At 39.5% G+C, this 72,089-nt stretch overlaps 1 protein-coding gene across 1 annotated transcript; it reads right to left on the bottom strand.

Annotated features, from left to right (window-relative positions):
* Positions 1-22,692: 22,692 nt before the first annotated feature.
* On the bottom strand, positions 22,693-70,821 carry ajap1 (adherens junctions associated protein 1; the record flags this gene model as incomplete). The annotated part of the gene is made up of 5 exons (XM_081348968.1): positions 22,693-22,765; positions 23,777-24,019; positions 25,874-25,961; positions 42,537-43,267; positions 70,793-70,821. 5 exons carry the CDS (start codon positions 70,819-70,821, stop codon positions 22,693-22,695), a joined length of 1,164 nt encoding a protein of 387 aa, XP_081205094.1.
* Between the last annotated feature and the right edge of the window lie 1,268 nt (positions 70,822-72,089).

The raw sequence follows: 72,089 nt of genomic DNA, 5'->3' as shown, positions 1-72,089 counted from the left end.
TCATTTGGATGGTTAAACAACCTGTTCTGGTGATATTGGTGACTTTCCCCGCTCCCCCCAGCGTTCCCAGGCGGAAAACCAACCTTGCAACTTGGGGACTACCGTCCCGGCAAAATAGAAATTGGAAGTCTCGTGAGAAGCGAGAACGAGAACGAGCGCGAAACACGAATTGCTTTACGGCAATTCAACATAAACACACACGCATGTATGATGTATTACCAGATTACCCACCTCGGTAGACACAGCTCCACACGATTCAGTTGGCTTGCTCCGATCAAAACAAACGCACATGAGCAGCGGTAGAGAGGGGGAGGAGGCCGCCGCAAGTGAGTTTTTACGACCGTGTTGTGAAATATACGCCCCACCACAGCTGTAGGGGGAGCTCGTGGGGAAAACATGCGACAACAAAAGGGAAAATCAGCAAAGAAGTGACTAGAGTTCGCTAGAGTTGCCGAGTTCGGCTTTAAATAGATGGCACCTTATTGGGACCTTACATGTCCCTATCAACTAACAAGATGGGCTATTAGCAGTTATTTTAAATATACACTTCGATTAAAATGAATGTCAAATATTACCTTGAACATAATTGTGTGTGTGTGTTTATTATTTTAGTTCTTTTTATTATCAAATTAATAGATTATTAAAAAAACTATTTTACCCATTTAGAATGCAAAGTTAAATGCATTCATTTGTTTGTTCTTGACATTTTTACACAATTTTACTCTCAACTTTTCTGCAGACAGCCTCTTGCAGTTCCTAATTTGAACCCCACTAGTTTGACCTACTAATGACCATCCAGAAACTACAGAAGACCATCTACCATCATCTGACTTGTTTATCTGAGGTCTGTGGAAATACGACTGATGCCCATGAGCCATATGCTAATAATATATGAAAGTGTTTTTTCTTGACCTAATACATTTTTTACACTAAATTAATTACTTTCTGAGTTGTCAGTAGAGAACAGACAATCTACTCTAATCTACTCTAGGAACAGAAGGGGAGGGAATTATTTTTGAATGTGACAAAGAGATGAAACCTTTGTGAGGATATTGCACCACCTCATGCTGTGAGAAAACTGTTTCCACTTCAGAGAGAAAAGAGGGGAAGACAGAATGAGATAGAATGATAGAACTCATCGGCCACAAGATAACTGATATCATTTTGCTGCCTCTAGAAATCATGTGGACCAGGAAGATCAATCCAAAGTCCTGAGTCTTACTCTGAAAATAAATCTATGTGGTTAGTATCAATAACTGCAATTTAAAAGAATAGATCACATCATTTACTCACTTTCACTTTGTTCTCTGATTCTCACACAAGTTTTGTGCTGCTTTTATGTCCTTTCTGAAGCTTGAAAGCCTCAGTCTCCATTCACTGCATGGAGCAGAGTGACAGTTCTTCAGATTTTCTTCAATTTCTACAGAAGCAAGAAAGTTGTACAGGATTGGAACAACTTAAGGCTGAGTAAAAGATGACAAGAGTTTTCATTTTTGGAGAGACCAAAATTCCGTTAATAATGCAGTTTGGCAGAGCAGAGTGCAATGATTCGCTGGTATTTTAGGTGAAGTTAGACAGGTGCACCAAAATGGCATTCTCAGTGTGGTGTTGCCATGGTGATGGAGCAGGTGTGTATTGTTTTGCTTGATGTATGAGGAAAGGTGCCCTCCAGCGAGCCAATCTGTCCTTGTGTTTTTGTCCCATCGGAGGTATGATGGATTCTGAAATATAGCAATAACAGGGCCTGATCCGATCGGACTGCTTTATGATGCAATATGAAGACGTTTTATTGGAAATTTTGTCTTTTTGAAAAAGTGCATGTCTGTCACCATACATTCGCCAATTCACTGGAACTGGATTGTGCCTTGTATAGCAAACCTCAATTTACCACAAATCAAACAGCCTTATATAGTACCTTTTATATATCATGCGGAATATATAGTATACTTTACAGTGTGTGAGTTGTGATAAAAATTTGTGTTTATGTGTGTGTGCGAGAGGGTGTGTTTTTGAATTATATATCCGGTTGTCTGGAGCTGATCCATTTTGGCCAGAAAACTGCAGCGCCCTCATTTTTACTGAACTCAACAAAACACAAACTTGTATCTCCTTCTGCTCAAGAGATGACTCAGGGACCAATGAAAGAACAACACAAATAAGAAGTCTCTTGTGCTCACCAAGGCTGCATTTATTTGATCAAAAATACAGTAATATTGTGAAATGTTATTACAATTTAAAAATTTCTATGTCAATATATTCAAAAATTTACAGCATTATTACTACATTCTTCAGTGTCACATGATACTTCAGAAATCATTCTAGTATGCTGATTTGGTGCTCAAGAAATATTTCTTATTATTATCAATGTTGAAAATTATTGATATTTTTGTGGAAACAGGATTTTTTTTACATTTTTAGGATTTATTAATGAGGGATGCATTCCCAAACATTTGTTTTTACAAATATTAGGACTTCTTTGAGAGAGGTATACAAATGGGGCATAAGCAAATCGTACAAAAACATACAAATGAGATCATACAAATTCACACAAATTAGCCACCAAATTTGCCAAACTGTAAAATAATTACGAATTGCCATGAGAGTGTGTTGGGTTTAATCAATTGAGACCCATTAAATCACTCAAAAAAACTGAACATTATTATTAAAGCGCCATAGCTCTTTTTGACTGTGACCACTGACTCTAGCCACTGACTTGCATTACAGTCAACCAACATTTCTCACATTATCACGGTTTAATCGCTATAGTTTAGAAAATGGTAATAAAATATGACAAGAACTCAGCTGAATCAGTTGGTATTTGGTCTCACAAATGAATTAAGTTGAATAACTGTCAGCTGTTAAATTTAAGTACACAGTTAGATAATACCAATTACCAAGCAATGCTTCATTTTGTTCAGTCTGTGGTGTAAAAAGGTCGCATTAGCAATTAAAGAAAAAACACATAAGCAAAACATGGTCAGGTCAAAGTGTCTGAATAATGTTTGGTCCCAGTTTTTTTTTTTTTATGTAAATGTTACTGGTAGTCCACTGTATGAAGAATGGTTGGGTATAATATGTCAGTTACTTTATTTTGCTATCCTCACTTACATAAATGACCTATGCCTGTTCATAAATTAAATATGAACTATAGTGTCCTGCACCCACTAGTGTGTCTGAATAATTTTTGGTTTGACTGTATATGAATCACCAAGGACTACGATTTCAGCTACATCTCTGCTTTACTGTTCTATTGAAGAAAAAAAGTCACCTACGTCTTGGATGGCCCGAGGGTGAGTAAATTAACAGCAAATTTTTAGTTTTGGTTGAACAATCCCTTTAATCGCCTACAATGACAGATGCAATATCCCAAGACTGACATGCCTTCTGGACGTTTTCTTTTTCCTCGTTGACATCTCCCAAGGATTCCATTTTTATATTTGATGTCTGCTTACTGTGCACGACAGGCATTTCCACCACGACAGAATTCCATTAATATTTGGTGGAGGCCTGCGAAACACGGATAAATGTCTGGTACAGTGGTGCGCCACATACACACGCTCACTAACGTCCATCTGTGCTGAAGCGTGCCGTCGTGCATGGTTTAATCGTGGCGACAGATTCGAGCAGACGCATTTCAACACGCTACACTATGATCATTCATCCACACCAATCAAACCCACGGCAGCTTCGAGACGCAACTCATCCGGCTGTCATTCACAGAGAGCCAGACGCAGGAAGTGACTTTGACACCACAGGAACTGGTCCTTGTCCTTGGCAAGCCTTCTTCCTCTTAACACTTCCAAACGAAACATTTTAGAAAGATTAAGCTATAGTGAAAGGGGGTGGGATGGTGCTGTTTATTCAGGTCAGAGATGGAGAGAGCTGATACTCACAGTTATTCAGACATTAGTAAACACAGCGTGGTGCGCGTGATAGTCTTCTTCAGCATGTGCCCACACTGAAATGATTCACACTCTGGGAATTTGGTGTGGCTCAAGATTAATATTATGTTAGCTGAGGAAGGATATGTTTTTGAAAAGAGCATTTGGATTACACTCGTACCTCAGAGCAGAACGCTGAGACACAAAATCAAAGGCTCTCTCTCACACAGACGCACATCCTATACTCTTTCTCTGACATATTTGTAAATGATGAAGACTGTAGCGATCATTTCTGTTGCTTTCTTCACAGTCCTTTCTCTGGGTCACAAACAAAGATAAATCGCTTGACAGTTTTTGTCACAAAATTGCCTAGATAAAATTACTAATGTTTTGACACGCATGTCATCATTTTCCAGGAGAGTTCATTAATTTTTAGTCTTCATTGTCTTATTTTAAGGATTAAACTATTAAAAGGATTTTTGTAAATAAAACAAGATGTTTTACAAGAAAACACTTTTAGTATTTCTACTTCAAAATGTTGTTTCATTCAATGTGTTATTTGCTATTTCTTTGTAATTATTTGTGAAATTTGCTGAGTGCAAATAGTTTTAAATTAAAGGTCCCGTTCTTCGTGATCCCATGATTCAAACTTTAGTTAGTGTGTAATGTTGTTGTTAGAGTATAAATAATATCTGTAAAATTATAAAGCTCAAAGTTCAATGCCAAGCGAGTTATTTTATTTAACAGAAGTTGACTACATCGAACGGCCCGTTTGGACTACATCCCTCTACTTCCTTCTTTAATGACGTCACTAGAACCGTTTTTTGACTAACCTCCGCCCACAGGAATGCTCGCTCAACTCTACCGAAATTCGTTTATGTACATGCGCACTTCTTATAACTTACTGTGTTTACTCAGCTCTTACGGTGATTTTCTGAAGTAAAACTGACGCTTCATCTTTTATGTGATGTACAATAAACTTTATTAAACTCATCAGTATATGTTTGATCATCATTCAGACAGCAGACTTGTAGGCTATTAATAAATAATGGATACATACAAGCAGATGACAAATACGTTATAATAACCGTAATTAAACTACTAAACTATACCTGTTTCATCTCTATACAGCACTCTGACTCTGTAGGCATTATTGTCCGACTCGAAATGAACGCCGTTACTGAGAGTTTCTGATATTATCATCATTCAGTGAGATGAAATTGTCCTGAGAGACTGAGCGCGAGCTTATGAAGCTCCGCCCCCTGTGTCGTCCAGCAGCAGCTTATTTGCATTTAAAGGGCACACACTAAAACAGCGCGTTTTTCTAAGCCCCCAAAAAATGACAATTTAAACATGCTGTAAAAAATGATCTGTTGGGTATTTTGAGCTGAAACTTCACATACACACTCTCTGGGGACATCAGAGACTTATTTTACATCTTGTGAAAAGGGGCATAATACGGGACCTTTAAATCTACCTCATTTTTTTTTCAGTGTGTATAATTTCCAGCTATTATTGCAAACATTTGATGAAAAAATGCCTCACATTGTGCTGCTTCGTGAGTAGAGGTGAGCCATTTTTTCGAAGCAATCAGACTCACAATTTTTGCCTGGTGGATGAACCTAGTGGAGACTTATGATAGAGATATATGATAGAGACTTATGATAGAGGCCACTCAAAACCCCTTAGCAACCGGCCAGAACAATTTAGCATTGTGGCTGCAGGTTTTGTCTGGACAGGCATCTATTGTCTTCAGAAAATATTAAATTCTATTTGGGTGCTACTGGCTGACATAATTACTTATCTCTTGAAAGCAAAATAGCACTTGCAAAATTACAAGCCTGGCAAAAGTAATGGCATTAAACAAAACAAATTTTGACACAGTATTAAAACAAGCAGTCAAAGAAAACGTGTGTGTTACATGAGAGGGTCTTGCTTCCCCAAAGTGCTTGAATTAGTTGTGGATGAGCCATTTGTTAGTCAAATACATCCACGGAAGACGCCGCGTCCCCACACGTCCAGCCGGGAGCTGCTCAGAGATCCACCCTGTCCTAGGAAAACAGGAGGAAAGGTCATGCTGGCGGAGTCATGTCTGGGAAATATGAAAATCTCTCATTGTAATTGCAATCACACAACATTCCTCCTTCTCCTCTAAGGAGAGGAATCACGACAGGACGAGGCAATCACAACATGTCTGATTACAAAATGTAGAAATGAGAGCCACCCATCAGGCTTCATTGTGTTCCGTATGAATGGGAAATGCCGATTTGTGGGATATACGTGAATATTTATTGTCTTGAAGAGTCCTTTTCAGGCGGTAGCTGTAAACCAGCCACTCTAACCAAAACAACTGTTGGTGGAAACTGGATCTGCCCCGTTACTGTCATGAAGAGCTGCAGATCAGTGCTTGTTTACCAAGCATGCACAAAGCCTGCCGCAGAGAAAGCTGATCTTTTGTTTTGCCATTTGATGAAGTTTGCCACAGGCTGATGTATTTAGGTCAGGCCGTGTGGATTGAGTCAGTTTTGTCTGTAGGGAAAAGATGAAGATCAGAGTTAACGTGCCAATTGTGGACAAATATTGTGTTTGCGGTGTGATCTCTGTCCTGTCGGATTGAGTCAGCACAATGTTTGTAAATCCAATGGGCTGGCGAAAGTTAACACGATATTACTACGGTTAATTTTATTTTTCATTCTGCTTTCTAAAGACTGCTCGGAAATCATTTGATTAATCACAACTGTTATTCACGGTAGTTCAAATACACCAGTATGACATGAAAAGCAAATCTCCACAGTGTTTTGTCTCAGTCCTTGCAACACACATACATTATTTCTGTATGCAACATACTGTACAATCTTTCTGGGTTTTTCTCTTAGCTTCCGTTACCATTATGTTGTGCATGGGGTGTTGCAAGGTGATATTTTTTCCTTGTCAAACTTTTTTGGAGGGATATTAAACATCGCATCAATTTTAAAATATTGCTGATCACTTACAAAGCACTAAATGGTTTAGCTCCGCAGTACTTGAGCGAGCTCTTAATGCATTATAGTCCTTCACGTCTATTGCGATCTCAAAATTCCGGCTAGTTGATAATACCTAGAATATCAAAATCGACTGCTGGTGGTAGATCCTTCTCCTATTTAGCACCAAAACTTTGGAACAGTCTTCCTACCATTGTCCGGGAAGCAGACACACTCTGTCAGTTCAAAGCAAGATTAAAGACACATCTCTTTGACCTAGCATTCACATAATACATTATAGACTTCTATAATTCAATGTTAGGCTGCATAGATTAGGTCAGATGGAACCGGGAACACTTCCCATAAATACTGATGTACTCGTTACTTCATAAGAAGAATGGCATCTACGCTAATTTTAGTGTCTTTCTTTATCCCGAGGTTTTCCCGCAGCCGGCCGTATCCAGATCTGATGAAGGACCTTCGCCTGGACCCGATCCAACGCAGTGCTGAAGTGCCAACTAGTCTCTCCCTATGGAGGATCCCTTTACCATTCTACAGATAAAGCATTGTCGGGAAACTCAATTCGCGTATCTACCCCGATTTAATTCGGGAATTACCCCGAATTAATGCTAATTTAATTCTGTATCAAAAATTATAAGGGAACGCCAGTACTTTGTTTAGGCTTGGTTTGTAGGGAATTCCAAACCTGCGCACATATATTCAAACGCACATAACTATAGAACCCATTCTAAATGCGCATGTGAACGCCATCAGCGTTTCTCACAGGTTCGCGTTTAAAGTCTGTAGAGAGAATGGTGTCGTCTTAGCGGCCCCAAATTTAATAACAAATGATCGTTGCGACGGAAGCGAATCAATCAAAACTAACTTTAGCTGGAAAATAACTTTATTAAAGAAGCTGCTTTGAAACAATCTACATTGTTAAAAGCGCTATATAAATGAAGATGACTTGACTTGACTTGACTGGATAATTGTGGCGAATTCAAGGTAAACTTGAATTTAAATAATTTTGTTTTTTCTTTTTAGATGATCTGTTTCTCTCAAATGTACATAACAATATGGAAGTAACTACTTCAGTTTCATTTCAACTTTAAGAGTAGAAAAAAATATTTGCTCTGGCTTCAGTATAGCAACAATGTACAATCCACAAAGCCAATATTAAAATCCCTTAATACAGCAATTTTTTTTTTCTAAATAAATAAACTGTATATAATGTCATGCTTTTTCACACAGTCTTATACATGAAAATGTATAGCTGTCTTCGGTTTAATGGAGATTCCAGAACAATGGAGAATGATGGAGGTAAATGCAGAAGAGTAGATGCTAGAGGATGTGTGTGTGAAGGACGGTCTCTGAAGCGGCAGGGCGTGACTGTCAGGAAGACAGCGAGAATGACAGCAGCTCCAGTGGGCTGAAGGTATTTCAGCTCCATCTTACAGCTGCTGTCCTCCATGTGATGAGGACGTGGGCACTGCCTGCTTAATCGCAATTAATAGACTTACAGCTGGAAAAGAGTGTGTGTGATGGAGTCACTGAGCACAGAAGTGTGCGGAGTGCACATTTCTGTGGATGTCTGTCATATCTTCTGTGTGTGTGTGTGTGTGTGTGTGTGTGTGTGTGTGTGTGTGTGTGTGTGAGAGATGATGGCCTTTTGTCAGCTAGTCTGGAGTGTGTATGCAGCTGTCAAGGGGTGGAAAAGATGCAAGTGTGGCTGTCAGTCGGAATCCATGTATTTGTGCGTGTGTGTGTGCGAATAGAGAATCCAGAATGTGTGTGTGTGTGTGTGTGTGTGTGTGTGTGTGTGTCAGGCAGACTAGGGATCAGAACAGCCTCATGAATGCAGTGAAGAATCCTCTGGAGCAACAGGAGGCAGTGTGAGAGAGAAACGCAATTTGCTTTTATGTTTTGTAATATTTACCTTGATTGTATCGCGCGTAATTGCTTTAGCAACACAAATACACTTGTCATGATTACAAAGCCTTTCGATATTTATTTTTGGCGAGTGTGACAGAGAGAAACGATGAAGCTAATGCAAACGTAGACGTGTTAGTACCCCGGTCACAGGAGCGGCTGGGGTCCCACTAGAGAGACAGCCGAAACACCGCTGCAGCGCTAATGAAGATACGAGCAGCCGGCTGATGGGAAAGTTGGCAATAAAGAGGCAATTTATGCAATTCGGATCCCATCATCAGTTACCTTGTGTGCCGTTTACCTGCACGTACACCCCATCAGTTTTTTTTGTAGCAAAAACTGATCAATAAATAAGCGAGGGTTGTGGATGCGAGTCGGTCTGGTGCCGGGGTGATGCTTTCGTGGGGCTGACTGAAGCTCTAAACAGAGATGTAAGCGGGTCTGACAACAGGTGTTCCTCTCCTGTTCTCGCTCGCAACATCTCAGAGAGGAGGCGCCCAGTCAAGAGAACCAATCAGATTAAAGAGTCCCATTCGATGGGGACATCAGATAAGAGAGGCAACAAAAGCATTCTGCCTGACAAATGGTTAGAACTAAAATAACTATGATGGGAGAGAAATGGAACATAATGATTAATGTTAAAAGATTATCTGGTTACCATGTTAGGTTTTGTGGTTACCATTGTGCTGAAGAGTAGAATGCGGTTAGGTTGTGGGTGGCTTCATCAAGTTCATTTTACTCACTTTAAGTAATTATTGGTATAATGTATTGACAAATGGTAGCCTTCACCTAATTTCTTTTAGCGAGTCATAGCATTGAATCTTTACTCAACACATGGAATGAAATCTACCCAAACAAATTGATTGCAAATTACCTAAACTTTGAGTAGATTCTGTAGGTTTGTTTTTACAGAATTCGGAATATAGAATACAAATCAGTTTGATTCAGATGAGCCAAATAGGTTCGTATCAAATCTGAGCTGCCTTGAACTTATCGTCTGCCATTTTCATTGACTTTAATGAGCGACTTTTCGTAAAGCACCTGCTTATTGGGGTATCCATCAATATGGACAATATTTTGGCATTCTGTTGTGTTGATTTCATGGCACAATACTTTTCACAATCTCGTTCTGTCTCTCAGCCTCCTGTTGTTCCTTGGAGCATGATGGAGTGTTTTCATTTTCATGTTGATCATCATCAGAGAAATGCTGCTCATTAGGCCTAGTCTTTTGATAAATGGCAAGACAATGTCATATTTTGTGGGAAATCATACAGCGGTCCATCTGGTTAAAACCTGGTAAGACTTTTTCATGTCTGGTGCTGCTGTGGGACAAGTCCTGATGGTTTAGCAAAGTAATACAAAGATGTCTGGAAAACAATCTCATCTGGCTCAGTCAAAAAGAGATTAAATGTTCGAAGCTCCCAACAATCTTGTTCACGAAATGCAATTTTCGCAAATAGCGCTGGATGTGTGGAACCTGAAATAAACATTTTCACTAAACAATCAGCAGTAATATGCCAGCATACGTCGATTTTCTTTTTTGAATGACTTTTATTTTCAATATCATTTTCCCAGTCCAAATAACACCCCATAATCATTTTACAAACATTTGATGGTGTTTATAGAAAGACAGCCCATTTCATTTTAACATCTTATTAATAGCAACTTGAGAGAGTGCTAAATGTACAGATTCATTCTGATGACAGCTGCATTTACAGTGGCCAAAACACAGAGAGCTTTAGAACAAGAATCAAAATCAATGTCACCTGGAAATGTAACTTTACCAATACCTACAAAAAGAGAAAGAGAGAGACTCAAAGACACAAAATAAAAGTACACAGCACTATTTTAACACAGAGACTGTTAGTTCATACAGCATCCGTGTATGTGTTTTCATGTGTTTTCTTGTTTATTGTGTTGTGTACTATATTCATAGATCTTATATAAAAGAAAAAAGAGGTACTCATCGATATATTAGACACAAATATAAAAAGTTAAGGTACACAAAGTACAAAGTTTTTATTTCTATGGCAACAACAGGACATGTGTCAGGTTGTTTTCGACTGGAATATGGAGCAATGTAATAAATTGTACCTGCAGCAAATCAAAAGCCAAAGACCATCTCAGATACTCCCTGACTAAGCCTCAGCAAAGAGTTTCCGGTTTCTATGTTTAAGCGCTTTTTACGGATCTCTCTCACACAAGGAGGAATTTGGCATAATCTCTCCTGACAGCCCTGGGCTTTTTTGGGGGAGGGGTGGGGGTTTGGGAGTACGTTCTGCACCATATGAAACCTGTCACCGTGAAACATGACTCTGCAAATGTGCGTTGCTAATAATAATAATAATAATAGAAAAAAAAGTCTAACAGAACCAAAGCCAGATTCCTGTTCGTAAACATTAAATACTTGTCTTTTATAAAATAACATGTTCATAGATAGATGATGCCTGAGTATAGTACAACATGAAAACAAAAAAATACAACACAACAAAATAAGCCTTTACAATAAGCAGTGTGTGATTTACATGTCAACAATGAGGAGGGCTCTTATTTAGAAGCATTTTTTCATATATATATATATATATATATAAGAAAAACAATATATTGCACTGGATTCAGCAGGTATAATTCAGAGAACGTTCTGATGAACTCTAAATGAATGAGAAAGCACATTCAGGTGTAACGCACAGATGAAAACGGTCAATTGACCATTTCGCTAAGCTCCGCCCTCTTTGTTACTCGTTACTGTTTTCCACTCAGAAAAGACTTTCAGAACCTACCATAGGAAGTGATTGGAGATTTACATAAAAATTATGACTTGCAGTTAAATAAAAAGGGAAAGGGATTTTCCATTCTTTAAAGGGATAGTTCACCCAAAAATGAATATTCTGTCATTAATTACTCACCTTCATGTCATTCCAAACCCATAAGACTTTCGTTAGATCTTCGAAGATCTTTATGATGAAATCTGAGAGCTTTCTGTCCCTTCATAGACAGCTACGCAACTACCACTTTGACGCTTCAAAAAATTCATAAAGAGATCATACAACTAATCCATATGAATTGAGCCGATCACTTTGGAAATTTGAGTTTGGAACGACATGAGGGTGAGTAATTAATGACAGAATTTAATTTTTTTGGTGAACTAAACCCATAGGGATCTATTTAATTATGTAATTATGTTATGAAATCTAGGCAAAGTCAAGGCTAAATGACTAATGTTTTACTATAATATAATATAATATAATATATTGACATGTTATATTTTTTATTTCCTTAAAACTGCATTTAAAACTATCCAAACACACTTCAATAAACTTATAGCAGAGCAAATGGTTGTCTTATTATGCCAAATGGCAACAGTTGCTAAGGTAGAATAGGTCAGTAGTGTTTAAGGCGGGGCTTAGCACTGAGTCAATTAACCTTTTATCCAGCTGATTTTAATTCAACTGATTCTGAGCTCTGTGTCAAGACTGAAGAGCAAATCAACATTCCACACTCAGTCAAACTCCAGACATGTTTATCAGACTCACAGCACAAATCTTCTCATCCTGTGCCGGCAGTCACATGGGCCTGTCGTCTATTCAGGTTTATTGTTTTTTTTTTTTAAATTGACGTTCAGTTTATTGAGCTGTCGACTGAGATGATTTGGAGCCATTTTCCTTTCTCTGGGAGAATGAGAATGACAAAGTAACACCTGAAGTGTTTTTTAATACAATTTAACCAACAAAACAAAAAGCGTCTCATTTAGCACATTCTTCTTCGGATGGATTTCGAACTGCCTATCTGCCGGACAATCAAGTAAACAAAAAACAATCTTACTCTAGAAACCGGCAAAATGCCTTCAATGCATCTCCCATGAAGTTTCCTAGTATTAAAATGTGACGCAAATGACCTGGAATATCCTAATTATTAAGAGAACTACAGCTACAGCAGAAACAAGTGTGTTTGAGGCTTGGCACAATGTCTGTAACATCTGCAGCGACTTATGCAATGTAAACAAAAACCTTTTTCAAAGCTTTTTCCACTGATCCTGTGAAAAAAGAAAGCTTAAAAAAAACTCACACAAGATAGAATAAAGGTAAATATATAGAAAACACATTTACACATGTACATAATACAGAGCTTTAGTGTTCAATATGATATATGATTATTAAATATCTAACCTGATTGGCCAGTGTGATTCACATGAACTGGTAAACTGGTCAATTAATTATGGACAATTGGGGTGGGGGTTGACATAACTTTATATGTATTGCTGTCTTCTGAATATGAAAACAGGAATCACAACTCTCTACTGGTTATAAACATTTTGAGTAACATCTGAAAACCTATGATTAAATTTACTCCAAGACGTTTCACTTTCAGAGACAGACTATTGCAAACAACTATTTTCCTCTTTCACAGTGTTTGCCTTTATACAATATGTAATTGTAACCATTAAACATCTGTTTTTGGGATAAAATTATGTAGTTATCCTCCCTCTTATTTTCTATACTTATCATGTACAGAATACTTCTAGCCACAATGGAGCTCTTTGGTCTAGTGATGCTTGAGTAGAGTGTTGTGATCTCAGACAGACACACACACGCACACGTACACACACACACACACACACACACACACACACACCTCCAAATTTTTGTCGATTTCCACTGGCTTTATCAATAATTGAAACTGATTGGCAAGTTTCGAGCTGTTTTTTTATTACTGCATTTTTGATTGCTATTAAAATGATTGGCACTAGACGTTACTGTTTCTGCTGATGGAATATTTGCCTTTCGGTCAGTTCTGCTCAAATAAATCAAACTGTGAAAAACAATAAATAATAAACTATTAGCTTAAATTAAAAAGTAGAACGTAGCACACAAAGAAAGTGACATTCATGGTTTTGTCTCAGATTCCAATATAGAGGTAAACTAATTAAATCAAGTTGGCACAAATTACTAGGCACAAAAAGCAAGTACACGTACAATATTTTGTTCGTTTTGAGTCTATGCACAAAGCTGATAACTGTTGAATGTTGTCTTTATTCAAATTAAGCTTTGAAATTAAAATGTTGTGGTTTATTAGCTATTTTATAATGTTCTAATAGGTAAGTGATTGTGTTATTTAGGATGGACCCTCAAACTAATAGCTCTCTGAGGGTCTGTGAGTCCGTAAACATGATTAACCAGTACAGGTTATTTCTCATCAGTGATAAGAAACAGAAACTCAACAAGCGTCTGAAGCATGGCTTTGGCAAATCAAATAAGCTTTGAATGAATACTGAATCTGGCATCCACATTGTTTGGTAGCTTTAACAAAAAAAGAAAAAAAAAAAGAAAAGAAAAGAAAAACCCTTTAACATTTCATTGAACTTCCACTCGCAGATTAACAGTCCCAACAGTCCAGTTAAATTAGGTCTGTCTGACTCATTAGTGTCCTCGTTTGTATAAAAATAGAGACTATTCCTTTAAAACGGGGTCTAGTAACAATGTAGTGAAATTAAAACCTGGGTATTGTACTATTCCTCACTGGGTTCATTTTTTCCTTTTTTTTTTCATCTAAATGAATAGTGCTCCATATAAATATTTTTTGGACATTTGTAACACGTTTCCTCAGCTATTTCAAAACATATTTCAAATACATATTCATACTTTTATACAAAAACGGATGACAGATTGATATTGGGAGACAGTCACTGAAATTACTTGATGTTGTGTCAGTAATTTTCCACGAAACTAAACGCGTCCCATCTATATATGTAGTGGCACATAATGGCATTATTGGCACAAAGTTCAGGAGAGTGTTTTCTCCACACAAGCAGACGTGTCGTGTCAGAGAGCGTCCCCTCGGCCTCTCCGCAGCCGAACTCCACTCCAGCACACCCACATGTGCAGTAATACACGTATATAATATATCAGCTCTATATCATCTCTAAAATGATCACATGTCTATGGAAAATAATTTGGGAGTGGTTCCATAGCACTGCATCAGTCTAGAAAAATAAACATCTTCAGTCCATTTCTAGAGAGATCCAACATTTGTACAAAACTGCCAGTTCGTCTCAGTTCCCATCTCTGTGATTGCTTGTCGTTGTTGTTCTTGTGGTTTTGTTTTGCTTTATTGTGTTTTAGTCTTTTTGTGTTTGATTCACAGATTTTCCAATAAGATCCTGAAAGTACAGAAGATAAAATTTTAGTTGAGTTTGAATATTAAACTGATATCACTTTTTAAAGGGTTAGTTTACCCAAATCATTTAATTCTGTCGAGTCATTAATTACTCGCATGTCGCTCCGAACCCGTAAGACTTTCGTTCATCTTCAGAACACAAATGAAGATCCTTTTGAGGAAATCTGTCCCTCCATTGACAGCCTACGCAACTGACAGTTTGACCCTCTTTTTGACGTAGGAGATTGTAAAACTAATCCATTTAAATTGAGTGGCTTAGTCCAAATTTTCTTAAAACTCGATCGCTTTATATGATGAACAGATTGAATTTAGGCTTTTATTCACATTTAAACATTCATCAACTCACACGTCAGTTGTGGAAAACGGAGCTGGCAGTTGTGTAGCTGTCTATGAAGGGATAGAAAGGGAATCTTCATTTGTGTTCCGAAGATGAACGTCTTACAGGTTTGGAATGACATGAGGGTGAGTCATTAATGACAGAATTTTTGGGTGAACAATCTCTTTAAATAGAACAACACTTGATAGTGTATAACTTTGTAAATAAACTACTCTAAAAATATATATAATGCATTAACTGACATGTTACAACTTGAAATGTTAAAAAAGTATATTAGTACATGTAGAAATTAACATTAAACTAGATTAATTAATTGGTAACACTTTACAATAAGGTTCTATTTTTTATTTTTAGTAAACTAACAATGAACAATACTTCTAAAGAATTTCTTCATCTTAATGTTAATTTCAACATTTACTAATACATTATTAAAATCAAAAGTTAATATTATCATTAAACCTGAGGTAACTAACAGTCAGCAGTTGTATTTTTTTATAACTAATGTTAACAAAGATTAATAAATACTGTAACATATGTATTGCTCACTGTTAAAGGTATAGCGGAGGATCTTTCCGAATTTTAGATAAGACCCGCCCTCTCCACTTTTTGAAAAGTTTGATTGATTCACCAGAATGATTGACAATTAGGAGAACGTCTCGGTTACTGATGTAACCCTCGTTCCCTGAAGGAGGGAACGGGAGACGTAACGTCGACGTGACGACGTAATTGGGATCACTTCAGGGAGCCCTATCAACTTCGAGTGTCTACAGAACGAGCCAATGAACGTTGGCGTGCGTGAATCGCGTCACGCGCCCCGCCCCGCCGCGCGGGTATAAACAGGAAGCGGGCGCACGCACACATTGTTTTTCGCTGAGGAGCCGAGATTTGTGACGGCCATGCAGCGATGGTCAGCAACGGTGGCGACGGGACGTTACGTCTCCCGTTCCCTCCTTCAGGGAACGAGGGTTACATCAGTAACCGAGACGTTCCCTTTCAGTCGCTCACGTTCGACGTAACGTCGACGTGACGACGTAATTGGGATCCCATGGAAAACGCCACGGTTGCTGCCACATCCAGCGCCCTACGCAAGACTCTCAGACCCCCAACTGCTGGGGCGGAAGATCTGCGTAGAGGGAGTTCAACTGCTGTTCCATTATACCCCACACAGCGGAACTCTTGGATAACACTGGGAAAGCGTACCTCTCCAGGGGAAAGAACGCTGCGGAGCCACATCCTGCCCGAAGGGAGGTAGCATGTGGAGAATACACATATGGACTGGCCGAAGGGGCAGTGCGACATATGGAATGTCACTGGGGTGGCTCCACCCGAAGGGGGAGACACACCGGACAGTGACGGCAGAGCAGACTCTGCCAAGGGAAGACACGGGCTCACCGCAGGGAACTGGTCGTGGAAGAATACACATATGGGATCGCCGCAGGGATCACCACATATGGAACCCAGCCTAGCACAAGTTACACAAGCATACGAGCACTAGGCCTGGCGTCGGACGCTCCGCAACGTCCGACTGCCGAAGGGGTGCGGAGGAACTCACAGGGTTCGCCAATGGGGAACTCGACTGGAGTAAAAAGCGCACGTATCCGTTCCTAGGAAGGGAGTGGCGCAGCAAGCCGACACTAGAGCGGGAACTTCGGTGTTACCGGCTAGTAGAAGCGAGCACACAGGAAGAAACCGGCTCAACACGTAAGCTATAAAACCTAGCGAACGTGTTAGGTGTCGCCCAGCCCGCAGCTCTACAGATGTCTGTCAGCGAGGCGCCGTGAGCCAGCGCCCAGGAAGAAGCGACACTCCTAGTGGAGTGGGCTTTCAACCCAGGCGGGCAGGGCACGCCTTGGGCTTCGTAAGCCAAGGCGATGGCATCCACTATCCAGTGGGCCATCCTCTGCTTGGAGACAGCCTTCCCTTTCTGCTGGCCTCCGTAACAGACGAAGAGCTGATCTGAGGTCCTGAGGCTTTGCGTTCTGTCCACGTACAGACGCAGAGCGCGAACGGGACAGAGAAAAGCCAGGGCTGGGTCTGCCTCCTCCGAAGGCAGCGCTTGCAGGTTCACTACCTGGTCCCGGAAGGGAGTGGTAGGAACCTTGGGCACGTATCCGGGCCGGGGTCTCAGGATGACGTGAGAGTTATCCGGGCCGAATTCTAGGCACGATTCGTCGACCGAAAATGCATGCAGGTCCCCTACCCTCTTGATAGAGGCCAATGCAACCAGGAGTACTGTCTTACAGGACAGAATTTTTAACTCAGCTGATTGCAGAGGCTCAAAGGGTGGTCTCTGAAGTGCCGAAAGGACCAGAGACAAGTCCCAAGAGGGTATAGAGAGTGGGCGAGGAGGATTCAGTCTCCTCGCTCCCCTCAGGAACCTGACGATCAGGTCATGCTTTCCCAAAGACTTACCATCAACAGCATCGTGATGTGCGGCAATAGCGGCAACATACACTTTAAGGGTGGAGGGAGACAGCCTTCGCTCCAGCCCTTCTTGCAGGAAGGAAAGCACGGCTCTGATCGAGCAAGATCGGGGGTTCTCCTCATGAGAGGAGCACCAGTCAACGAACAGGTTCCACTTCAATGCATAGAGGCGCCTCGTAGAGGGGCTCTAGCGGAAGTGATGGTGTCAACTACCGCAGGGGGTAGGTCACTTAGAACCTCCGCGTCCCGTCCAGGGACCAGACATGGAGTTTCCAGAGGTCTGGACGCGGGTGCCATAGGGTGCCCCGTCTCTGAGAGAGCAGGTCCTCTCTCAGAGGGATGGGCCAGGGAGGGGCTGTCGCGAGGAGCACTAGTTCCGGGAACCAGGTCCGGTTGGGCCAATACGGCGCAACTAACAAGACCTGCTCCTCGTCCTCCCTGACTTTGCACAAGGTCTGTGCAAGAAGGCTCACTGGGGGAAACGCATACTTGCGAAGGCCCCGGGGCCAGCTGTGTGCCAGAGCATCCGTGCCGAGGGTCCCCTCGGTCAGGGAATAGAACAACTGGCAATGAGACGTGTCCGGGGCGGCAAACAGATCTACCTGAGCGGTCCCGAAGCGCCTGAAAATCAGCTGGACCACCTGGGGATGGAGTCGCCATTCTCCCGGTAGCACCTGCTGCCGTGAGAGCTCGTCGGCTGCACGGTTGAGCAGGCCCGGAATGTAAACGGCACGAAGCGACCTCAGATGCTTCTGACTCCAGAGGAGGAGATGGCGGGCGAGTTGTGACATGCGGCGGGAGCGTAGACCACCTTGGCGGTTGATGTACGCAACGGTCGCAGTGCTGTCCGTACGGACCAGTACGTGCTTGCCTAGTAGCAGCGTTTTGAAACGGCTCAGTGCAAGACGTACTGCTAACAACTCGAGGCAGTTGATGTGCCAATGCAGTTGAGGCCCCGTCCACAGACCTGAAGCTGCATGCCCGTTGTACGCGGCCCCCCAGCCGGTGGTAGAGGCATCCGTGGAGACCACAGAGTGCCTGGACACTTGTTCCAGGGGAACACCTGCCCGCAGGAACGAAGGGTCCGACCACAAGCTGAGAGTTTGGCGACAGTGCGGAGTCACTTGGACCCGGCACGAGCCGCTCTGCCACGCCCATCTCGGGACTCGATCGTGGAGCCAGTGTTGGAGCGGCCTCATATGAAGCAATCCGAGCGGCGTAACCGCGGCTGCAGATGCCATATGCCCCAGGAGCCTCTGAAACAGTTTCAGTGGTGCCGCTGTTCTGCGTCTGAGCGTGCTCACGCAGTTCAACACTGACTGGACACGGGCCTCGGTGAGGCGCGCTGTCATGTTGATCGAGTCCAACTCCATACCAAGAAAAGAGATCCTCTGCCCGGGGGTGAGTTTGCTCTTTTCCCAGTTGACCCGAAGCCCTAGATGGCTGAGGTGACTGAGCACCATGTCCCTGTGTTCGCACAACTGCTCTCTCGACTGGGCCAGAATCAGCCAGTCGTCGAGGTAGTTGAGGATGCGAACACCACGCTCGCACATGGGAGCAATGGCCGCCTCCGCGACTTTCGTGAAGACGCGGGGCGACAGGGCCAGCCCGAAGGGTAAGACCTTGTACTGATATGCCCGTCCCTCGAACGCAAAGCGGAGAAACGGTCTGTGTCGAGGGAGAATCGAGACATGAAAGTACGCGTCCTTCAGGTCGATCGCTGCAAACCAATCTTGGGGACGGATGCATTTGAAAATGCGTTTCTGCGTAAGCATCTTGAACGGTAGCCTGTGAAGGGACCGGTTCAGGACGCGCAGGTCCAAGATTGGTCGTAACCCACCACCTTTCTTGGGTACAATGAAGTACGGGCTGTAGAAGCCGGTCTTCATATCGGCTGGAGGGACCGGCTCGATCGCGTCCTTCGCCAGTAGGACTGCGATCTCCGCCCTGAGCACGGGGGCATTGTCCGCCAGAACACGGGTGAACAGGATGCCCTTGAAGCAGGGGGGCGCCGGGCGAACTGAATCGCATAGCCGAGTCTGATGGTACGGATGAGCCAGCGAGACGGGCTGGGAAGCGTTAACCAGGCTCCCAGAGACCGAGCAAGCGGGACTAACGGCACCACAGACGTACCCGGGGTGGGGCAGCGCGGCGGAATGCAGGGACCCGACTCGGACGGCACAGCGGCCCGAAGTGGGGTCTGAGTGTGTGGTGCAGCACATACCTGCTTCCGTCGAAGGGCAGAGTGAGTGTGTGGAGGCGACCGCACGTCCGGAACACAGCCACTGCTGCTCGCTGGCGATGAAAGAGGGGCTCGGGAGTGACAAGGCATGGCGGCGTCGTCGACTGCCAAGCGCGCCCTCTTGGGGCCCAGAGGTTTCAGAAATTGCTCTTTTTTTGAAAATGTGGGTACCACTGACCCGTGGGTCAGTGGCGGAACAAAAAGAAAAGGAAACAAAAGATTCTCCGCCCGGCCCTCCACCGGGGGAAGGAGTGGCGCCTTCGCCATCTCCTGAAGAGCAACTTGATCCACCTCTGGGCCGCCCGTCTCAGGGTCGTTTGCACCGTCGCTTGCCTCCTGGTTTGGCAGCGGCCTGGACGGGCGGGGTCGGCTTTCTGCGGCTTGCTCCACGCTGAGGCCTGGATGATGGCTGCTGCTGCTGGGGCTTGGCGGGAGCGGAGGACGCCGCAGAAGGCCGACCTCGGCGACGAGTAGACGGAGGGTCTGCGGCCGGCGGACGGGTGGGAGCAGCAGCGGTCCGCCGGGGCAGGATGTGCCGGATGGCCTCCGTCTGCTTCTGTGCGGCCGAGAACTGTTGGGCAAAGCTCTCGACCGCGTCGCCGAACAACCCAACCTGGGAAAGAGGGGCATCCAGGAACCGATATTTATCAGTGTCCCTCATATCCGCCAGGTTGAGCCAAAGGTGGCGCTCCTGGACCACCATGGTGGACATCGCCTGACCAACTGAACGTGCGGTTTCCTTCGTCGCCCGGAGGGCGAGGTCGGTTGCCACACGGAGCTCCCGGAGGAGCTCTGGGTCAGAACCACCCTCGTTCATGTCCATGAGCGCCTGGGCCTGGTGGACCTGCAAGAGCGCCATGGCATGGAGGGCGGAAGCAGCCTGTCCACAGGCCTTGTAAGCCCTCGCCGTTAGACCGGACGAAAACTTACAGGCCTTGGACGGGAGGCGTGGATTACCCCGCCAAGAGGAAGCGGACGCCGGACACAGCTGCATCGCGACGGCCCGCTCCACTGGGGGGATATCCACATACCCCTTAGCTGCCCCGCCGTCGAGGGTGGCGAGGGGTGAGGAGCCACTAGAACGGCTTCGGGCACTATACGGTGCCTTCCACGTCCTAGAAAGCTCCTCATGCACTTCCGGAAAGAAAGGTACCGGGGCGGCGCACTGAGAACCAGCACGGCCCGCCCCGAGAAACCAATCGTCCAACCGAGAAGGTTCGGGACGTGGTGGAGGATTCCACGCAAGCCCGACCTTCTCGGCGGCCCGGGAAAGCATAGCAGTCCATTCTGGATCTGGCTCGGACAACGCTACACACCCCGAGGGGGGCAACGCAGCCGAGTCGTCATTTCCAGAGGACAGCTCCCCCTCCGATGCTGCGATCGACATCTGATCGTCAGCTGGAGCCCCAAAGGAAACGGTTGGCCGTTCCGGAGAAGGACCAAGACGTTCACTAAGGAGCCCCAATGGCGACAGCGCTTGTGAGGCGTGAGGGGCCCGCGGAGGATGACTCGACGGGGAAGCCCTCACGGTAATCCTCAGATCACCCTGGTCATGCACCGAAGTAGGTATATTCTGCGGGGCAGAATAGACACTAGATCGGGGCATAGGCGAGGGGACTGCACCTCCCTTGAGGTAAGCGAGTCTCGATCTAAGCGCTGCGATAGTCATATTCCCGCAATGGGAACATGAACTATCCACAAAAGCTGCCTCAGCGTGTTGAATGCCCAAACACGAGAGGCAACTACTGTGGCCATCTGCTGGCGCCAGGGAACGACGGCATCCAGAAACGCACAAGCGGAATGACATCTTGAAAAAGACGCAGGATCACGCTTGTGTTGCTCTTTTAGTGAAAACAAAAAAATAGAAAAATAACTCTCTCAGTGCTGAGGCACCCAGGGGTAGCCGCGGTGTGAATGAACACACGGGGAAACGCCCACCGAACCGACACACACACACACAAACACAGAACAATAGTGCTGTGAAAACAGCAGTTGTGAGCTGCAATGCTCGCGGCCACCGCTGATCGCGCCGTCACACCAACACAAGGAGAGTCCTCTTCTCGTTTTCAAAGGCAGTCTTTTCCTGTAGAGTTCGGAAGTGAAAGCAAAAGCTCGGCTCCGAAGTGAAAGACAATGTGTGCGTGCGCCCGCTTCCTGTTTATACCCGCGCGGCGGGGCGGGGCGCGTGACGCGATTCACGCACGCCAACGTTCATTGGCTCGTTCTGTAGACACTCGAAGTTGATAGGGCTCCCTGAAGTGATCCCAATTACGTCGTCACGTCGACGTTACGTCGAACGTGAGCGACTGAAAGGGAACCAATAGTATAGGTATTCCACCCGGAAGTAAAAAATCCTCCGCTATACCTTTAATGTTTGTTAACACAAACTAATGGGACCTTAAAAACAAATGACTGTGGTTCATTGTTAGTTCATGTTACCTAATATAATGTAAGTGTTACCAATGTATATTGTCACCTCACCTAATATTTCTGCTGTTTGGTGTATGGAGGATACAATTTTTTAAAGTATATGAGCTACAGTACAAGCCTGCAACTCATTTAAATTCTATGACTTGTGAACTATTCTTTTTGAACCCCGAGGAACTGTGAATTTCTAGAAAGAACACAAGCACTGGAATACCATGCCAAAATTACACCACGTGAATTTTAGAGCCATACGAAATATAGTACGTACCAGGGCACAAACTGAAGACGTGGGCTCAACCCAAAGGTAGTAAAAGGGCCTCAACAGGAGATCTCGAACCATTTCTCAGACACAAAGGCCACAGGGATTAGCTGCCTTTCAGTGGGCGACGGTCTGAAATAGACAGACAGATCAGCTCTTCAATCCTGCAGATATAAGCACTTCTGTCCCACTCCCTGATTCAAGACTCTCTTTTTTAAAATGGCATTATACCACAAACAAAAGCACCCACAGTTACATTTCCTCTAAACCCTCTCATCTAGGTTTTGTATTCTGAAGCATTCAGTATTAAATGAAGCAGCACTGAAAATATTCATACAGTTTAAGCCCATGCTCAGTCTTTTATAAAGGCGAGGGCAATGGAAGGACAATAAACAAGACTACACAACTGTCTCAACATGCTTATCTGAAAAATAATGACTCTCTGGCAGATTAAACTGGTTATTTCCAAAATGCACATTAAAGACTAAATTATTCTATAATTGACGATTGTAGCAAAGAAAAATATGAAACTATGTATTTTCAAACAAAGGCACATTCAAAAACAGTTTGAATGGAACAGAATGCAGGGCTTTTGAGACCACTGCATTTTAAAAGTTTTATTGAACTTGACAAGCTGTCATAAATCGCTCACAAATAGCTCATGCAGCATGAGGCAATATGCAATGCCAAAGAGTCTGTCTGCGTGTGAACGGCTACAGTGGTGGTGCATTAAAGAGGATGAATTAAACTTTTCTGAGAAGGTTTTACTGCAAACTGTCTATAAGCTAAAACACAGCTTGATAGTTAAAAGTCCCACTGTTAAAAAAAATCAAAAATAATAATAATAATATAAATAAATTAGGTGACCTTGGATGACCTGGATTGTGAAATTTAAACTGCAGGGGTCAAATGTGATGTGCACTTTAAACAGCAATTTATACATTTGTGCATAATATGGTCACACAGAATGAACATTATTTCTGCCAGCACTAAACACTCTAAGCTATGAGGAAGCCAAACCCTGTAAGAAAGTATGGACAGGGCTGTCAATGCAGTTGACTCGCTTTCCAAACAACTTGGTCAGCAGCTCCAACATCCAGCCCAGTTGATCCTACTGAATATATATGAATCATGTCCTCTTGCCTGTTTCCATTGTAGGAGGTCTTGTAGATGGGTGTGTGCTGGATCATCTCGTCCGTGTACACCGGTATGCCGGACCGCACGCACTCGTGTGAGCACTGTAAACTGTCATTGTAGGCGGTGAAGATGTCCACCTTACTGGGCACGCGGGCAGGCGTGAAGTCGGTCAGATTCTGACAGCTCTCCTCTTGCTGGTTGATCTTTCTCTGATGGCTGCTGTGTCGGCCATTCCCGGACTGTGCACAACTACAAAAACACGCACCAAATTCACAAAGCCAACATAAAATCATACCTTGAACCATACCAGACACCGCTGTGTCTGTCCTACATTTAACACGTACTGGGGAGACAGACACAGACATATTAGCTCTGTTCCAAAAACCTAGTGAGCTGCCTTTGTGAATTTCACAAATAGGCATCCTAATTGAAATGGAACCTCATAAGCCCCTTTCACACAGAAATCCCGGTAAGTTAACGTAAAATTATCAGAATGACTTTAAGTAAATACACACTTCTTTTTACTGGTAAGATACCATTCACACATCAGTACCACAATACTGGCAAACTCTGAATTCAATCATCGTAAATGACCTTTAAACGCTGAGCTGGTTTCTTCACCCACCTAGATGAGGTGAAGCACTTTAGTTTCATTTTAGCAACTTTTTTTTTTTTTTACTTCTGAGTGACAGGCGTAAGGGGATGATCACACAGAATTAGGGATGCATATCGGAGCATTTTTACGAGTACGAGAAAATGAGCCCGATACTGGTTCAGTTTAATGTTCAATCAAACAAAGGACAAATAAATTACTCACTGCTCTTGACTAAATAGGCTACCTTTAGTAACTTTACAAAAAGCTGCATCTATATTTTATTTATACAGTAATAAATATGCAGTGTTTTTTCTCATTTGATTACTGTAGTTTTTGTTGTAGTATCAAAATTGGAATAAATAATTGATATTTCGCTTTTCTCTAAACATTTGTACCACTGACCCAATCCTCAGCACTGATCCCTTCTGGAGCAGCTCTAAATATGTGCTGTACTATTAAATGAAAGATAAAATATGATAGAACAATATGAACAGTGAAAGTAACAGAAGCTCATACAATGCATTTTAGCAGGCTTAATTAAGCATGAAAATAACTTAGCCAACTAAGTTAACTCAGCCAAATAACTTAGCCAACTAATATGATTGATATTCTTTTGGTTTCTCTACTAATACATTTAAAAATTACAAATGCAGTGAAAATACAGGTATCGCTTACGGTATCAGTAAGTACCAAAAATGACAGTATCGGTATCGGACTCGTTCTGGAAAAAGTGGTATCGGTGCATCCCTACTCAGAATGTTATTTTGCTCTTAAAAACACAAGATGAATAATAGTTACTTTAGTACTAGAGCTACTATATTACACAATAGTAACTACAGAGTCACAGCACTGATGAATGGGAAGCAGATTTTTGATACCAAGCACCCCGAAAAGCATGATCTCTGAAATGAACATCGCACCAATATTGTAATCGTTATTTGGCGTAGGATGGGTCAAGCTCCTGATCGGGTGTGGGCCAGGGTGTTGTTTATTTACCAGTAAAGACTGACTGTGTGTAAGAGGCTATGACTGATCTGAAACACTTTACATAGGCAGCAAAAGTGACTCGACTCGTGATTGATTTCACTGCAATAACTTGAGGAAGAATGGGTACTTTAGCATAAATATAAATATGACACAAACTGGTGTCAAATAGTATGTTTACTAACAATTAGTTTATGTAATTGTATTTAATTTAATCTCGGTAATGAACATTACAGTTTAGAATTATTGTCAAGAGATTTTTCACATCAAAAGAAAAAATTATCTTAGGTGCCATAAAATGCTGCCTAAGGAGGAAGCTCACTGAGTTTGGGAAAAAAGCGATTGTGTCTGCATTGTTTGGTGCAATAAGGGGTCACTGTCCACATTGACAGACAGAGGGATAGAGAAGGACAGATTGAAAAGATGATAAACAGATAGAGGGACAGGAATAGGGAGAGACAGACAGACAGACAGACAGACAAAAAGTCATTGGCACACTGCTGAAAGAAAAGAATGTTTCCTACCAGTTTTTAAGGACTAGAGTAGTGATCAAGGCTGCGACGATCATGATGAGGGACACAGTGATGGTGATGATCTGGTGAACAGCCAGACCTAAGAAGAGAAAAACAAAGAGAGCATAGTTATCACTGTCTCCATGGCAACTAACATGAGCGCCAGTGCCTTTTGTAAGGTATTTGATTGCAATAACACTGATACTGCATCTTAACATGCACTGCTCCCTCTGCGCCACCATAGCTTTTTGTAAGCCCTGTCTGCCACCATGAAAGTAATTCAGTCGGTCCATTTATTTTACCATTTCACAAAGTCTGGACTATGAAACAGCTTGACTGAAAGCAACAGGGAGAAGATGGCAATCACACCAGCTGGCTAAAGGTCAGCAAACAACAATTAATGCAGAACAAGAACTCTCTGTTCCAGAATAAAGAGTGTCACAAGAACTATGAGCTACACTGTCTTTCTCACTCCGTCACTCCTGAATGGATAGAAATGAGACCCCGCGGGGAGCCGCAGTTACAGACTTTTAGATATAAAGAGTGCCACGACTTCCATTTCTTGCTGGAGCTGATAAGAGTGAAGGAAGCAATTTTATGGATTTCCCCATCAATATTAAAGTGTTTGTGTGCGGGTCTGCGAGGAACAGCAGCATCCATATTAAAGTATCTGGGAAATGAGAATGCATTACAGCTTGGTGCATTTATTTAAGTGGTTAGTTTGCAGTACCAAAAGGAGTTTCACAGTTCCAACATTCATTTATTCACAGAACCATTTATATTCAGAGTTATAACACTAGTTAACCTTACTACACCTGGCACAGAAGCGTCGCATGGGACTAAGCATCAACCGGAATATAGGACAGTGCATATGAGTGTGCACTAATTTGCTATGCAAGTTTTTTCATAATGTTATCGTGGTTACATTTGTCTACTCATTTTGTGTTTTTGATATTTTAGTGAAAGATACACTGCAAATATTTTTATGCCACCTCTGTACATTACGAATTCAAGTACAAAGTTTGAGTCTGTGCAAATGCTCCTTAGTGCGATCTATGGGTAGCTGACATGAAATCCTTTCGGGACATTGACGATTAAAATCATTTAAAATGTACAATTATTATGCATGCAGTTTTTATGATCTCATATTAATTGAGAGACTAAATGCAATATTTATACAATTGTATAATTTATTTATCACACCACAGGACCCTTTAAATGAATGAATGAAGGTAAAAACGTGAAAACATGACTTGTGCATCTTGATTTTAGTTTAAATTGACATTTTATGCATCAACTACCCATATACTTTGCTTCTGCCAAAAATATCCGAGGCTGAAACGAGATTTACAGTAATGCATGTTGACTGGATTGTGCTGCGTGGAATATCTGCTTTCATGAAGACCGCATCAGGCGTATCACAACCAGGAAGGAATCTGAACAAAAAGTGATCTTTCTCAATTTGATTTTGGGTATATTTGGGGTGGCCAGAAAAAAAAAATTAAGAGAAAACAGTGTTTGGCCGTAAACAAAAACAAACTCAGGACTTTATTTTCTTTTTCTTTTGGAGATTAACAGAATAATTAATTCAACCACAGTCCTCAGTTTGCAACCACTAAACTGTCTGACTGTTCGCATTATTCAGTATATAGTAATATAAGAGATATATCATCTCACAAATGCATTCCTAATGCATTTTTTTTATTTATCTAACAGGGCAGCACATATAAGTGCCTGTGCTATGTGTGTGCGTTTGTCAAGTTGCACATCATTTCTCTTTCTAGTGCCCTTGTATTAGGCATGTCTCATTTTAGAGTCAATTACAGGCGTGTCTCAGTTCTGGCAGGAAGGGTCAAGTTGCGCTATACTGTGTTGCTGTACGAAAAAACGCTGGACTGATTTACTTAACCCTAGAGACCTGTGGGGTGCTAAGTCCCTCAAGTTCTGGCTGAATAATCGAGAGAGAGAGAGAGAGAGAGAGAGAGAGAGAGAGAGAGAGAGAGAGAGAGAGAGAGAGAGAGAGAGAGAGAGAGAGAGAGAGATAAACAACGGAAAGAGAAAGATAGTTAAACGTGTGCACGTTTACACACCTGTACATGTATGTGTGAATGTGACGTTACATCTGGGCCAGTTCTGACAGATTACATTAGCCCTGAAGGGATACAAGCTCTGCTGAGCTGTGCTCTTAATGCAACATTGAGAATGTATGAGAATTGCAAACTCCTCATATTAACTACATGTAGTCTTACTTCAGCAAGCATACTAAAAAAGTTGAATAAATATTTGTCTAAGAGAATTAACTGTAATGTTACAAAACACTTATTAGACTTACAATCAAGGTGCTTCAATTACGTTTTTGTAACTGAACAAGAAATGCAAATAAATGCAAATGAAATGGCTTTTAAAATCTAAGTAAATTTCACATCACGTTTTAGCACTTTCAGTTCCATCATCCAGAAGTCAAATAGGTTTTTACTGAAGCAGTTTTTGTTTAAATTCCTAAAATAAGTTTGGTGGTTAACATAAGCTCAAGAATTTTTCATGTTTTATTCTGACATAAAATATTTCAGTAATACCCCCTTGGGATTTGACTTGTCTTGAAAAAGGTGGTTGTTAACAAATGGCTAAATGGAGGGTTGAATAGAAGTTGTCAGGGACATTAAACATCACACTGAACAGGTAATTTCATCTACTCACTAGTCCACTCTTGCAAACTTTTCTACCTCAAACTTTCACGGAAAATATTTTTTAAATAAAGACTGAAAGAGTTGTCAGAATATTAGTGGTGGTGGGTTTGAAGTCATGCAACCGTGTAGTTCATTTATAGCCTACGTTTAGCTTTTTACTTCTGCCAATTGTATTTAGGCTGCAAAGTTCATAGACGTTGGGTCCATTTGTGAAGATTACCATGACGAACGAAACATGTAAGAATCATAAACTTTTGTTTTTCACAGAGCAAATTATTTTCTGCAAGAATAATCCATAAGCCAATTGAAAAATTGGGTATTTCAGTCAGAAATACTGCGCTCCCTTTTTGTTGCACTCGATCAGTGAAGTCCGTGAAGTTTGCCATCAGGACGAACCTTTTATGAAAAATAGAAATAGAAAACATTTATGTATAAGGATATAGCTGTAAGTCAGACGCTGAATGCACTGAACGGCGCCTGTCAAAGCATCTGAAATGGCAAGCCACGATGAACTTTAAATGAAGGGCTTCAATCAAACTCACATGTGTAAAGCATTCTCACGTTTTTGGATGTCTTGCGTTGTGCACGTTTCCCGCAGCAGCTTACTCTGTGACCTCCACTATTTTTTAGATGCGTTTTGTCTATAGACATTTTCACTACTGTAAAATTACATTACTGGTAGAGGTTTTCTGCACAGCCCGCAGACCCTGCTCTCTATAATGATACATTTCATTATTAACTATTACCACAGCCTTTGTTAATAGCATTAAAGAAAAATAAATAAGAAAATAAAATCCAACAAAACCAGTGAAGAAAATAATCTGTATGCTCCAATGCAGTTTTGATTCACTACAGTTAAAGTCTCTTCAAGACAAGTCATTTAATCCGGCGGCCATCTTTGAAACACCTCTCAGGGATTCAAATGCAGCTCCTATCTCTTTGAATGGGGAAACATCAAATTCTCCAAAGCTGTTCACCAAGCTTATGATTAAATTTCATATTTGAAATCACCAATGAAATCTGACAACAGCTTTACTATAAATGTTGGATCTTATGCTCAAATAGCATTGAAAAAAAAATCAACTTTTTCCACCATATTGCGTGTTACACTTTCTCCCAGTCTTTGGCAGCGCCTTTTTTTGTTTTGTTTTTTGACCTAGAGGAAAATTCGTCACGGTTCAGAGGAGTTCAGGCACATGTTTACTTCATATTGATGTTCTGACCCTTCCTGATTGCTTAGCTGGCACTATGAGTGATGGAAGCATGCAGATGCATCTGGGAAATGCGTGCTTCACTTTCCCTCCCTGTGTCCTGCGTTCGGGTCAGAGCTGGATTAATTTTATCTCAGTCCCTGGCCTGAACACTGCTCCTTGGCATGGAGTCCCCCAGCTACACCAACACATAAACATATCGGACAGCTATTTAAATTTCCCTCTCTCTCCCTCTGTCCCTCTTGCTCTGAAATGGAAGGCAGCAGGTTAAATTGAGAGAGTGTATAGGGTGATATATTCAGGTGTTTATGCATCTGTGAAATTTTATGAGACGAGCTCTCCGTCCTCGACCTTGCTCTGAGTCGAAACGCTCGTTGGCTTCTAGGCCTGTTGTTTTATGTATTGATTTCAGTTCGAAAGATTCATTCCCCCACCCCCCCGACCGAACCCATCACATTTGTGTAATATAGAGCTTTATAATACCAGAGTAGACAAATGCAAATGTATCTCCATTATATTCTTATTACTCCGGCCCAGGCTCAGAGAACAGGACGTATATCACCTTGTCTCACCTGGCCCTGCAATGAGAGAGATAGGCACACCAATTCCAATCAGGGAAAGTGTCAAAAGAGGAACACAGGCTGGTGCTGTGGTATCAGACCCCCTCCTTCCTAACTCTGCCAGTGATGGAGTCACCTTGCTTCAGGTGCTTGGGGTGAGCCTTTGTTTCCCTGGGCGCCTTGCCAATAATCAGGAAAAAAAGAGCCCAACCCTCAGAGGCACTATACTTCCCAAACTCCCCAAACCTCAGAGACGTGCAGCCCTTACACCCAGAGATACTGCTAAATGTCTCTACTAGAACAAGCTGAACTATTACACTTTTTCTGGAGTGCTCTTTGTTTAAGTTATTTCAAAGAGTTCAAGGTTTGGCTGAGTAGCATGATCTAGTCAGCCCCAGTTAGTTGATTCTGTAACTACATTACCTGATTCAAAAATAAATAAATAAATTCAGAATGTGTTGTGTGGTGGTGACGATTCAAATGCAACATAAAATGCAAAACTGCCTGGATATGCTTTCTTAATAAAACATTCCTAGTCTTATTGTGCATGTTCCATCAGTGCATGTTATTCTAAAGGAAAATGTTTGTTTTTGTAATCTTTCATCAAACTTTCTCATTCATTATATTTCTTTTATGCTGAAAGATGCATGGATAAAGGAAAATATATTTTCTTTTAAATGTTAACCAATCAGGCATGTTGTGTGGAAAAAAAGAATCCTCAGTTTGCATGGTTGAGTGTAAAAGATTTCACCCCTCAAACTGAAATGACAAGAGAAGTTTAGGTTCGTTCCTGTGATAAAAAACTAGTCAATTTACTGTATGTTAAGACTTTTTAGTAAAATCAAGAAAATATGATCAAATAACCCAAATTTTATCATCTCTACACTGGTTACCTAGTTCCATATCGATTACAAAGTATTGCTACTGACCTATACGGTCATAAATGGTTTAGCTCCTGTGTACTTAACTGATCTTCTATCGCCTTACAATCCATCACGCACTTTAAGGTCACGAAACGCAGGACTCTTGGTAGTGCCTAAGTCCACTAAAGGCGGTAGAGCTGTTTCACATTTGGCTCCTAAACTCTGGATTAGCCTTCTTCATAATGTTCGGGGCTCAGAGGCACTATCCCTCTAAGCCTTTATGTTTAGGTTAAAGACACATCTATTTAGCCAAGCGTTTACATAATACATCTCATAAACTTGCACTCCAGTTATATCAGATGAAATGCGCATGACTATCATCTTTTGCTTGAAATGTTATGAAAAGCAACTATGCTAATTATTTTCCATTTGCTTTCTGTTTCTAGAGAACTAGAGATTACGCCAGCTCCAGTTTGGATTTCAGGTGACCGAACACCTGTGAAGAGATGATGCCAACTCCTGCGAGGACTTCAGATGACGCCAACTCTAAATCGACATACACAACTGCCAAATTTTCTATTGTAATCATTACGATCACAACTTGTAATAATTGCTTTAATGAGCTCAATGTTTCTGCCTATAATGAATACATGATGTTAGCTAACTAGATGATTTGTATTATTTTAGAACTGTACATTTGGACATTACTTGGACACAGTCACCTCTGATAACAGATCACTCTAAATTGTAATGTAGAAACATGCATTTTATGTAAAGCTGCTTTGAAACAATACAGTATGTATTGTGAAAAGCGCTACACAAATAATTGTGAATTGAACTGAATTAGGTTCAAATCAAAATGTAATAAATAACAATAATTCATGTATATACACGACAAAAAAAGCTGTTTGGATTTAAAAAGGGAAATGCTTCAGATGGTAAATACTTATGACTGGATCATTATTGCAGTGATTATTATGTGTGTAGCATGCTATATGTTTGGCAACAGCCTAATTAATGGAGAATGTAGCTTAAACAACCATATAGGAAGACATTGTCAATACATTATTGACAACAAAGATGCATTTGCCTATTTAATCCAAACAGTAACTTTCTTTTTTTTTTCTAAATTTAATTGGGAGAGGTTGCTAGTTTATCAAAACAATATATTTTTTGTTAAACGATTCACAAATGATCACATTAGTCAGTCATGACACATGTCCACCAATTAATTTAACTTTATATTTAAAAAAAGATTTTGTACAACAAAAGAAATGTAAATCTGTGTTTATCCTCCACTCCATCCCTGCAATCAATAATACCATAGGACATTTTTCACAATCCAATCAAATCATAAAAGATACTGTGTTCTGCTGACTATTCGATTTAAATTGGAAATACATTGAATTATGCCATTGCATATGCCATGTACTGTTTTCTTCACAAAAAAAATATTTAGAACCAGGATGTATACAAAACACATTAGCAAAGACCTACTAGTGGCCAATAATAGCAGAGTTAACTGGTCCAGACAAAATTAGGCCTAACAAAGTGAAATGTCATGAGACTGACATTAAAATAGGACAGTAGTGGAAAGAAAAGAGTTTTAAAAATCTAGGACAAATATAAAACCCAAATAGCACAGTTTTAACAGACAGGACCTTGAAAAAAATGTATGCAAAGGAGACACATACACAGGGGGCAGTATTTTAACTGAAGGTTATGAGTTTGTGCTGCTGGGGGCCCATAGAGCACAGACCACAGAGACAGACACTCCTCTATCCACCTAAAGGACATTTAGAGGTTTGGAGCGGGACATAGTGTGGATCTGTCAGCTAAATGCACTATTAGTGCAGCCCGGGCCTGGCATCTGCAGCTACAGATGGCTGCAAAGGGCTAGTGAGATGAAGTGGAAAGGAGATGCCTTCACTGAGTGCTTTCAATCATGTTGCGGCTTGGCTGAAGGAGTACTCATGGCAAAGCAACAGCTTTGAGTTCACATTCAAAAGGGAAGAACGTGAAAACGTAACTTCAGAGTTTGTATGCATGAGTATCCAGATCCATCAAACTTCAAATGAACTGCTGTGCAGACGGCAATTTTAAATTTGACTTTACACCAATCTCACCAAAATCACACCTTGGAATTTGTTCGGTGCATATCCCAGCACTAACACCGGTGATTTTTCACAGTAATCTAAAAAGTGGATTTAGTTTTAATGGGAATGTTGTAATTTGATTATAAGTGAAATCTCAGAGAGAAAGAGAGACTGACGGCAAGAGCAATCATTCTTCCATGATGACTGTTCGCTTTTCACTGTGCGTTAAAAATGATGAGTCTATGCATATATTCTCTGTGCATACAGAATCTCTGGGGTTTAGGAATCTATTTTTAAATCATTTTCTAAAAGCAATTATGCATTTTCCGTAATATGGGGATTTGCAGTGGAAAGCCAAATTCAGAATCTAAGTCCCTCTTGCACCCCTCTTTCTAATGACCGATATAGGAATATTCTAGAATATTCTAATAGTCTATTCTAGTGAGAACAAACTTCTTGACTGTTTATTTTTGCAAACTTTTATCTTCTATATAAGAATTTCTATGCCCACTACCGTTCAAATACTGTTTGAAATACTGCAAGTCTTGTTTTTTTCACTAGGCTGCATTTATTTAATAAAAAAATAGTAAGTAAAACCATAATAACCGGACTTATTAATACAATACAGTGTAATTTCTTCCTGTGAGGAGGAAAACTGGAGTATTGGCTGCTGATAATTCAGTCCTTCAGAAATCATTCTATTATAAGAAACATTTCTTTTATATATATTTTGAACATATCATTTAATCATGATATTTAATCATTGTTTTTTCAAAATTTCTTTCTTCTGAGGAACATAAAAGAAGTTCTTCAAAATATCTTCTTTTATGTTATGTCCCATAACAAGTGTGATGTAACACAGAACGCCCACAGTTCTAGAATGATGCTTTATAATTCAGCAGAGGAACAGAATGTGCTTCATGGCCACTGAATATTACTTCTTTAAAAGTTTTTAAAGTGCGTAGACCGAAAAATGGATGTGAATGAGAGGGTTCCACTTATGAATGGAATCATAACTTATTCATGGACAATAATAGGAATAGTAATACAAGTACAGGCTTTCTCATGTGTGAACCTTATTTGCACAGTACATTATTTAAAAAACTGTTATTTCTGCACCAGTTCTCCTCTCGCAGACCAGTGAGAATGACTAAATCTCTATCAGTTACATCCTTGAGCTCTTTGTGAATCAAGCTACATTTACGTTTGATTGCATCAGCTTTCTGTTCGCAGAGCTGTTGACTCCTGCTGTGTGCCCTTCTCTCATTCATTTGTGGAAACTGGCTAGATAAAAATCTTTGCAAACCAACTGACACCCACAAACTGCAAATATCCAGCTCTAATTTTTAATGCATTGGAGCTGTAGAGGGGAGAAAGTGTTTGAAGTCTTTTCCTCCTCCTGGTGTTAACCTTGTCCCCCTGGCTCCGTTTGTTGTCCTCCCACACGCCCCACCTGATCGCTGGAAAACTCTCATCGCACCTGCTGATGGTTCACGATTGCCAATTAACGTAGATGTCAAGGTGTCAATCTCACTTAACTTCCACTGAGCTACAGCGTTCCCAAACCCTTACTGCAAGAAGGCCAAGAGAAATAGAGCAAAGAGAGAAAAAAAAAATCCAAAGCAATTATTCTAAATGCCTTTTCCCAGTGTCAAAGGCTCCCATGTATAATCCAATCGCTCTGTACAGTGCGGGAGGGAGGGGTGGTCAAAGTAGACTCTATGATTGTATTACTTAACAGATAATGAAGTTGTCCTGGATGGAACTACTTCACAGCTGTCTGTCAGAGCAGCCTTGTGAGCTTATCACATCTTTAAAAGGTTTACCTCAGTGAAACCGAACGGTCCTATTGGATGAACAATTTTGAGAAAGACAGCACTTCTAAAATACTATAGTTCATGTATTACAATGCAGGCAAGACACATCCCTAAGGACTTGTGAGTGAATTTAGCACACCTTTGACAAGGAAAAGTTCGCCTTTTGATCAAACTGGAACACATCAAACTGAAAGCAATGACTAAAGCAATTTACCAAAGTCAGTGCACCTTAAAACATCTCACAAACCCTCTATGCTGCTACAATACTAGGTCATCTGGTAGGCCTAAAATGATGTCTTTCTTTCAGAAAAATAACGTCAGGGGTGGAGTGGCACAATGGAAGATCATTGGACGTAATATGTTACAAGTAGTGTGAATGGAGGTAAAAGTGTATTTAACATATTTGTTTTTTATTTATTTAACATTTCTTTTGTTATCTTCTGTAAAGTCATAGTGTAGATCTATAACTATTGTCATTTTTGACAATACTGACAATTTTTTACATACTTTGTCATTAACCTAATAAGTAATGCTACTTTTTGTGTTACATTTACGCCATATCTTTTTCAATTAAGTTATTCACATGACTTTTATATTTATTTGACCTATTTACTGACAAACACAATTAAAAACATCTCTATGCCCCACAGTGGGAGAAACTGAAGAGTTATAGTATGTGAGCATTATGGGTATTATAATTCTTTTGTGTGTTGACAGTTTGCAGTCAAACTAAACACAATCATACTGTTGGTCTTTTTAAAATATCATGTCTGAATGAAATCATATCTTTTCAGTATAGCCTATACTGTACATAATTTCTTACAAACTATAGGCCTATTCGGACGGGGCTAGTTTTCTAAACGACTTTGAGTTACAGTTCTTATCACTCGAGTTTACTTCTATGATTTCATGTACCGATTCGGACGGGACAAACATGTCTGTGTTTATTACAGAAGTGGGAGTGTGTGTTTTAGATGTGGGCATTACAGAAGGTCATGTGCTGTACTTGCATACATCACATATATCTTTTCATTTATTATTTGTTGATAGAATTTTAAAGAAGAATTTTTATTATAAAAACCCTATGGAGTTTATAGCAGTGCATAAATGAGCAGAGAAAACTAGGCAAGTAGCCTATCTTACTCTTACATGACACTAATATTAAAATGGGCACTTGGGCAGTCCTTCAGAGTTTCAGCGATGATTTGATTTACATTTCTGCCGAAGATTTGAGGGCAAACGGTAGCTCAGGTAAGTCAAAAAATACCTGAGGAGAAGCGTTAGGATAATACAACATCAACAACCACAGACATTTGCATTCAGACAGGATTAGACTTCTCAGAGCTACACCATCTTGTTACACCATCTTTTTTTCCATTGATGGCCAACCCAAAGTAGCAATTTTTTTTTTCTTTGCGAGCAACATTTACATACACAAATAATTCATTATTTTTGCTATATGGAAAAGTGGAAAGTAAGTGAATTAGAAGTCAGCACCCATGAGCAAAGATGGCATATTTCAAGTGGCATACTTCCAGGGGTCATGTACCTGCTGAGATGAATAGAAATTCTAACAAATTGCTTTCTCCTGGTTTTATAAACGTGCATACCTGTGTATGTCCTTTGTCTCCATCTAAGATGCTAGCATTAACATGAAGATCACAGATGGAGCCGTCAGGTTAACAACGTGCGTGAGTTGATTAAAATGCCTTACAGTCCTGCTGTTCAGCACTGCATGCTTGTTATCACGTCCCCAGGCTCAAAGGTTAATTGAACATTTAATAGGGAAAAGTCAAAATTATGCATTTATCCAAGCCATCTTGTGCTTAAAAGTTAATGGTTGGAAAAAACATATTTTTAGTTAATTTAGTGAAATTATGTTGTGATATACAAATAACTCCTAATAACACTCTGTTAAATGAAGAGTGTTCAATGGTAAAATAAGATTTATAATAATTACTGGAGGGCTGGAAATATCATTTCTATGTTCCACTCAAATGCATTTTCTCTTCTAATCCACACCTAATCCTTCTTTTGTAGATTTTACTGTGGGGAAATACTTTATCTGACCTGGGTCTCACATGTGAGTGTTGAAACTTTCGCTAAACCACAGCTGTAGTTGTAATTGTTTGTTACTTTTCAAAGGAATGTGTTACAATATTGCATTTCTCATTATAAATAGTAATTACATTTGCATTGTTCTTTTTTATGCAAAGTGACGTGTTGAGTTAGTTTTGCTTTACTTTTTCTGACCAATTTCTTTTTTTGTGTGTGTGTTTTTCACCTCGACATAAGCTCTAATCGAACGGGACTAGTTTTCCAGGGTGACGTTATTTACTTTGCAAATTTAATCCCGTTCGAATCTGCCAAGTCTGTGTTTTTCTCACACAACCTCTGTAAAAATTACAGAGCAAATGACCTATTGTTTTTCAGCAAACCAACGGTCTCTTACGGTCCCTACAAACAGAGACTAACTGGACTAAGCTAACCAGCCACACCTTGACCTCTCTGAATGCACATACACAATCACAAACACACACAGACAAACTGATGGGTAAACAGCTGAATCATGTTTGGTCTGCAGCGATAAAATCTGGCTTGTGCTGTATCAACAGACCCGCAAAGTCAAGGCTGTCACCAGCAGGAATAATACGTGACTCTAGATTATAGTCTAGTCAGCAATGAGCTGATGGAGAGAAGCTCGTACTTGATGCATTGCACACAGTTGAGAAGCAATGGTCCTTGGGGAAAAGATTGATATAGTTCATCATTAAACTGAGCGAAGGGTTTCTAGACTGTCTTAGATGACCGCTATTAAAAGAAAATTTATGAGATATTTCATCCAATAAATAATTTCTGTCATCATATATTTGTTCCAAACCTAAATTACTTTTTTTCTTCTTCTTTTTTTTTGATGTGTGGGTATTTTGCAGAATGTCCAAGCTGTTCTTTTCGATATAATAAAAATGGATAGAAACTAGCTGTTGTCCCTGGTTACATAAGTAAATTCACTATATGGTCACACTTTAGATTAGGGTCCAATTCTCAGCATTAACTAACTTTTAACTGGGACTTTTGCCTCAATAAACTCCTAATACTGCATATTAATAGCTAGGTATTGTTAAGTTTCGGTATTGGGTAAGATTAAGGAATGTAGAATACAGTATTAATATATGCTAATAAACAGCCAATATCCCAGTAATATGCATGCTAATAGTGAGAATGTGAATTTAAACTAAAGTGTACCACAATCACTAATTCAAAAGTTCAGATGTTGTTTTGGACCCCATTGAACTTCATTGCATTGACAAACTTTTTTTTTTTTTTTCAGAATGTCTTCTTTTGTGTTCCACAAAAGATAGATAGTCCTTCAGGTTTGGAACAAAAGGTGAGTAAATGATAACAAAATTTTCAGCAATTGTAAAACATCTATAATGCCACAATGAAAGGATTTGAGGCTGTTGGAGTCCTGGATTTAAATCTGGCACGTGAACAGTTTACACTGACCTCCATGCACTTCCCTTGCTCTGACATAAACTCAGCTGAACACCAGCTCGTATGCATGTCCAATGCTCCAGTTTTGTATTCAAAGCCCATTGCTTATTTTCCCCCCATTACTCTATATGTCAGAAGCAGTTTAGTACTGGTCCAGGTGTTTACGAAGGGCTAAATTTACCCGGGATGCTCGCTGAATGAGGAAGCGGAGAGATTTCACCTTGATAGGTATTTCGTTTCATCAGACAGTTTCGGCTTAAGATCCCTTAAGGGCACTATAGAACTCACTTTCATACTATATATATACTATATTTCATACTATATATATGAAAGACATGCCAAAGCAGCATACTACATAATGCACTTGACATTTGAGACAAATATAAGACCTTCAAGAGTCACCATGCAGCATTTTATGTTTTCCATGTGGACAGAACAGAGTGAATGATTGTGTTCAGGGATTTATTTATCTTTTTTCCATCTGCAGTTCCATTAAGTTTTAATATTCTCAGGTTGCTTGTTATTTGTTGGAGTCACTGACGAGTGACTTACCATTTTTTTTTTCCCCATGGCAAAATAGAACTTAAAAAAGAGCTATACGGACTGTGTGCAGCAAACAAATTATTCAATTTTCACGCCTCAGTTGTATTAAAACTGCAATTAACACCGCTATTCTTCCTATTCACCAGATGATTAAAATATGCAAAAACACTGCAGTATTGTCTGTAGAAACCCATTACACTTGCTTCTAAACCCAGGAGCATAAAAATGTAAAATAAAAAAACACAAACCAGTCAAATTAATTTAGCGGCAAATATTAGATTAAACTGCTTACTGCACAAATTGTGACAGTTCTCGAACGTGAGCCACTACCTCAGGGTTCCCGCAAAGCACAAAATAAACAGGATTAACCAGCATATTTACATCCACTTTTTATATAAATGATTTATATCAGGCAAATTATTTATACTGGTACAATAGCTAATTTTTTCTGCTGGTCTGCCCAGAAGTTGAGATTTTAACTTGTCATGTCAACATTTTCACCACAAAAATAATAATTTTTATTTTTAGCCATATGTTTTTGTGTCATTCATTTCTTACATTTAACATCTTTACAAAAAATACAACATGTTTTCTAGCTATTTCAAAATCTCAACTATGATAGCCAGTCAGCAGAATTTGCAACAAATATATTTAATGAACTCTAGAAAACCAAATGTTTTACGTTTGCAATACACGGTCAGCAAACATGAGATGATACAGTAATAGCCTACAGCACTGGGCAGATAGGGCATCAGCAATCAGGCCAGCCAAAAATAATTAATAATAAATAAATAATGCAAAAATAACAAATAATTAACACGTTTCAAACACCCTCCCATTGTTATATTATGTCCAGGCCAGTCAGGCTTTTTAAATACATTGTAATTCCATTTTATGCCACTAATTACACACTTGTATCATAGTGGGATAAAAGCTTGTTTTGTTTTTTTATTACACATAGACTCATGAATGTTCTGTAAAGCTGCTTTGAAACGATTTGTATTGTGAAAAGCGCTATACAAATAAATGTGAATTGAATATATGAGACATACATTTGAAATGATCCTACAATGTCCTCTATTAGTCTGTTAGACTGGGTGGTTGTGAACTGTCAGGTGCGATTGATATTTTACCTCGCCTTTATAAAGATCAGACGAAATGAAGAAGAAGAAAGGCAGAGAGGATTATTGGAACAGCACTTCAGAGATTAAGAGAAACCTTGCGCTGGCCTTTAGATGTAATGACACTGCTGTCGTCACTCCAGATTGACTTCATTTTGCTAATCATTCCTATGGTTAATGAGGCCTTGACATTTGATTGGAGTTTGACCTTTGTGCTGAAATATAATTCGACATGCATGGATGTATGTAAGTTTCCATTCAGGGGAGTCATAAAACTATTCTTGCTTGTATATTACTCACCATGAATCTAATTTTATGGGTGTCTTTATTGTTAATATCCTTTGCAGCTAATATAATCTATGACATGGTAATGTGCAAAACGTGTGAAGATTAATAACTTCACAGTAGTGTAGAATTAAGGGATTAAAACATCTTTTTCTGCAAATCATCAACGTAGGGTCATGCTATCTGTCTTTTATTATGTCTGCCACTGATCCACGCTCTTGTGTAAACTTAATTGTGCATTAAACTTTTGCCCACTTTGCAGGCTATAACAGATCTCAATGCACGGCATACACAGCTAGAGTCAAGCCAATTTGTAGAAAGTGTCAAGACATTCCCCCCTTTTGCACAGATTTATGGAACACATCAGAGGACTTTGCATTGAATGGATGACTAGCCTAATACTGTGCAATACCAAACAGACAGGACAGATTGCCGCCTAATGGCATACATGAGAGCTAATGCCAATCATCATCTTTCTAGGACAGAGACTAGAATAATCATCCCAGCATACACAAATACAGCTGACAGATACTGAGTTTAACATATGTAGGCTACTCTGTCATGCCAGGGACATGATATCTAGTCTAGATTATGCAATGGAGCCAAAAATGATACATGTAACACTAGAAGTGCATAGAAACCCTGTTGCTGCCTCTGCACGTGCAAAGACTAAATAGGCAACATTAAAATTTTTTTTTTTTTTTTTTAAAAAACCTGTTTATACCAGGGGTAGCCAAGTTCGGTCCTAGAGAGCTTCTGTCCTGCAGAGTTTGGCTCCAACCCTGAAAAAAAAAACTATAGCCATAGTAATCCTAAAGACACTGGTTAGCTTGTTTAGGTGTGTTTGATTAGGGTTGTAGCTAAACTCTGCAGGACAGTTGTTAGGACCTAACTGGTACTGTATATACTACCATTTTTTTGTTTTGTTTTTTTCATAAGAAATTACTCTTTTCTTCAGAAAATTAATCAAAAGTGGCAGACTTTTACATTCAGACAAACAATTATATTCATCAAAGTATCCTGAAGTATAAAAAGCATCAAGGTTTCTACAAAAATAAAGGAGCACAACTGTTTCAACATTGATCCCAAGCAGAAATGTTTCTTGAACAGCAAATCAGCATATCAGCTGAAAAAATCAGCTTTCTATGATTTTAATTAAAGAAATGCAGACTAGACGAGGATAAGAGACATCTTTCAAAAATATGAAACGGTAGTGTTTAAATAAAATATATAATTAAATATTAAATATAATAATTGATATATTATAATATAAAATATATAATAATTTATGTTACGTGTTTCTGTGTGTAAAAAAATCACTGAACACAACTTTCATTTTATAGACCAGCATGGAAGAACACTGTATTTCCAAGAATGTCATTACCAGTTCCTTTTCCTGTTATTCTGATTCTTCATGCTATGAGTGGCCAATTCATTATAAATTTAATCTCAATTCACGTTCAGACAACACTGGACTGCCATCCAACACTGGACTGCCATCTTTCCTCTGTATTCGTCCCGCTACTACTTGGTAATCTTGAAAATCTCTACTTGGACACCACATTCCCATTAGCCTAATAACCAAAATAACCAAAGTGCAACACCAGTACATTGTGTTATTTTTCCCTATTTGCTTGTTTTCCATAATTATACAGCAGCTGAGGTGTTTCACACCAAATTAAAATTTTAAGCCAATATTTTCACAAAAAAAGCTAGCTAGCTGCACACTCTTGGCCCTTCGACAATTCAACCACCTTCTTTGCTGTAAATAACTGGGCAGTTGTGTGCCAATTACAGCTTCGTGAGTATTTTCCACCCACAGTTTTTCAAAGAACCCACACAGTGTTTTTGATACACTGCATTGTGGTTTGTGATCCAAGAACCTCTGTGCCATGTTCATGAATGACCTTTCACCAAAAGCTGATTAAATATCTTACACTTATTAGAAAACAAAAGCTACATGAAAAAAACAGTTGCCATTAAGATTTATGTCCTACCTGGTGTCTCCCCAAAAGGTTTCTGTGGTTTGGCAGTCACTCTGGAGTTGCTTGGCTGTGTGGTGCTGTGCCTCTTAGGATGCACGGTTGTAATCACCGCATACGTCCTTTGGGGGCTGCGTGTGGTAGTGCTAGTTATGGTAACTGTGGTGGTGGAGGGGGCTAAAGAGGTGACGGTGGTGTTCGGGGTCACCTTCGCCTCCTCCTCAATCACCTCGTCTGCCCCTGTGGGGCCCCAGTCAATAAATCCTGCCACTGTTGTGGTCCTCCCCTCCAGGGAGTCATAGCCATCCCCTTTCAGCTGCCTCCGTGAGCGAGATAAATGCAGATTTAAATCAGATTTACTCCCCTCCGGTAGTGCAACCAACTTCCCTTTGTCGGAGGGGGTCCATTTACACTCCAAACAAAGTTGTCGTTTTTGGAGAGACCGGCGGTTTTTCCGCCCCCACAGTTTGTTGCCCGCCAGCTCCCCATGGTTACCTAGTGATGGCAAGGGAGGGGGAACACCATGAAGCAAGACACCCAGAGTCCTCAAGTGCTGGCCGTTGAGCGTGTCCCGGCTGGGCAGAGGGTGCGGCTGCCGGCGGGGCACTGATCTGGGCAGTAGTTTGAGGGTAAGCCCCTGGCCCGCTGGTGCACACAGAGACAGATCCATTGTGAAATGTACAAGGATGAAGAGGATCCACATTCTACATCCCAGCATTCCTCCAGGTCTCCAAGCAACCATGGAACTAGAGAGCAGAAAAAAGGAGAGAGAAATCAGCCACATTGGATAATCTCAATCAAAGTGCGTGATTTGTGCATCACAGAAAGAGTATGCGTGCTCGACACAATTTACACAACTTCTTTACCTTAAAGACTCTCTTATGGGATCGTAGGACTGACTACAGTAGATTGGGCTTTACGGCACTCTTTGTAATGTCCTTATTTCCAACACCATTTTCCAGTCTAGTGATTTTTGCTCTAGGCTTCGTTCTGCTCTGTGACTCACTAAGTTTTCATAAATTGAACTCCAATATTAATTAGATGTGTGATTGTCCTTTAACAGCTAGATGCTAAAAGCAGACTTCAATGTTGTTTTCAAAGACATTTACTTTCTAAGTATTAACCCTCACACTCTTCAATTACTTGGCTTTGTAAACAAATTTTCTTGCAGCTGAATTGGTCTCATGGCACTAGCAACATCAAGGTCATGGGTTTAAACGTATTGAAAAAATGTCTTGCTGGAATGCATGGTATGTTGCTTTGGCTAAAAGTGTGCTAAATGTCTGATATGTTTCGGAATCTGCTAAAATTAGTGTCTGTCAGTGATCTAATGATGAGCAACAGACTTATTAAATATAAACATAGCTATAAAATGTATACAAATAAATGTATGAAAACCCATTTATATTATATTGAGAGAAAGTAAAAAAAAAAATACAATTAATTATATTATATATTTATATAATTTTCCCCACAAACTATTTCCAAATATTTTGTTACTAAATGCTGGCAAATAAAAGCAGCAATTAATCTCATGATTTCTTAGTCTTTTAAAAGCAGAATTAACTAGTAATATGATCAAATTGGTGTCACATCAATCACATTTCATTGTTATGAGAGCCATAAAAAAGCATTTTGTACGATTTCTCTCAATATTTTCAAGGACACCCTTGCACCCCCTTGTGGTCCCCTGAGGATCCCTGAAACCAGTTTAAAAACCACAGGTAAAATAACAGACTCTTCAAACCATAAAATGTCCCATTTCCACTGTGATTCTACCTCTATGAGTTGTTTTAGCTGGACTTCCACTTGAAGGGTGCTGTTTGTTTTGTTTTTCATTTCAGAACCTCAAACACATTGGAGTGAGCTGCCATACCCTCAGCTCATCTAGAAGCCAAGAGTCTCTATTGATCCAAACAGAAAGAGACTTCATCAAGGCATTTCTGTAATCTCTCCTGTCCTTCCACTATTGGTCACGGTCAAAGGCTAATTTAGAGGGATTAAAGAGCCCACACCTAGGCCTAGGCTTAATGGCTTTTGCTGTTGATTTGAGTTCAGAGGTGATGGATTTCTATTGAGATATCTGACCTATTGGTGAACCAGCTTGTCTGAACCAACAAGTCCAAAACATAAAGTGTAATATTTGAAAATCATATATCTGAAAATACTAAAAGAGTTAATAAAACCTCCATTCCAAAGAGGAATAAATTCCCTTCATCTAAAGAGCTCTTTCATTTACCTGTACTTAAGAGAGTGTGTTTGGCATGCTGCTTCATCTGTTCATGATTAAGATGGATTCTTCAAGCACACTATGAGAGGGCCCTTGCTCTCCATTTTCCCCTCTTCTAGCCTCTCTTTACATTTTTCTCCGTTGTTATTCAGAAAAAAAGCGCACTTGTGGTATCTGGTCTGACTGAACTGGGTCAGAACCTTGGGTTGGCCACTCAACAGAGATTTTACCCCACTAATAAGGTCCTTCAATCCCATTGGGCTGGACCCCGAGGGGTCTGACTCACACTCCCAGTGCTAATGTGTTACATTAGAATGTAATTCCTGTCAGGAACATCAATGTATTTACTTAAGGAGACTTAACGGAACCGATGTTGTGCTATTAATGATCACCGCCCGCTGGTTTTTGATGAAATTGGGTGGCTGCATTGTGAATTCAAGGAGGCTGATATGATATTAATGAGGGCTAAATTAAGAGTCACACAAGACAGGGTGTGAATTAGAGTGAGAAACACTGAGGACAATTTTTCATGAACAACCCCTCCCTGCTCTTTTCTTATAACGCATCAGCTATGATTCGGGTCAGTTCAGCATTGTGCAACCCATTTAGATTCTCCATTGCTATTCAACACGTCAGCCACAAAGCAAAGGTCTTGTTTTTATTTCGATTTTCAAAGTACCCAATTTGAATTTCCAGACTACAAACACACACATTCAGGGTCCAAAATTAGATTTTTGCCATACTGACCAATTAAGATGACATGGGGAAACCTCTTCCCATTACTTGCCATTCATATGAATATTCATATGAAGGTGTGTTGTTTTTTTTAACCACAACTTGTTCCCCAACAACTGATTTAATTGCATTGAACCCAATGTAAAAGTTCTTAATAAAATTACCAGCCAACTGGTGAATAACAGTACTTTATATAATTTACTCAACAAACTTGCATTCTGTGCAGTTTTGCTGAAAAAAAAAATAAAAATAAAATAAGGCAATACAATAAATTAAAACTACAAGAATTTCCCCTTTTGAATATTCATTAGGTTCATGTTTACTATGTTTGCAAGCTTGCATAAGATTTGTGCTTAGTTGCTTAGATTTAACAGCAGCACAAATATAGACTCACTGGGAATATATAATTTCTTTTCTCATCCATATTCATGATAATGGGGGGAAATATATAATTTACTTAATAAATGAAAGTGCCAAAATAACAAATTTCCTGACACAAGCAAGTTAAAAGCAGCAGCTTGGGAGTTCCTAAAAAGTTAAATGGAAAATATGTGATCTGAAAAAGCCTGAAAGATTATGATAAGACCATCTCCTTTTAAATCTCGCTCTGTTAAAGGGAATAACATTCAAAACACTGACTGAACTGATCATGAGTTTGACCAAAGTCCTTTTAGGACATCTTTGAAACACACCAAACAGCTACTTCCAGTCAGATATGCCAGACTCCAGCTCTGTGGAAAGCCTGAAATCTCCAAAACTAATGCCAAGCTTCTATTTCAATAGCATTTAACAAATCACCAATAAAACCTGCCAAAATAATATGAGAATTGTAATATTTTTAGACCAAATCAGGCCAAAAAAGTATTCACTGCCAAAAACAAAAACTTTTTTCCTTATCAGCATTGCTCTTCTTTTCTAGTAACATTATCTAAACATCGTAAAAAACGATCAATTTAATGAAAAGCAAAATTGTGAGATATAGAGATTTTCAGAGAATATGTTTTAATGCATGTATTCTTTATACATTGCAAATAGTTTTTATGCATAAATGAAACATAATTTAGTGGTTTCTAAAATAATTAGCCAGTGTAACAAAAACTATGCCTAAGAAAGATTATGGAAGCTTGTTTCCGCAAAGGAATAAAAAAATAATAATAATTTAAAACATAATTGCGACTTTTTATCTTACAATTCTGACTGTTTTTCTCACAATTGCGCGTTTACATCTCGAAATTCTGACTTTTTTTTCACAATTGTACAAATTGTGACTTTTTTCTCAGACTTGCGTGATATAAACAGTTTATTTTTGCGACTATATATATATATATATATATATATATATATATATATATATATATATATATATATATATATATATATATATATATATATATATATATATATATATTTGTGATTTCCAGGAGGACTTACAGCTTTGGTCTTTCTGTGTAAAAGATCTGCTATTGTAGTGAAGTCCAATGTAATCCAATATCATGTTCCCATCCCATTCATCTTGCATTAGTTGATCATTGCAACTTCAGCAAATTTGAATAATTGGCCTGGCTCCTCCTCCTCTTCATATTGTCTGTGGTTTCACTGATTCATACAGAATCTGGAGCTTCAGAAGCACTTGTTCCTAGAGCTCTGAAGCTAAAGGTTACAGACACTTAGTTTGATGATGCAACAAATGATGGGGAATGATACAATAAAAAGGGTTTATTAACCATTACACAGAGAAGAGAGAACACTCTTTTGACTACTTGAACTTTCCCTCTCTTCATCCCTTCCTCTCCCACATTTGTCTATTCTTCTCTACATTAACATGTGGATTCATTATGTTGCTCAGTGAGTTCTGATTAGTGTTGCAGGGTGGAACTGGTCTTATTTGACTCCCTCGTATAGACAGTCATTCACTGCCCCTCTCAGGACTAGATGTCAAAATCCAGCCATGACTAACACATCACACAGTACTTTTACAACCAGCAAATAATACCGACAGCTATTTAAGTAATACATAATACCACAAGGTAGGCAGATTCCTTCTGTAATACGCAAGTTTGATTACCTTTGCGGTAACGACAGTAGCACTCAATCTGCATGAAGTTTGTGTAAAACCTAATGATCATGTTCTCCAGCATTTGAAACGATTCAAAGAGCATCTTGGGCTTCAATGGAATCAAGAACATCTAATCATCAGTGGTTCACATGAACAATGCCACAAATTTGACAACCAAGAAATTGTGCAGCATCTTAAATACATCTTCATTCCTTTTACATCACAACATTTATTTATTTATTTATTTATTCTTGGGTAGCTACACAAATACATACTGAGTAACATTAATTAACAACATATACTAACTATATATTTATGGTTTGATGTATGAAAAAAAAATTGCACAAAGAAAGTTCATACAACATTTCAAAAATGTTGAGGATAATATACACAAAAAAGCCAAAGGCTAACTTTCATTGTGGTCCTCTCCATGCTTACAAAATGGAAGAAAAATCATATATGGAGAGAAAAACACCATCAAGTTCAGCAACTCACAATACCTCACCTTTAAATGAATGAAAAACAAGACATTTGTTAACTTCCTTTCTAAAAACAACTTTAGGTTTGGTTTAGGCATAGTTGCTTGTAATTATGCATAATTTACTGTTATTACTATAGTAAGTACATGTAAGATGTGTAACAGGCACACTGTAAAATAAAGTATTACAAAAAAAATGCTCGAAATTCTCAAACTTTTCCAGGTCTAAATGAATTTTTTAATCTCATATTGTCAATGTGAGACCACATGTTAAACAAAGGAATATCAAAAACATACGCATGCAAAGCCTTATACAGTATATCCACAGGGATTATGGTAAGCACTGTCCCAGGTTATTATTAATGAGATCAGACGTTTGGTAGATAAGCATATGGCTGGTGGAAAATACAGGAACATCCAGTACTAGTTACTCAGCTGTGTTCAGATCCGATGAGTGAATGTCTTCACACAAGACAATCAAGTGCTGTGAACTCATTCGTTCCATTACGAATCATCACACATACTCTCTCCAGACACAAGAAACGCAACTCGAGAAACCAGACTCGAATGGTTTCTGATGGCAAGCCAAATGCTCACTGACATATGACTCATGGTCCGATTTTTCAGCTAAATTACACTTCAGAGAAGTGTTGCAAATAAATATGGATTCCATGCCTGTATTTTGGATAAGCAGGCAGCTTAAATGTGAGTCAGTCTGATCCTCATACAGCCGACTGAATCCTTGGATCAGTCAGTTGGTTTATACTAAGCAGAGTGAAAATAACGGAAATGTAATTGAACAGGTAAAATTATCTGTATTTACAAATATTACTAATGTATTTCATAAGATAACCCATGGTAGTCTGAAAGCACCAAATTGGCTAATATTTACTTCCAATGACACATAACAATGAAGATATCCAATCTAATTCAGTTCTTATAGTCTGTATTTATAAAAATGTATGGAATGCATGAATATATGCCTATTAATACAGTCCCCCTGCTGTTTTGCTTATTAAAAAACAGGGTGATCAAATTAGTATTCATAGCTACTTGTATGTAAAATGTACACATGCATTTTTTGTATGATTACCATACGACCAACAAAAGTCATATGTGACCCTGGATCACAAAACCAGTCTTAAGTCGCACAGGTATATTTGTGGCAATAGCCAACAAAACATTGTATGGGTCAAAATTATCGATTTTTCTTTTATGCCAAAAATCATCAGGATATTAAGTAAAGATCATGATCCATGAAGATATTTTGTAAATTTCCCACCTTAAACATATAAAAAATGTATTTTTGTGAGTGGATGCAGCACAATCGCCTATAGAAATGGACAACTTTAAAGGCGATTTTCTCAATATTTTGATTTTTCTGCACCCTCAGATTCCAGATTTTCAAATAGTTGTATCTAGGCCAAATATTGTCATATCCTAACAAACATAATATCAATGGAAAGATTATGTATTCAGCTTTCAGATGATGTATAAATCTCAATTTTAAAAAAAATTACACATAAGACTGGTTTTGTGGTCCAGGGTCACATATGGACAAATTCTTGTTTTTATGGAATACTTGTGCTCTCATAATCTTTAATAAAAATACCTTCCTTTTCAATTGTAACAACAACCCGTCACTCACAAGAGAACACAGCAATAGCAAACCACAATGATCCAATGATCCAATAAAGTCCCAGCCTACATTTTTTTGCCGTTTAACTCAGATATCAGAAGTCACAATAGGGAAGAAAAAACTATCACAACTTACATTTCATGCCAACTTCAATTGCTATGTTTCCATCCAAATTTGTAATATCGCATAAATATTTGTGAACAAAGCACCGTTTCCATCCAGTGAGACAAAAAGAAAACAATGTCACTCCCTGAAACTGGCGCTAAATATCACTAAGAAAAATGGAAGTTGCTGCAGTATAGGAGAAGCCACTGTATATAGCAATTTCGTATATAATAATTTACTCGCCCCTCAGAGCACGCAGAAGAAATGCAATAAAGTTATCTTGCTTTCTGAGGAGGATGCCTGCTGTTTGGGAACACAGTCGTGTAACAGTCTTGCCAGGTAATTAAACCACTTTGACATCAGACTTTGCTCAGGCATTGCAAAATGACACTTTTTTATGTGCATTTTTAAAATGTATGCATATTTTGGCATTTCTATCCAACGTTTTTTTATGCGATATCCCAAAATGTGCATAAAAATAGCTGGATGGAAACATACCTAATTAAATATAAGCTGAGAATGTAGCTCAATTCAAATGCACAAAAAAAGTTAACGTGAATACCAATTGCAACTGCAAAAACATACCATCATTGGACACAATTGCACTTGTCTTTCATTTATGGTTCATAAATGAACTGGAAGGATTTCACGTTACATATTTAGAGACTGGCAGTAATGAACAGGCAGCTGTTGCCCTCACACTGGCCCATTAGCACATGAGCGTATAGGTAGCGCCGCATCAGAATATGCTTCCTGCTGGACTACTGGGATATAAATGGCTGTTTCACATGCTCTGATCTGTGTGCTACAGAACAAGTGTGTGTGTGTGTGTGTGTGTGTGTGTGTGTGTGTGTGTGTGTGTGTGTGTGTGTGTGTGTGTGTGTGTGTGTGTGTGTGTGTGTGTGTGTGTGTGTGTGTGTGTGTGTGTGTGTGTGCACCACTGGAGAGCTCAGCTGTGTGAGTGTTTGTGTGTGTTGTGACTGTGGGGGAGATATCTCCAACAGCCTTGCACTGACATTTCATATCCCTGACACAATGATGACAGAACATGACTCCCTCTTCACACATACACCCTCTCAACACACATATACATACGCACACACACACACACACACACTCACACATTCACACACGCACACAGGGCCGTGCACAGACCTTTTGAGGGGCATGTGCTGAAACTAAAAAAAGGGCACCCCCCTCCCATGTTCAATAACACAAAATAATAGTCTCAAAAGCTTTAGATTTATTCACGATTAATAACAACCATAATAATAATAATATAGATAATATAGATAAACATGGTTTTAAGGGCTTCTTTTAACCTAACAGCAACCTTCTGTGAGCCAGGGATGTTGGTCTCTTGAAGCCAGCAATAAAAAAATAAAAAAAATAGTGTGAAAAGTACAGTTGCAGTGAAAAGCATTTCTGAAGGATCACGTGACACTGAAGAGTACTGAACTGGAGTAATGATGCTGAAAATGCAGCTTTGATCACAGAAATAAATTACATTTTAAAATATATTCAAATAGAAAACAGTTATTTTAAATTGTAAAAATATTTCACAATATTACTGTTTTTGCTGTATTTTGGATCAAATAAATGAAGCCTTGAAATGAATTAAATCATGAATTCCATTTTGCATGATAAAATATAAAGATTTCACAGTGATCTTCTGTAATGTTTTTTTAAGTCACTACTACAATATTACTGTAGTAAAACCATGTGAGGACGAGCGGAGAGTATAGAATACTATAGATTAAAAAATTAGCTAGATAATATGTGCATATTAACAGCCTTGAATTAACCATAACATGATTAGTCTAAATGTTAATAAATTAAGTGTATCAGCAATCATAAATCAAAGAAGAAATGTCTTGTACTTCTTAGAAATATGTTACCTAGGTGACGAGGATCACTCGTCGCTTTGTGTAAGTTCCAGTATGAAACAGCACGGGGGCGCACCTGTTATTTTTCCAATGGTAAAAACAAATTATATGATGTTGTATTAGGCTACTTATCAGTATATAGTTTTTGACCAGCGAATGTGTGCAAATGTGCATTTTTTGTCCGTCATTAAAACGGCGCCGGCGGCATCACATTACATTTTCATCAACAGGTTACAAACTAGTCAGTTGTACCTATATGGGCGCTCAGTTTCTCCTGCTGTAAAATATATTTGTCCAAAATCGCATTTTATAAAAGATGAAATGCTACTGTATGCACAGGCTATTTAAGTGTCTATGTATTGGCTATGACTAGATGGCAAATGCTAGCCATACCTCTCAGTCTCAGGCGACGTCCCACATGTCTCAGTGAGTCAGACATCAAATGAATAAAATACTAGCTTTTATAGACATAGTGTTTAGTAGTAGCCTACTTATTCAAACAACAAGATATTTATTTACCCTTCTCAAAACTTCGTTCAGCTATATCTACTGTGCGGCTGCTGTGGAACTTCAGGATTCAGTGAATATAGAGGGGGCGGAGTTATCAGCTTACTGACAGCTTGAGGATCGAATACGACTTACACAAGTTCATTTTAAGAACTTTCATTGGCTAAATATTTGTAAAACAGACAGACAGACGTAAATGGTGACCAATAGCATTGATTTAAAAAAAAAAAAAAAAACCACCCAAAAAAGGGCACTTCGGAGTGTAAGGGCAAAAAGGGCATGTGTCTCGGCACAGGTTGAGCCCTACCTGTGCACGTGCCTGCACGCACACATACAATGTCTCAGAGAGAGAGAGAGAGAGAGAGAGAGAGAGAGAGAGAGAGAGAGAGAGAGAGAGAGAGAGAGAGAGAGAGAGAGAGAGAGAGAGATAACTAAAAGTCTTATGGCTTGTAATAATACAATTTTAGTATGCCAATCATTGCCAATGAAACTTTACAGATTCTCTAAACCTTTTCTTGAAACCACAGCAAAAATGAAATGCTGCTGCAAAAACTAAATGCTACCTCTATATAAAAAAGTTAATTTAAATGTTTAAGTATTATTAAGTATTATATTAAGTATTAGTATTAAAGTAGGTATTATTAGTATTATAAGTATTAAAGTAGGGAAACAAACAATGTTTCCATGCCTCCATTATTTGATGAATTACTGTTAGCATGATCAATAGAACACGTACACAAATACCACATTGTATATACTGTATTGAACTGGACAGCAGTGCTTATTTGTTTGGCTTAGAAATGACCAGTGGAAAGCTGTCCAGAAAGTATCTCTTAGTAATTATATGAATATAGAAGCGTCAGAAGCAAACTGGAAAGACATGACAGGGGTGTCTGCGTATGTGAGTGTGTAATGAGGCTTAGCCAAGGAAAAGGACAAATCCCTGCTCTCTCATTGGGGAGATGTGATGTCATTGCAAAGCCCTGCCATTTACTCGCTGTAGGAAAGATTTCACACATTAATCTGCTGACAGGTCTTAAGTAGTACAGCAAATCAGTGAGATTATCTTCCCAGTTTTTCAAAGACATGCCTGAGCACTTCAGTGTAAAGATGTTATTTCTCCAAACAGATTTATGAATCAGCAAAAAAAAAAAAAAAAAAAGTGCCATACCTGCAGAAATAAGACATAAAAGTCCCAAGAAAGTGCACTGGGATTACACTGAACAACATTTTCTTGAGTTGTTTCAGAGATGTGCTAGACAGCTGGTGCTGTCTGGAGCTGAGACTCAAATCAAATGAGCAGCAGGTCTCTCTTCAGCACCTTGGACAGCGCCTCGGCTTCTGGCTGCCAGTCACAACTGCACAACATTGGGAAAAGATGTCAGGGCAAGGCATGGGTGGGCAAGAGTAGAGAGAAAGCTCAGTTGTTGTTTTTTTTGTTTGTTTACTGTCAGTAAATTGGTTGTGACTGGTGGTTGCTTCACAATGAGACTTTCTAGAAGCCTCACCCTCTCTGTTCCTCTGAATGAGCGGCAAACCTCCACTTGCATTCATGTATACATCTTGCAACCTCCAATCATTGCATTCGGTCCGGAAAAAAAAAACCCAAGCAGAAACATAATTATCATTACATAATAATGTAACCTGTATAATGTATTAATATAACGTTAAAAACTTACTTTTGTGTCATTTTAAGTTTTAATTTTAACCTTTAATATTATAGTGTTAATACTATATTCCCTGTATAGTTTATAGCATTAGTTGAGAGATATTTAAATTTGCTAATGATAGCCCCTAATTAATCAATATCGAATCTCAAATCTCAATCTTGTAAATTGAAACGAATCGAATCGTGAAATTTGTGTCAATGCCCAGTCCTATTATTATCAATATTGAAAACAGTTGATGCCTTATATTTTTGTGGAAACCATGATACATTTTTTCAGGATTCCTTGATTAACAGAGAGTGCAAAAGAACAGCATTTATTTAAAATGGATTTTTTTGTAACAGTTTAAAAGTCTTTAAAGACACTTTTGATCAATGTCCTTGCTGAATAAAAGAAATAAACTACCTTTCAGTAGTAGGCTAATCATGAGGTCAGTTCAGTCACATTAAATTACATACTTGTCTTTGTGTTAATGATGGTGATGTCATCCAGGGTGAGCAAAAGATTTCTTGATTTATTTGACATAGCATTCATCTTCTCTGGGCAGACAGGGAGTAGGACTGAAGATGCTACTATGCTGAAGATGCCGAGAAGAATACGAAAAAATAAGTAAAGATGGAGGTCATTTTGAAAACCACAGCAGCATAATCCATCATGTGTTCATACAGTGTTGGGGATTTCTGTTAAGCATCATGGCTTGTGGCTCAAGAGAGCATAAGTGTTAGTGAGCAAGTGGGTCGAGCAGCCCTGAAATGATGAGATCCTCCAAACACTCAGCACTGTACACACATACACAGCAGCACATGCATACAGTAAATGTGTGCCAGAACACACACACACACACACACACACACACACACACATCAACACACACACACACACACAGTTCCTGTCCATTCAGCCCATCTTTCCTGGGTTGTATAGTGAGTATCTCCCTGAGCAAGTCTCCATGCTGCTTTTCACACACCTAAAATAGAACTCCGCAGATACAAGAATCCATTCATTTGCATTGCGTTACAAGAAGCAGCTCATGAATAGCTCCATGAGGGTCCTTTTGCGCTCTCTCTCTCTCTCTCTCTCTCTCTCTCTCTCTCTCTCTCTATCTCTCTCTCTCTCTCTCTCTCTCTCTCTCTCTCTTTCACTCCCCTCACGCATTTCTTGCTCCGGGGGCAACTCTTCGTGATCAAACATGCCTATTCATCTGACTGGATGGAACTGCCTAAATGAAAAGCCAGAAAGATAGATAGATAGATAGACAGAAAGAAACAGAGAGACAACAGCATCAACCGTTCTTCTCTTTATCTGACAGTGATATTTGCCTTTTCCAAAAGCAGTCTGATGGAAAACAGATAACTGATGACCTCCAGTGCATTCGCTTTATCCCTCGCTTCTTGCATTATAGAAGGAGACTTTAAAGTTTGCTTTTGGCATCTCCCCTACACTCGGACAGAGAAAAGGATGGATTTCTTAGTGCCTGACAGGAATAATACTGACAACCGCCTCTGCAAAAAATGTATGCAAAAAGACCTATAATAATAACGAAATAAATGTGGTTTCTGTGGATTCATCAGTAAAACGGAATGGACAGCCCACATGTCCTCGCTTATTCCGGATCACTGAGTACCTGTCTATAAAATAGGCCTCTTTAATGCTCAGTGGCTCAGTGTAATTCTAAATGACAAGCATCAACGTTGTTTAATTCTGGTCCTAAAACCACAGGCTAGATATGCTCTATTAATAATCTATGCTTTCAGCTCGGCCGCACTACGAGGTTGTCTCAAGCATGGGGCGTGGGAGCAAGACGGGAAATGCGCTGTCTCACCTGCACACGGCCTCACCTGTAACCTGTCTGCGATGCCCACAGGCTGTTCTAAGGTCGGACAAACAGCAAGCCATGAGGGAGCATGAAATACAACTAGAAGAGGGAAACTAGAAGATTTCTTAATGAAAAAAAAAACTATAAGTTTATTAAAAAAGGATTAAATTGTTCAAAAGTGAAGAAATGTATAATGTTACAAAAGATTTCTAGTTCCAATAAATACTGTTTAAGAAAAAAAAAAAAATCAGTTTTTACAACTGTTTTCAACATTGTTAATAATGAGAAAAGTTTCTTGTTCACTAAATCAGGATTTCTGAAGGATCATGTGACACTGAAGACTGGGTTAATGACTGATGAAAACTCAGCTTTGCCATCACATCACAGGGATAAATTATATTTCAAAATAGAAAAAAAAATTCCATCTACAGCCCATCTACTTCAAAACTCGTTGAAAAGCAGAGGAATGATGAAGCTTGATGCAGTTTCTAGAGGTGAAGGGGGCGTTTACAGGTTCGCATGGTTCACGTCAAGTGGACGATTGCCATGTGAATAGCCTGTGCAGCGTGTGGTCACATTAAAAATAATGAGAAGACACATGAGAAACTGTACCTCTCGTTGGTTTCATACGGATTACATAAACAGAGAATATTTGTTTTCGATATGAATTACTAAATTTAAAAGTAGACACTTCAACTTTTCTAAGTCATATCTCTCATGTCTGTGTGGCAAGTATTCGCTGGATTTCGGTTCATTTTTGCCACGTGTTTCAGAAAGAAGTTCACAGAGATTGAGACGGCAGAAAGCACACCCTGTTTGTTTTCTTTATTTTACAAATAAAGCGCAAGTTTTTTTGCCGTTATTGTGAGTGTACACAAATAAAAGTATGATGCATGCATTACTCGTTTTCTGTATGACAAAAAGTGACAGAGTATTTTAAGCTGTTTCCGCTGTTATGAGAAAAAAAAAATCCAGAAGGACGAGCCGGCGTATCCGTAGACCCAAGAAGATTAAATGATAATAATATTTCACAATATTACTGTTTTTAGTGTATTTTGTTACAATGAATGCAGCATTGGTGAGCATAAGAGACTTCAAAAACAAAACAAAACAATCTTACCAACTCCAAACTTTTGAATAGTTGTGTATTTTACAAAATGTACCTCAATAGCAACTATTTAAAGTCTTTGTCTTTTCTTGTACTAAAGAAACTATTCTTTTGGTTCTTGGTATCAAATGCTGGTCAGGACTCCAAAAAGCTCTCAAATGGCTCCCGAGAGGAAAAAAAAAGTGAGAGAGATAGCCGAGACGAAGAATTCAAAATAGATAAGAAACAATGACTTGTTCTTTTCACTGTCTTTAATAAGAGTTTATACCTTTAAGGCAGAGTGGACGAGAATAATAACGGTTTGAGAGAGGAGAGAGGTCAACACTGCTGCATTTTAAAGCCTTAAGGTCAGTTCTGGCTCAAGCGTCTGAGCAAAACGCCTGTCCAGCGGAGCAAAAAAGCAAATTATGAGCAGTGCTGGACTCCATTTTCTTCTGCACCGCCTCTGCCAGATTAATCCTGCCATTCTACTTCACGAGTCTCCCACCACACACATATGGAGCAGTAAAGACAAGACACTAATTAAGCGACAGTGAAGGAGAAGGAGAGAGAGAGTTTCCCTAAGCAGATCTGTGAGATGAGATTACTGACCTTACTGAACATAAAGGAAGATCAGTGTAGAGGAGCGCTGCTGAGATGATGAATGTGGATGTGTGTGTGTGTCTGTGTGTGAGTGAGTGTGTATAATGTGCCCTTATGCCACAACTTGATTTGATGGTCAAAGCAATTTACGACTCGGCACACCAGAAAATTCATCAATACATAAATTACACACAGATGAGAGAGCAACTCAGAAAGTAATCCTGAACAATATTCACCCTCATTTTCTTACGTTACCTAAAATACTCTCTGGCTCTGAACTGCCTTACCTATTATGCTTTTGTTTACATTTTTAACTTTCTTTAGTGTGTAATGTTGCTGTTTGAATATGAAAAAGATCTGCAAAGGATCTAAAATGGTTATGGTAAGGGGAGAGACATATCCGAAAGACATTCAAAGCGGTTGACCAATCACAACACACTGATCCAGCTGACCAATCAGAGCACATTGCACTTTTTGGAAGGAGGGCCTTCATAGGGACAGGAACTAAACAGACGTTACTGACAGACTGGAAAAAAGAGGAGCTGCAACAAAGTAAAATAAGGTGTTTTTCAGAGCATTCACACATGAAAACATATTCTATAGACCCCCGAAACAAAATCAAGACTTAGCTGTCACTTAAAGTCTGATTCATTGAGGTCAGAACAAAGTCCCTTTAAGACAAGTCATTTCACTCAGCGGCCATCAAGTTCAGCTCCTATCTCTTTGAATGGGGAAACATCAAATTCTCCAAAACTGTTCACCAATCTTATGATTAAATTACATATTTGAAATCACCAATGAAATCTCACAACAACTGTCTCATAAATTTTGTTTCTAAATGCTCGAATCATGACAGAAAACGAAAATTTTCAGGCTGGATCAAGCTAATGCACATGCGCAGCCAGTGGAAGCGCGCGTCTGACTGTTACTATGGGAACTAGAGCTTCTAACGGCAGCTGCAGTGACGCGATGACTTAACCAATTGGCGATTGAGAAGGCGGGACTTATTCAGACATATTAAACGTTGCACTTTTCCCCATTCAAAACAATATGAGTGATGCATCTTGTGCGAGCGGCAACCTTCCAGTCTCTCTCTTGAAGCCAATACGGAAGTGACTTAAACTGCAATTCATCGACTGGCTGCTAGAGACAATGGAGTCCAAAACGGAGTCAATTCCATATATCCCCCATGTTAAAATTCCCAACTTTACAGCAGAAAAAAACATTGCAAAAATTGGTTTTGGTCTATATAGCTAATTTTGCCCTTCATGAAAACTGTGAGGGGGTGAATTTTAACTCATCCATTTAAATTATATCAAGCCTTAAGTTCTGCATAATTAAGGGCGTGGCCACTTGAGTGACAGGTGGATTGCCGCTGCTGTCACTACTAGCAGTTTGTCTGCTGTTAGCGTCACGTCACCTCAGCTAATTTCAGCTGCTGAACTTGGCATCTCTGCCGTGTTTGTACTTTTTTTCGGGATTATTTCATGCAATTTAATACACCCATTATACCTTCGACCACGCCTTTGAATTCCGTCGTTGTCAAGTATCGAGGGAACAACCAGCACTGCCTTTCAGTTGGATTCCTTTGAGAACATGCACTACCCACTAAACATTGGACGTCGGATAGACGTGCAGATCATGTCTATATTGGGTCCGTCAGTCCATCTATTCGACATCCGAACTAGGTCCACTATTTGGACATCCAACCATGACCCAACTTGGATGTCATATTGACTTTCAACATTTGACCGAACTGGGTAATTTTTTTGGACATCATTTGGACGTCTATGACAGGTGCAGGAAATTTACATGATTAATAAGTAATATTTTTTTAATTACAAATATCAACATTGTTGTTATCAACATGATGAATACATATGAATACAGATTATTTATAATTATTTAAGATCATTTTCCAAAAACTCCATTTGATTGTCTCAGCAGCAGGTGATAACTGGAGACGCATACAAAGGTGTAATGCATTTTCTGTTGAAACTAGCTGCCAAACAAAGCTACAGGAAAATTAATACAGCTTAATATAGCTTTCCTATAGCTCCAACAGTAGAGCGTTGGCGCTTGCAACGCCAAGATCATGGGTTTGATTCCCAGGGAAAGCAAGAACTGATAGAAATGTAAATGTGTAATGCAATGTATGCCAAATGCATAAATGTAAATGTTAATACATGGTACAGAAAACATGTCCTCCACCCTTTTGAAACATGGGACTACAGTTATAGAAGTAGTATAAAAACGACGTCTAAAATTAGTCTAAATTTGATGTTGAAAAGACGTCCACAACCGACCACATTTGGACTATAAACAGCCCTTACACGGAGGTCCCACGGACGTCAACATTAGACATGCGGTAGACGTTGAAAAAAGACGTCGCCTGGCGTTACAAAACAACCCCTTTAATGGACCCAAATTGGACGTCCAAAATTGGATAATGGATGTCTGACAATTTCGTTGCTTTTTGGAGTTTTCATTAAAAACGTCTATAGATATAGAGGCTGTTAGCATCACGTCACCTCAGCTAATTTCAGCCGCTGAACTTGGCATCTCTGCCGTGTTTGTACTTTTTTTCGGGATTATTTCATGCAATTTAATACACCCATTATACCTTCGCCCACGCCTTTGAATTCCGTCGTTGTCAAGTATCGAGGGAACAACCAGCACTGTCTTGTAACACCTGGCGTTACAAAACAACCCCTTTAGTGGACCCAAATTGGACGTCCAAATTTAGATAATGGATGTCTGACAATTTCGTTGCTTTTTGGAGTTTTCATTAAAAACGTCTATAGATATAGAGGCTACACTCGTTCTGCGGTACCGTTGCTCTCAGGGAACAGATAGACTTTATGCTTATTTACCGTCAGATGAAATCCTGCAGGTGTCGGTGCTTTCTCCGTCCATGCAATAAATGCATATCCTTAAATGAGCGCTGATTTCTAGCGCATTTACTTGAACTTCTTAGGTAATATCTATGGTTTGACCCATTTGAGAGGTGACCAAAATCAGAATTTAAAATGGACTAAATAAAGCTCTCTACGAACTCGACGTGCGATGCGCTGACTGACATGTATGCGCATGAATCACAGTCACACGCACACGCTCAGAGCAATATTGTTACTGCATAATACATTTTAAACTAGCAGAATAATACAGCAACACGATACACAGTCTCACTTTTAGCTATGTCTTTTAACTATTAAAATATTTCAAAGGGCAAAAACAGGAACTTTAACTATTGGCTTTACATCATCAAGTCAGCTGTCATTTTAGCGCAAGACCCTGTGCGGTCGCACACTTGGCACAGCCCTTGCGACTGTACTGAGCTAACTTGATCACGTCGAGCTAGGCGGGTGTAGTTTCAGCAACCAGGCACCTCAGCTCCACCCACGCCCCGCCTCTTTGCCCATTTTCTGTTATCCGGGAGTGATGCGCTGCCAAGATGGAGACGGCCGGGTCCGCCCACTTTTGGCCTACGGGTGACGTCACAGACACTATGTCCATATTTTTTTTACAGTCTATGGTTATGTTTTTTTACAATCTTGTGTTATTCTATAGTCTTTGGGTCAGAAGAAGAATGTAAAATATTTTTTTTCAATAAATAATCTAATAATAGAATAATGAAGAATTTAAACTAGCTCAACTAATTAAAGGTTTTATTTTGTTACCAAGTGAAAGTGAAATATTTACTGAATATATTAAACTCGGGTACAAGTAAATTAGGGTAATATGGTATCATACATTGATATTATTAAAATAAGTTTAAACATATTCAATTCATGCTAGTGCATCTAAAACATTTTTTTGTGTAGCATTCCAGAATCAGTCATCTGATAGATAAATGATTCATGTTGACTATGCTGTATTGCATAACTGCAGGAAAAAAAGGCATAAATAAAACTGACTTGCATTCCAAAAACAGCAAGAACCCTGATGCACAACGCAACGTCATACTTGCATACTGTTGAAGCATGCCTCAAATATCAAAGCATTTAACTTATACACTTAACTACATTCTAAGACTGAACTTAACACACTTTCAGACTGTTTCCAACGACTGGAGCAGATTTTAAACACCGACTGTGAACACCGACTGAACGCAACAGTCTGTGACTCTGTGCGCTTGAGCATGTTCAGTCGTACGTATAAAATTACATTCACAATCGGCCTTACTATCGTTAAGTGTGTCCCTGACTTCTCAGCCGACTGCAAATCAGGAACAAAACACTGAGCTCTGTCAAGGAATACCACTGTCTTCTTTTTCTTATGGAGAAAAGATTTAGTTTTGCCCGAGTGAGGATGTTCAAATCTTCCTCATATTAAAGTCTTCAGTAGAAAATTAATTGGTTAACCAAGCATAAAGCCAGTTTGATGGAATCATCTTTAAGCAGAAAGCTCCCCATTGAAGGCAAATATGGAAAAGTGTGGAGAGGGCCGTGGGGGTCTGAAACCGTCACTGAAGCTGAATTTTATCTACAATACTGTCTGGTTTCAAGGTCATGACTCACATCTCAAACTGGGCATCAAGTTTCAAAGGGGCGAGATTCATCAACATTTAGGTAAGGGATAATGAACATCCACCTCCGCTTCGCGTCGGTGTCCTCATCATCCTGTCGGGGGTTATTTTGAGAGAACCACCGGCTGGATGTACATTATCCCACTTATTACACGGCTACTTGCTACATAAGTAAATAACTAAACACGAAATATTGATCTGAGTTTAAATATTTTATTAGGTCTTTAAAAGCAAAGCTTCCGCGGAGAGAGCCGTTGCAACCTGGAAAGTAAACGGACATTTAAGAGATACTGTCATTCATATCACTTATTACACAGCATTTCGCCACATAAATAATTATGGGGATAAGATATATTGATTTCAGATTAAACTGTTTTAAAATCGTACCTGTTTGTATCTCATAATCCAACAGTGTACAAAACAATAGTCACAAAATGGCAGCAGCTGTTTTTGTATGAAACAAGATAGAGTGAGACCACGATACTGGATGTAAATACTGATTCGACTGAGTTTTAATATTTTGTTAGCTCACCAAACGTTCCTAGCAGGCAAATAGCACTGCTGAATTCAGTGACCCGGATGAGCCTGCGTTATCTGTTTGGAGCGCTTGTTATCTGGGAATAACTTCCCGCTGGATGGCGTGATTGACCAATCAGAATCAAGTATTCCACAGAGCCGTGTAATAAGACCTTTTAACGGATCTGAGTATATGGAATATCAGTAACCGCTGGATCAAAGCAACTCCTTACTGACCCCCGAGCTGGATATTTTTACCTCAAAAGTGTCCATCAGATGACTCTGCGTGCTCCTTGGACAGAATCTGGGGCAGAGTCATCTATTTTCTCTCTGTCATACTCTACTGCTATCTGCCAAGCGTTATACTACTTTGTCATTACTGTTCATGTCCAATCAAATGTGATGTCAATCAAATCTCCATAGAGACATCATAAGCTTCAACGCAAGTTCATTGAATTAATGAGTTTCAGCCTAGTGTTTAGTTCCAGTAATGGCAAAGTACTACTGTTCATAATGTTAGCAAATCAAAAAAAAAAAAAAATTTAAACAATATCCTATAAATCCTTTATTTGATGTTGCATGAGTAAAATGTTGAATATGCTGGTACTGGAAAAAAATTCAAAGCAAGTAAGAAATCGCTTGTGCTCATTAAGTCTGCATTTATTTGATAAAAATTCAGTAGAAAACAGTAATACTGTGTTTAAATCATTTTAACTGTATAAACAATTTGAATGTATTTTAAAATGTACTTTATTCCTGTGATGGCAAAGCTGATTTATTTCACATGCTCCTTCAGAAAATTATTCTAATATGCTGATTTGCTGTTTAGGAAACATTTATTACTATTATCAATGTTGAAAACAGTTGCTTAATATTTTTGTGGAAACCATGATTTAGTACCATGCAAAAGTTGGATGCAAAAAAAGGATGCATTAAATTGATCAAAAGTGACAGTTAAGACATGTATGTTATAAATCTATAATATTCTATTCTTTTAAACTATTTTAATCAAAGAATCCTAAACAGAATGTATCAGTTTCCACAAACATATTAAGCAGCAAAACATTGATTTTTCAACATTTATTAATAATTGAGCACCAATAATAACTGATAATAATTGAGAACCAAATCAGCACAAATGTGATTTCTGAAGGATCACGTGACACTGAAGACTATGATGCTGAAGATTCAGCTTTAGCCATCACATGAATAAATGAGATATTAAAATAGATTCAAATAGAAAACAGTTGTTTTACAGTATTTAATAAAATCAATGCAGCCTTAGTGAGTATGAGGCATTACAAAATCCTTTTACCAATAATCTATTTATACACACACACACAATCCAAGCCATGGCAGAGTGCATTGATCCTACCAGATTTACCTCTGTTTGCTATGTATTAAATGTGAAAGGATGGCTTTATTGGTATATCCATACCCTCAGTGTGCAACGTATATGGCTACGCAAACAACTCTTTGGGCACCAGCTGATATGGACTCAGAGGATTCATTGGTGCACAGAGCACATTAATTTATATCTCTTCTGATAGCTCCTATACCAACAGAAGCTCATGTTTGGACTAACATGATATATGGCATTTCAGCACATTAATGCCTCGTCACGCTAAATAAACGATCCCTGCTTGACCTCAATAAGTCACAGTGTATGTAAAACATCCAGTTAGCTTCAGGAACTCTCTGTGGCAGTTTATGTGTCCCTGGTGTCCATATTGCTGTCACGCATAGTTAGCAATTACACTGTCCAATTACATTTCTAAACTATCTGAGACTTGTAATTAGCATGTAAGCTAAAGTTCCCCTGTCTGCGCACTCTGATGTGGTGTTATGGGGAACTCGAGCGCAAATCATTATCACAGGCAAAAAAACATTGACCTGAAAGAAACTTAAAGACTGAGGACAAATGTTTCACTTATTCAATTAATCAAACTATAGGGCTGACTGGAAAAAAATCCTAGGAATATAAAATAAAAAAATAAAATCTGAAAAATGTATAAAACAAAATAGAAAACTGCTACCTTAAAAAAGAGCTAAGATTTTTAGTTAGGCAAGTTTATTTTATTTTTCTGAATCGCTGTCTGTTTCATTGAATCATTTCTTAATCGTTTGCATAGTCAATAATAAAAGTTTTCTGAAGAAGTTAAATATTGATCACCCAGCATTTTCAGACATAATAAATAAATACTGAGATGTATTTGTCAAATATTGTCAAAAACCTGAAAAACGATGAGAATAAATGTTTCAATAGAAAAATTAAACCTCAATATTTTTCAGGTTTTTGACATTATTGTAAATGTGAATTAGGCCTGGCAGAGGCAGAAAGTGGATGATGGGTGGGCATCTAAAAGTGTGGGTGGGCTGGAATAATTCACATCCTTTCTTTTTGGAAGAAAAAAAATGACAGACTGGTCCCTGCATGGCACTATAAAGGCCCATGACTTAAAGGTGAAGTATCCAAGATAAAGATTAAAGAGGTCATGCACACGTCAAAGCAAACAACCTCAAATAGTTGCGGTGCGTCATGTCAAAAAATACTCCCTGTGCAGATTTGTTGGATGGATTTATTATAAGCGAGATGCTTGTTCTAGAGACACATGCAACCAAATAATACATTAGTAATCGGATTGACGGCTCATTTGGACTGAAAAGGGGTAGTTTTTTCCTTTTGTAATCCAATCGAGAGCACATGTAAACACTTGATCGGATTGAAAACCGATACCGGAAAGGACTGCGCATGTGCAATGATGTAGAAATGGCTTAATGACACACATATGACATGTGGAACGAGCTGCAGTTGTTGTTGTTAAATAAAATTTCTAATATTCTCCTACCACTAATTGTGATGTGGAGCAAACAACGTTCCATCAGTCCTCACTTCATTCTCTCATCCACAGACACTTTATTTTGGGTGCGGTAAGGGCCATTTTTACTGTTTGATAAATATATTATATTTTGATAATAACAATTTGATATAAGCAGCACGGCATAACTGTTCATGTGCTTGTCGTCTCCTAATCCGGACCCGAAATATATATAAACAACGAAAAGAAGCAATGTAAGAGAATAGAATCAAATACTATATACAGAAAAGGACTTTGATAGTATGCACATACAGAGGGAAAAAAAAAATCTATTCTGATTTGAAGCTTGTGACAAACACGCACATCAAACTGATCACTTTATTTATCGTTCATGTAAACACTACGTTCAGATTCATCTATCGGAATGAACTCATTTCAATTGAAACAAAATGTTTGCATGTAAATATAGCCAGTGTTGCCTACTTAACTGCTTACTTGTGACACATAGCAACACAGCTAAAAGTATTCCTCATATGATGGACCTTATATTGTCTATTGTCTTTTAATATAGTCTTCTTGTTGAGACATGCCTTCTCAAGCCCCCGTACGAGCTGTGTTTGTGAAATTTCAGTTGAGGCTCAGGCGTGACGCATGGAAATTCCGCTAGTTTAGTTTATTTATTTACAGGGGCAATGCACATTAATAACAAAGCAGGAGAGAGAGATGTTGATATTGTCATAATCCTAATTATCTGTTAGTTCTCTTTCAAAAGACAAAAGTGGCAAGTTGTAACGGCGTCCTGTCATCTTTGTCTCGACGTGTTTCTTTCTTAAATGCATCACAGATGGCAGTTTTGCCATTTTTGTAATAACATAAAAAGGACGCTGCTTGTTGGAATCCATATATTGGCGCGTAACTGAAGAGATGAATTAGCTTATACTTAATATTAGAATACAGTTCTAATGCATGATAAAACAAATCACATTTAAAATAATTATTGAAGAATTGTTAAACGTTAGAAAATTATATTGTAAAAAAATCAACAGGGTGAGGTAAGCTGTGGCCCACCCATAGATCCACCACTGAACCAGTCATAAGTGAAAGTGAAAAACTCAGTGCGAGTAGATTAAATATTATTCAAATTCAAGCCAGGGCCAGCCATGGATAATGAATGAATAGAAGTCTGTGAGCCATTACAGCTAGCTGCCACCTCTGCTACTAGCAGATTCACAAGAACAGATTAGTGGAAAATTATGACATAATTTGATCGTAATAAATGTAATGGTTTTCTTTCCTCTTGAGTGGATGAATAATGGACTGATGCCACTAGCATCTCCTCCAGGACAACTGTTTGGCTGAATCGTGAAATGTCATATTTCTGCATTCTGTTTACTCCCATTAAATCCAAAATGCCAAGACAATGCTAAGATCAGATCCAACAAATACTACAGCGAACGCCAAACAGCAAACTGACGAATGATCCAAATTGTAATCCAATAATTAGGCTGAATGGCAGAATGAAACCTTTGAGCGGATTAAATTGGTTGAAATGGAGATCACCTCTCAAATAAACAAATAAAAATAAGTGGAACTGTGCAAAAAAAAAAAAAAATGTTTGTGAAAGATATGAGAATCTCTTCAGCATCTACACACACATTTTGTTATTTAATGGTAAAGAATAGATATTTATCAGATGTAATTTTACAGATTGTTAAACAGATGTTCAGATGTTTATGCACAAATAATCCAGTAAACATAATTTTTCAATGACATTGAGTCAACGTAAACTGGTTTAAACTGCCTCGAAAGTAAATAGGAACCTGCATGCTATCCTTTTCTTCATGGGCGTTAACAGACTGTGTCCAACGCTGGATGACTTATATGTGTGTGTGTGTGTGTGTGTATGTGTGTTATGGTAGGTCAAGTAAGTACAGTCAAGTGGCTCTTTAACACAGTAAACAACAACAAAAATGTGCAGGCACACACACACACACACACACACACACACACACACACACACACACACACACACACACACACACACACAACCTAACTCTCTATCTGTGTCTAATACAGAACATGGCTTGGAGGAGAGGATCAGCTGTTATTACGGATGAAAAGATCTGCATTGCATTTGTACTGCAGGGATCTTCCAAACTAAAAGTTTGCAGATAAAAGAGCCAGAACAGCCACCGGCATTTACAGACCCATTACTAAAATCCCTCAGCATAACTGTGTACACGGCCCACAGTCTCAATAAAACATGTGCACATACATTCAAGCTTAAAAAAAAAACCATACACTTCTGCATTACTAGACATCCTGGATATTTGGAAAAATCCTCTGAGTCCTTTTAACCTCATATTAAAGTGTTTACTGTTCATTTTCAAGATTATGTGTGGAAAAAGGAGGAGAGGGAGAGAGACATGGCCCTGGAGGGCTAGCAAGCCACTGCTGGTCTTGTGCCATGACGGATAAATGTAAGGCTTTATAGAGGTGGTATTGATTGAACAAAGGCACTACATGAAACGTGTGTGTGTGCGGTTCAGGTGTGCCCCCTCTGCCCTGTTAGACAGGCCGTGCTGAAGGGTACAGGGCACTCGGCTGCCATGGTGACTCAACATTGAACTCTAAAAAATAAAGGTTCCAAACAAAAGGGTGTTGCAGCGACCATTTTCGGTTACCCAAAAAACCTGTATAGAAAGAATCTTTTTTTTTTTTAACAAAATAATCTGAAGAACTTTTTTCCACTACAAAGAACCTTTTGTGCAATGGAAAGGATCCACAGATGTTAAAGTTTCTTCATGGAATTATAGACGTCAATAAATAACCTTTATTTTTAAGAGTGTGCACGTCTCGAGAGTCTGTATGTTAATTACCTCGGATTTATAACATATGCTTTCAATCTGACGGGATGCTATATAATATTTTACTTGACTCCGATCAAGGCTTTGAAGAAACTCTCTGAATGTGCATATGCTAATGCCGGCAATTTCCCTTGTGAAATGGCAAAAGTTACATAACCAGTATCTGTCGAGCTCTACTTTTTAAACACGGTGTCTCAATTTTATGTATGCCTTTGAAGTAGTCAAAACCTTGAGTGACTATTCCTGAGTGGAATCGTAGACATTTTTTTCAGACTCAAATTTTCCTGGCCTTTAAAAACTCTCCTGATTAAAATAACTTCAGCTTTACTGACTTTTGCGCCATTAGCTGTGGTATGGAGAGTTGTTTCTGGCTTATTGAACCATTGAAGACGCTGTTACATAATAGTTTAAGCGGGGGTGGGCGCAATCAAATCGTCCTGCCATTATATCAAACCATCAAGAGTGCCAAATGAAGAGCAGAAGCACTCCTCGCACTAAAAAGGCATGCATTACTGTGTGCGAGCGAGCGAGTGAGCTTACATCCAGGAAGAAAAAAAAATTACAGAAGTGGCATGCTATTACACGCTACAGTGTCCATGGTAATGCAATAGTTGTGTGCTGCCATACAAGACATTGACGGCTGTACAGCGTGCACTTAAAGAGCCCCGCCTGACAGGGAGAAGAAGAAAATGTAAAAATATGATCAAATTGAGTCGTTTAAACATTTCAAAAAAATGAAATTTACCCACCGGCTCGTGTCGAAGCAAAAAAAAACAAGCCAATCCTTTCCAGTGACAGAGCCCGTAATGAACCAGCTGCTGCTCAGGTCAGTACACAGGCTGACATTCCCCACATTCCCACGTCACTCTTCTTTACTCCCCTATACGGCTTCCAGGTCAGTTAACTGAACACTGAGATACATGCCCAGTCTGTTGCCTATGAGGAGCCTTCCGCCAGGTTGTCTTAATATGAGAACATCAGCGTAATTCCTCAAGGTGCACTGGAGAATCAAGGCTCTCGGAAGAAAGCCAGAACCGTGAGAGCATGCATAACCTTGATGTGAAGATATTAAAGCAGTTGATGGAGCAATTAAGAGATGCAGCTAATAATCTTCGTCAAGGCTGTTCAGCTTACTCAGGATAGTGAGGAATTTTATAAACCACAAAATAGAGAGATTCCCCGCTGTCTCATAACTTTGACAGCTGATCAACCTCAGACCTTGATGGTGTGCAACAAAGCATGCCTTAATATTGCCACTGTGTATTGTAAAATTTATTTAAAAAAATATGTGGATATATATAATGCATGGGGAGGTTACATCTGTTGTATTTCATTGGGTTTTTTTTAACAGAAGATCACCCAGATATAAATTCCTCCGGTTTACCGGCAATTTCATACCTAATTATCTCCATATGTAACACACTGCTAAACTCTAAACTTTCTTCTTTGCTACTGTCATACCATACTGAACTGTTATTATTGATCCTTTAAATCAACAAAGCGCAGAGAAAAGCCACTAAAAACCAAGATCCTTGAGTTTCTGTACACTTTCTGTCTCTGAACATAAAACAACAACGGGTTTGCACAATTTTTTGAGTAAGCCCAACTAACCATTCTGGATTGAAGAATGGAAGACCAGTCTGGACAGTATGACATTGCTCTACAAAGTAAGAACTCATCTAAACAGAACATGCAGCAAAATAATACACTTTCTTGTATGTCACTGTGGTAAGAGTGCACCTGGAGAAACGGTGAATGCAAGTTGGTGCATTCATCAGGTAGAGAATGAACAATGATGCTCACCTGGCTCCATCATCATTCCCACCTTAAACATGCTCTCCACATGCCTCTGGAACAGCTGCTAAACATATGTAATGGCAAGGACAGCAGTCAAATTCTGCCACTTTGAATAACCGAACTGTGCCGTTTTCATCATCTTTGGAATGGGGTTCCTAAGTGCTAGGAAACTATTTAGACTGGAGTAATGAACATTTCAATGAAAAGTGCTTCCTTTTTGTGGCTCTTATATGCATGGGCTGCTGTAATTCACGAGCATAGTGTATTACTTAACATTTGGCTGACTTTTTGTCCATGCAGAATGTATAATAAAGATGTGTTGCATGCATGTCTGAGTTAATCCTACTCTTGCCATATAAGTTCTAAGAACTCCTGTTAACCATAAATAAACCCCTGGTCATTACAGCTCTTATGATTCTGACTCAACTTGACTTTTCAATGGCAAATTGCACACCATTTGAACCCTATGATCAAAATGTCACACAAACAGTGAGAGATGTGATTCATAAAATTGCATAAGTGTCTTTACCACACAGAAAATGTTATTCTGGCATGGTATACTGTGGTATGTGAGGGTGTGTTTAGCTGATACTCGACCTAATTTGCGCGCGTCAAGTCTTTGGTATTGAATGGCGGTTATTTGGCGGCCCCTAGCGAGAGCTGTGTGAATAACTTCAACTCGATTGCAATCTTGTTAATTACGAGCCCTCTGGTTATTCATAAAAACCAGCATCACTTAAAAGGTTTCCAAAGGAATAATAACAAAGCAAAGCTGTGAGGTTTAAGTAAGACATCACATTAAAAACAAGTTGAGTGAAAACAGCATGACGCGCATCAACTTGCCACAAAACTCTTCACAGATGACAGGATTTTGGCAATGGGCGTTTATTGCATTCAGCCTTTAGCTGAGAGATCTCAAAAGGGATATTTATTACCTGCGTGTGACACACCGTTTCAGCCACATTTTTCCAGACAACAATTCCGAATCAGTCCTTCTGGTATTCGTCCATTTATGCGTTCCAACAAACGTCGACGCTCAAGCGTAATGGTCACCTTAAGTTAGACACCTTACTCCAAATGTTATGGATGCTAGCATTCTAATGTTATATCCGAGAAACAGAACGCTTGAAATAGCTCCACGTCTCTCCAGAGCGCACCAAACGAGGACTGTGCGAAATATTCACCAAAAAAACAAACAAACAAAAAACAAGGACGCGTCTTGTCCCCTTTTTTAGTTGCTCGCTGTTTTCTCCTCAGAAGTGCGCACGGACGTGCAGAGCGACCCAGCGACAGCGTGGGCAGCTGGACGGTTCAGTTGCTTCTCAATAGCCGCCTTCTTTTACATTCGCAAGTTCATCTAGATTATACTCCACTGGAGAAAAAAAGTCAAGAAGCGATGGGAACCAGGCGGCAAGGTGACGGCGTCAACATCGCCCGTGCGCTGCGCTCGCGGTCACCGCGCACTTTTTCTACATTGTCATTATGAGACCGAGTGCAGGCAAAAAACGACAAGACAAAACATTGAGATTTCCGTGGCGCAAAAGCATGTCATTCATCGGCTGTAGAAGATCTTCGATAGTTCGCGCAATCTTCCTAGAGCCCAAATAAATTGGTGATGCGGGGGGGAAAAAACAAGAGTGAGGAATGAAACACCACTTCACGGACGCGCGTGATGAGTAGAGCGCGTGAAAGCAACGCTCGTCATTTGGTAGATAGACAGATAGTGTTATCACCACTGCGCGCGCTATCCACCCTCTCTCTCTCTCTCTCTCTCTCTCTCTCTCTCTCTCTCTCTCTCTCACATACTCTCTCTCCTTTCCTCCTCCGTCTGACTAACAACCTGCCAGTCCTGCTTTAGCTGACAAACCTGTGACGTCATTTTAAAGTAAAATATGTAACATTTTAGACATCCTTCCCCTTTTTCCCCTCAGAGGAGTTCATCCGAACTCAATTCTATCCCAATCTTTGCTTGCAGAGATAAATCAGTCTGCATATGGGCTATGAAAAGCTCAACCAGTACAGTACATAGTTTCCACTAAGGGGGAGATCAGTTTCTCATCTCAAGGTTAATACAGTGTCAGGTGGGTTTACTGAAGCAACAGAGCCATATCCTGGAAATTACATGAGAGTGTAATGCTACATTTTTCTTCCTTGTGTAACATAGAAACTCTTTTTTGTTGTTAAGATGATTGATCTTCCACTCCATATAAGAAGAAGAAGAAGAAGAAAGAG

The sequence above is a fragment of the Scardinius erythrophthalmus genome (genome assembly GCF_964197995.2).
Source record: "Scardinius erythrophthalmus genome assembly, chromosome: 20".
Taxonomy (NCBI): domain Eukaryota; kingdom Metazoa; phylum Chordata; class Actinopteri; order Cypriniformes; family Leuciscidae; genus Scardinius; species Scardinius erythrophthalmus.
Note: the sequence above shows the minus strand (reverse complement) of the source record. Positions and strands in the feature narration are given on the sequence as shown.